Source organism: Triturus cristatus, chromosome 6, assembly GCF_964204655.1.
Source record: "Triturus cristatus chromosome 6, aTriCri1.1, whole genome shotgun sequence".
Taxonomy (NCBI): domain Eukaryota; kingdom Metazoa; phylum Chordata; class Amphibia; order Caudata; family Salamandridae; genus Triturus; species Triturus cristatus.
In genome coordinates this window covers 121,799,831-121,871,919 of record NC_140589.1, presented here as the reverse complement: position 1 = coordinate 121,871,919, position 72,089 = coordinate 121,799,831, and the positions used below count along the sequence as shown (strand labels likewise).

The 72,089-nt window shown below is 45.9% G+C and overlaps 1 non-coding gene across 1 annotated transcript; it reads left to right on the top strand.

The window, feature by feature from the left end:
- Positions 1 to 60,810: 60,810 nt before the first annotated feature.
- Positions 60,811 to 60,943, top strand: LOC146816496 (U8 small nucleolar RNA). The gene has a single exon (XR_014964989.1). It is a non-coding gene; the product is annotated as a U8 small nucleolar RNA (small nucleolar RNA).
- The last annotated feature ends 11,146 nt before the right edge of the window (positions 60,944 to 72,089 follow it).

Sequence of the window (72,089 nt, the reverse complement as noted above, 5' to 3'; positions counted from 1 at the left end):
TGTTTGCAGTTGCTGTTTGGTGTGTCATTTAAAAAATCAAGGCAAAAGAACAGTTACTGTTATGAATCATATTGACAAATCAAAAGGTCCATTTACAAGACTCAAAGCAGATTTTATTGTTTTGTTGAGATTTATTGAGATGTCAAGCTGTAATGGTTTCAAGTACGTCTTGGTAGTTATTGCTTGTTTTCTAAATGAATGGATGTATTTCCCACAAGGGTAACAGATAGCCTTAAAGTGGCCAAACTGTTGTTGAGGGAGTCGATACCAAGATTTGGCCTTCCAACTTCTATTGAGACTGATTTTGGAGCTCATTTCAAGAACGATATTTTGCAAATAATTTGCACCACATTTGAAATCAATCAGATATTTCACTATAGTTATTGGCTACAATCATCTGGTATTGTGGAGAGAGCAAATGGTACTCTCAAAAACAAGTTGGCAAAAGTTTGTTCTTTCAATAGTTTCAAGAGGCAGTTGCAGCAGAGAGAGGTGAAACATCCCCTTGCAGGATGGTCACTCAGGATGTTAGCTGAAAAGGCGAGCTTCAAAAGGAAAGCAGCCTTTGAAGGGCCGACTGCGACAACACTCCTGAGCAGGATGCCTTTTGTTCCTGCAGATAATTAGGAGACAGAGTTAGAGTGGGAAATCCCATCCTCAAACCGGTTTTCCCAAGGGTGTGTAGCCTACTGGTAGCCACACCTCTTGGGTGGGCTATTGTGCTTCTGATGACCAAGGAAGGGTTGTGCCATTTTGCAAGGGGCAAGATTGGGGCACTCTGGGATAGCTAGATGCCACACACTGCAGGAAACCTGTCACTAGGCAGGGGAGGATTAACCCCATTTGCTAGTGACTGTATGGTCCCCTCAGTGACAGTCACTAGCCTTGTGGCGATCCTGGCACCCTGGCTCAAAGATCATGCTGGAATCGAAGAGAAGACTGAAGAAGGACTGCCCTGCTGCCCTTAACCCTCACAAAGAGAAGCTACACCATCGAGAGGACTGAATCTGCTGCACTTTTGGGCTACTGAGATTTGGACTGTGCCTGTGGCCCCTGACTCTGCGAAAAGTTGGTTTCCTATCTTCACTTACAGCAGTGACTCTAAGGATCAGTCTGCTAAACCAGCTGTAGGAACACCAGAACTGAAAGAGCTCAAACCGATAAGTTGGTAGCCACCGCAGAGGTTTTGCTGCTACCAGCCGGTGGGTGCACAATAGGACAAATCTAAGATAGCCAAAAGTTGGACCCATGTCTGGCAGACCCAGGAGGGTTATCAAAGTCCAAGTCCGTCATACTCAATGGACACCAGCCCCCACCTAAGAATTTTGCCACCATTGCGGTGCAAGGAGACCAGTAGCACAGCATTGGCTGACCGACTACTGCAACGGATGTATGATGTTTCTGCGCGATCATTTAGATCGTGGTACATTACATCGCTGTTTTTACTACGCAAGTCGTTACAACGACTTGCGGTGGAAGGCGCTGGACTTAGGAATAGTATGATTTACTATTCCAACTCCAGCCTCTGTACAGTAGGGAAGGTGTTGGAATAGTAAATCACACTATTCCTTAGTCTATAGCGCCATCCAGCGCATGTCGTTGTAACGACTTGCGTTGTAAAAGCACCAATGTAAATGTATTGCGGTGTTTTTACTGCATTGTTAAGGTCGTTTTCCTACTGCAACGCAGAGGACTTCTAGAGACCCAGATCTCCTCCTCACCCGTGGACCGAGGGATCACTAAAGAGACACCACCGTCGACCGCACCAAAACTGCAGCATCCTTTGAGCATCTTTCACCTGTACCATCAGCACCAGGACCACTCCATTGAGGTCTATGACTGTGTATTATAAAGTTTGAAACATGCTTTAAAAACACTATTGTGGTCAAGTAAGTATCCAAAGTACCCTTCCTCTCTGGTCCCCTAGACCTTTTCCCTGCCGGATTTGGCTGCCCAACCGGTGCCAGAGTATCTGCATTAACTCTTGAAAAGTTTACAAACGTTTTGTTGACCAATGCTTGTTTGCGGTTGTTTTTAAAAGTGGAAAAAACTTCTAAAATCTATATCTGGAGACCTGCAGTGGATTCTGATGATCAAGGTCTCTAAAACTTCATGAAAATATGCTCTAATTTTATAGTTTAAACTTGGAAATTAAACTGTCATGGAAATTTAAAAGCCGAATGGCAAGTGGAGAATCGTAGAGAATTTATGCAAGAATAATAAAATTGTTGCTTTATGTAGTCCAAGCACTGAATCCAGCAGTGAGTTTGTATCAAATTCCAACGGAGGCAGAATGAAATATAGTCACTGACTTATGCCAAGCATTCTTCTCAATTCCTTTGCATGAGGAATCACAATTATTTATGCATTTACATTTTTGCTTAAAGTTCTTATGTGGTGTAGAATCCCACAAGGGTATACGGAAAGAACTTTGGTTTTTAGCCAAATCTTGAAAAAAGATTTAGAAAGTTTGAAGTTGCCATGCAAATCATTCTTCGTGCAATATATTGTTTACCTACTGATCACATCCAAGACAAAAGAGGACTGTAAACTTGATACAATTGCCCTGTTGAATCATCTAATTGAAAATGGGTATAAGGTTACAACAACTAAGATGCAGTATTGTAAAAAGGAAGTAATCGATATTGGACACCAAAATGAAAAGGGTGTGAGAAAAGTACACATTTCTGCAATTCTGAAATTGAGTTATCCAACCACAAACAGGGAGGGTTGGATGTTTTTTTAATGGTTGGGTTTTGTTGGTAGTGGATTCCAAACTTTTCCTTGCTCACAAAGCATTTAGTGAAATTGACATGTAGTGAGGTTCAAGATCTGATACTATTTGACGATAGATGCATTTGAGAAATTAAAAGAGAGTTTGTGTCATGCGCCCGCACTCGGGTATCCTGATTACAATTTGACATTTTTTTCAGTTTTGTCATGAGAGAAATGGATGTACATTTTCGATTCTTACACAGCAATATGGAGGTTTAATGCGCCCAGTGCATACCTTTTTTTAAAATTGGATCAAGTAGCTGTGAGTCTTCCAGGTTGTTTGAAATTGGATACAGCAGTTTGCATTGCCACTGAACAAAGTGAAGGGATTGTGATGGGCCATACTTTAATGTATGTGTCCCACAATCAGTTGAAATTCTTTTGACAAGAATGAGAACCCAGCATATAACGGACATTTGACTGACTTGCTCAGATCATACTGGCATCAGAGAACATTTCTATTTGGAGATGCAACATTTTAAACCCAGCAACACTAATTCCTATTTCAGAAAAGAGTTGTGAAGACATGGAGATTGATGACATACCAGATCATGACTGTCTGGAGGTGACTGAGTTTTATACAAAGTCAGGACCGGATATTAAAGAAATGGCTGACCTGACATTGTTTGCTGATGGTTCTTGTTTAAGAGACTAACATGGAGCATTGAGAGCTGCCTATGTAACTTCAGCAAACGTGCCAGAATCAATTGCATTGACTAAAGCTTCTTGTTTATCAGAGAAGTTGGATGTAATGATTTATGCAGAAAGCCACATATGGTTTTAGAGTTATCAATGACTATGGTCAGCTATTTTTCACAAAGGGGTTTTATGACATCTACATGAGCCCCAATTAAAAATGGTGTTTACATGTGGGCGTTGTTGAAAGCTATACAAATGAAATTGCAGTTGTAAAATGCATTGCTCATAAGGCTGAGAAGGATAAGATCACACTTGGAAACAAGTATGTGGACTATGTGGCGACATAATGTTGTGCACTACACGATGAGATATGCACAAGAGGTTGAAAATGGGAAAATATGAACTGATTCAGTATAAAATGTAGAAAATGTGAATTGATTCTTTATAGGTCAATGTAGATTTATTTGAGCGAGTTGATGGATTCGCAGGAAGATGCACAGGGGAGTGAGAAATGAAAGGGGGAGAAGTTAGACTCCAAAAAGACTTATCAGCATTTGTATGTGATAACTGAGCATAAGTATGGGCTACCTGATTCAATGATGTCTCCTATGTGTAAGCACTTGCACAATAGGATTTAAGCAGGTAGCGATAGTAAAGTTTGAGTTTTCAAAAGGTACGGGGAAAAGACAGTATTTTGAAATGTTGCTGAAAATGTTTGCAGTTGCTGTTTGGTGTGTCATTTAAAAAATCAAGGCAAAAGAACAGTTACTGTTATGAATCATATTGACAAATCAAAAGGTCCATTTACAAGACTCAAAGCAGATTTTATTGTTTTATTGAGATTTATTGAGATGTCAAGCTGTAATGGTTTCAAGTACGTCTTGGTAGTTATTGCTTGTTTTCTAAATAAATGGATGTATTTCCCACAAGGGTAACAGATAGCCTTAAAGTGGTCAAACTGTTGTTGAGGGAGTCGATACCAAGATTTGGCCTTCCAACTTCTATTGAGACTGATTTTGGAGCTCATTTCAAGAACGATATTTTGCAAATAATTTGCACCACATTTGAAATCAATCAGATATTTCACTATAGTTATTGGCTACAATCATCTGGTATTGTGGAGAGAGCAAATGGTACTCTCAAAAACAAGTTGGCAAAAGTTTGTTCTTTCAATAGTTTCAAGAGGCAGTTGCAGCAGAGAGAGGTGAAACATCCCCTTGCAGGATGGTCACTCAGGATGTTAGCTGAAAAGGCGAGCTTCAAAAGGAAAGCAGCCTTTGAAGGGCCGACTGCGACAACACTCCTGAGCAGGATGCCTTTTGTTCCTGCAGATAATTAGGAGACAGAGTTAGAGTGGGAAATCCCATCCTCAAACCGGTTTTCCCAAGGGCGTGTAGCCTACTGGTAGCCACACCTCTTGGGTGGGCTATTGTGCTTCTGATGACCAAGGAAGGGTTGTGCCATTTTGCAAGGGGCAAGATTGGGGCACTCTGGGATAGCTAGATGCCACACACTGCAGGAAACCTGTCACTAGGCAGGGGAGGATTAACCCCATTTGCTAGTGACTGTATGGTCCCCTCAGTGACAGTCACGAGCCTTGTGGCGATCCTGGCACCCTGCCCCAAAGATCATGCTGGAATCGAAGAGAAGACTGAAGAAGGACTGCCCTGCTGCCCTTAACCCTCACAAAGAGAAGCTGCACCATCGAGAGGACTGAATCTGCTGCACTTTTGGGCTACTGAGATTTGGACTGTGCCTGTGGCCCCTGACTCTGCGAAAAGTTGGTTTCCTATCTTCACTTACAGCAGTGACTCCAAGGATCACTCTGCTAAACCAGCTGTAGGAACACCAGAACTGAAAGAGTTCAAACCGATAAGTTGGTAGCCACCGCAGAGGTTTTGCTGCTACCAGCCGGTGGGTGCACAATAGGACAAATCTAAGATAGCCAAAAGTTGCACCCATGTCTGGCAGACCCAGGAGGGTTATCAAAGTCCAAGTCCGTCATACTCAATGGACACCAGCCCCCACCTAAGAATTTTGCCACCATTGTGGTGCAAGGAGACCAGTAGCACAGCATTGGCTGACCGACTACTGCAACGGATGTATGATGTTACTGCGCGATCATTTAGATCGTGGTACATTACATCGCTGTTTTTACAACGCAAGTCGTTACAACGACTTGCGGTGGAAGGCGCTGGACTTAGGAATAATATGATTTACTATTCCAACTCCAGCCTCTGTACAGTAGGGAAGGTGTTGGAATAGTAAATCACACTATTCCTTAGTCTATAGCGCCATCCAGCGCATGTCGTTGTAACGACTTGCGTTGTAAAAGCACCAATGTAAATGTATTGCGGTGTTTTTACCGCATTGTTAAGGTCGTTTTCCTACTGCAACGCAGAGGACTTCTAGAGACCCAGATCTCCTCCTCACCCGTGGACCGAAGGATCACTAAAGAGACACCACCGTCGACCGCACCAAAACTGCAGCATCCTTTGAGCATCTTTCACCTGTACCATCAGCACCAGGACCACTCCATTGAGGTCTATGACTGTGTATTATAAAGTTTGAAACATGCTTTAAAAACACTATTGTGGTCAAGTAAGTATCCAAAGTACCCTTCCTCTCTGGTCCCCTAGACCTTTTCCCTGCCGGATTTGGCTGCCCAACCGTTGCCAGAGTATCTGAATTAACTCTTGAAAAGTTTACAAACGTTTTGTTGACCAATGCTTGTTTGCGGTTGTTTTTAAAAGTGGAAAAAACTTCTAAAATCTATATCTGGAGACCTGCAGTGGATTTTGATGATCAAGGTCTCTAAAACTTCATGAAAATATGCTCTAATTTTATAGTTTAAACTTGGAAATTAAACTGTCATGGAAATTTAAAAGCCGAATGGCAAGTGGAGAATCGTAGAGAATTTATGCAAGAATAATAAAATTGTTGCTTTATGTAGTCCAAGCACTGAATCCAGCAGTGAGTTTGTATCAAATTCCAACGGAGGCAGAATGAAATATAGTCACTGACTTATGCCAAGCATTCTTCTCAATTCCTTTGCATGAGGAATCACAATTATTTATGCATTTACATTTTTGCTTAAAGTTCTTATGTGGTGTAGAATCCCACAAGGGTATACGGAAAGAACTTTGGTTTTTAGCCAAATCTTGAAAAAAGATTTAGAAAGTTTGAAGTTGCCATGCAAATCATTCTTCGTGCAATATATTGTTTACCTACTGATCACATCCAAGACAAAAGAGGACTGTAAACTTGATACAATTGCCCTGTTGAATCATCCGTCCAAAGCCAGAAAACACACTTCCAGGCTGCCTACCTGATCGAGGGAACGCGAATCCTCCCTGCCGCCGCCGCCACAGCTGATCTCACGAGCGGCCGCAGTGTGCAGAGGGGAGGGGAGGAGGAGACAACTACATCCCCCAAGCTCCTTCGCGCCGGAAGCCCGCCAGCACCATCCACGCCAGCGCCTGGAGGCGCATTTATTCTCGGACCACCCCGGCAGAGCGGGTGTCCGTCCAAAGCCAGAAAACACACTTCCAGGCTGCCTACCTGATCGAGGGAACGCGAATCCTCCCTGCCGCCGCCGCCACAGCTGATCTCACGAGCGGCCGCAGTGTGCAGAGGGGAGGGGAGGAGGAGACAACTACATCCCCCAAGCTCCTTCGTGCCGGAAGCCCGCCAGCACCATCCACGCCAGCGCCTGGAGGCGCATTTATTCTCGGACCACCCCGGCAGAGCGGGTGTCCGTCCAAAGCCAGAAAACACACTTCCAGGCTGCCTACCTGATCGAGGGAACGCGAATCCTCCCTGCCGCCGCCGCCACAGCTGATCTCACGAGCGGCCGCAGTGTGCAGAGGGGAGGGGAGGAGGAGACAACTACATCCCCCAAGCTCCTTCGCGCCGGAAGCCCGCCAGCACCATCCACGCCAGCGCCTGGAGGCGCATTTATTCTCGGACCACCCCCGCGACGCGGGACGCGCGCGGGCGCAGCCGGGCTAAGCCCGGGCAAAGGGCGGGCCTTCTTAGGCCCTCAGAGGCCTGAGGAGACTGGACTGGGCCAGGGACGTTGGTCGTTTCGTCGGATAAACTTCGGACATTGTAAGCACACCATTGTTAATACTTATTATTATTCGGACAGTTAGGCAATAGTATTATATGTAGATGTGGGTTAATTTTACATACACAATCGATGTTATTATCCCCCATCCATTGCCGTAATAGGAATTTTATTGACTAACTATTACAAATGCTATGGTAATTAGTTAAATAAGTATAAAAAATTCGTCATTATCCATTTGTGTTTAGCTACCTAGACCATATTGATATAATGTCACGTGAAACCAGAAGTAGTAAAGCTATGTCAGGTAGTTCCAAATTAACTGGAACCTTAGATGATTTTATAGTTCGTACAAATACACTGATAGATCAGGGTATTGTCCTTATGGAAAGGAGGGTCTCCCAAGATCTTGCCCAAGCAAAAAGGTCATCAATGGGCCATATTGCTACAGCTTGCACCCCAACGCGAACCCTTGAGAATATTACTACCAATTCTAACACACGGCATATTAATGCAGAGGTTCACGGTATTACAATGGCACTCTCCGATACTCAAGATTGTAATACTCCTGATCCACAGGGTTTGGCTATTATAGAAAGCATCTCGCTAGCCCCTCAGTCAGAAAACCAGACAGCAAACAATAATATCTCAAGAAAAGGGATAAGGGAGGGAGCAATTCCCAAAAAAATAACAAGTAGACGATTAAATAAAAAATATCCCGCTACTAAATCTATTAAGGCTTCTAAGTCAGGAAAGTGCAAAGAAAATAATATATCTAATGCAAGAGGGTCAAGGGAAGGCAAGGGCCAAGAACCGGGGAAAGGAGGAGTTGCCCCTAAGACACTACCCATGAACATTGTAGATGACAGCTTTTTAGATAACTCCTTAGCTGACATTTTATCTGTTAATCTATCAGCTGAAAGTATAGGCACAAACATAGGGAACGAAGATTCCCTTATATTGACCTTGTCAAAAATATTTAAGACCTTGCTCATTCCTATAGAAGAAAGACTAATCGGGATAGAAAAACAACTTATAGAACTGAGGAAAGAGGAAAAAGATGAATATACTAGCAATCAAAAAAAGGTAACTCAGGTTCCAGCCCCTATTAGCAATGTACAGGTATCAAAAATACTTGACAATGACATAGAAAAGGAAAGGAATACAGCCCTAAAGGTCTCTACCAACAATCCTATCATTATTGACATAGATGAAAATAGTGCAAAGTCCATAACGACATGTGAAACAGCTAAAAAGTTGACTCCTTGTAGTATCTCTACAAACAATAACGACATCACGCACACAGAAAAGCGCAGGAATATTAATTTACCTCCTGAAGCATGTGATTATGTAGTTATTCTAACTGGGGTTCCGGAATTAGGCTCATCAGTCTTAGAACCTTATGTGGCGCTTAAAAACAAAGTGTCACATTGGCTGAATAACAATCATCCATTACCACCAACAATAAGAAGCAATATCTTAATGGTAGAGAGGGTCCCCTGGGTAGGCCATAATAGGAAAAAAATACAAGGGGACTGTGTGATTGTATCATTTGAGGACCCTCGGTCAGTAGGACATATCTGTTCGGGAGTCCCAAGGAACAATGGTTCATTGATTGTAGCAAGACCCCTGGCTTATTTTTATCCACCAACGGAACACCAAGATAATGCATGGAGCTGGTTAAGGGACTCAAATCCAGATAGGGGTGGACATGGGTGTGAATTTTTCGGGAACACATATCCTAAAAGATGGGAAAGGGAGGGGGATGATGGCTGGACTTTAATACAACGTAGGGCAGGGAGGCCCCAACATGCCAACTCTCAGTATCACAGAGAATGGATGGGCCCACAGTACACTCAACCTTTAATTTCTTGTTACAATAGGTTTAGTGGACTGGAGGGCATTGATTGACTCCCAATACATGGGGAAGGACACAAATCCACACCCTGTCCATTTGTTTCACCCGTAAATTCACCCGTGGCTTTAATAAGTCCCCTTAGGACACCTGATTATTCAAATGGTTCACTTCAATTACTATCCACTGGTATACAGGGGGGAAATACTATATCTAAAAAAAAACCCTTGGAAGCTCCTGAACCCACACCCAAAGAGGAACAAACAAAGCATCAAGAGGCAAACGATCCTAATAGCAATAGATCAGAAATACCGAGAAGATTAGGTAAATCTTCATCGGCTGCTAGCTGCAGCTCAAATCAAGGCCCTTCTATGGCCAGGATTGTTTCATGGAACGTTGCAGGAGTGGGTTCAAAAACAAGTGACCCCGAATGGAACCTTTATATAAACTCCTTTGAAATATGTGTTCTACAAGAAACATGGGCTACGACAGCTAGGCATAGGGTTGGATATAGAACGTATCAGTTGGAAGCAGTTCCATCAGTAAGAGGTCGTCCATCAGGAGGGCTAATAATATGGGTTAGTGTGTCCATTAATATAGCCATACAGCAATTAAGAACCAATTCCTTAGATATACTCGGTCTAAAAATGGTTACCATTGATAATCGGATGATCCATCTCTTTAATATATATAATCGACCATGCCCATCATATAAGGAGTCACCATGTATTGACAAATTAGAATCAATACTGGATACGCTGGACCCGGAAGCAAGCACGATAATATGTGGGGATATGAACTGCAACTTTGAACCCATTGCCGGAATGAATAAATTGTATGAGGATGAAGATAATGCTAATGGCATACCATCCTTATCTAGTAATGGGACAGTTGCAGGTTCTACCCTAGCTTTCCAAATTACAAGGGTACTGGTAAGTCATGGACTGAGGGCATGTAATGGGCGTTTTCCTTCTGACAGTCCCAAGGTACCTACTTTCACGAGACGTAATTGCCAAAGTTTAATTGATTATGTTATTATTTCCATGGACTTGTGGCCATATACAAAAGACTTGATGGTCAAAGATAGATTTGATAGTGATCACCATTCCTTGGAAGTCAGCTTTGCAAAGAGCTTAATACTGGGTCAGGAAGTAGATGAGGGAGGACACCAACCTGTCCCAGATAATGTTATATTAAGTAATAATCGTCGGTCCGTTAAATGGGCATACATACTGGGACAAGAAGATCTAGTGGCAAATATTTATAATTGCCTTACTAATGTATTTGACATCTATAATCCCTCCGAAAGCGAACCCGGTTTATTTCTTAAATTACATAAAGAGTTCTTTAATGAACTATTAGAACTCATGACTAGAAGACCAAAAAAAGGAATGGGTGCTGTGAAGCTGCAGCCTACAGGTAAACCATGGTTCAACAAAGAATGCCGAACAGCAAAATCAGCTTTGATAGATTCGGTCAAAAGTAAAAATGCTATGGTAATTAAAGAAAATAGGAAACTATATAATAAGGTGCTGACCAATGCAAAGTGTTCATGGGATGAGGAATTATGGTCCGGTATGCTGATGGCAGCTAAAATGAAGGACCAAAAGCTATTTTGGGAAACAGTGGCTAAGGGTAATCAAAGAGAGAAAGGTTCGAGAGAAGTTTATCTTAATGAAGCAACCTGGATAGACCATTTTACGAACCTGTACGCCGCCCAAGGGACTGCTAATGCAGTGCAGGAAGATCATGCTGTGTTGCTTACAGAGGCTGAATCCACACATATAGTTTTTGATTTGGTGGAAACAAAAATAGCTATCAACTCTGTCAAATATGGGAAAGCTCCTGGGCTGGACAAAGTACCAGGTGATTTGTTCAAGCATGAACTAGATGTCTGGGTTCCTTACCTTAATCATCTGTGCAACATTGTTGCTGCTGGGGAGACAATTCCGGACACATGGAACGGGGCGGAAATTATTACTATTTTTAAAAAGGGCGATAGAAGCAATCCTGCTAACTATCGTCCCATAAGTCTTTTAGATATTACCCAAAAAATTTATGCTAGGCATATACTAAACCGCAAAAATACCTGGTTGGAAGAAGAACAAATTTTAACGAAATATCAGGCAGGTTTCAGAGTAAAAACAGGAACCATTGACCAAGTCCTAAGGCTCTGTTGTCTGTATTGGAAATACGTCGTTATTCGTAAAGGTCATTTGTATGTGGCATTCGTAGACTTACGGGCCGCATTTTACCTTATACCGCGAGACCTTTTATGGGAATCATTGAAATCCCAGGGGATCCCGCTAGGTCTACTAAAATTGGTTATTGGACTACATATGGACAACTATGCAAAGGTGAGGTGGGGTCCTACTGGGGAACTCACAAAAGCTATCCCCATAAAAAGAGGAGTACGCCAGGGGTGTGTACTGGCGCCAACCCTATTCTCCCTGTTTGTTAACGATATACCATCTTACATGGAGTGTAGTGATAACGACGCTCCAAGACTAGGGGGTGAACGGGTTTCTTCCCTTTTGTTTGCAGATGACACCATTCTCATTTCCCAAACACCACGGGGCCTTCAAAATTTGTTAAATAGATTCCAGTCGTACTGTTCCTTGAAGGGCCTAGAAATCAATACTAAAAAAACGAAATACATGGCACTGAGCCCACATAGGAACTTCAAGAAAAATGTAATGTTAAATGGTCAGAAGCTTGATTATGTGCAGAATTTTATATATTTAGGTGTCTCTATAGACTCTTCCTTAGCTTGGAGACCGCAGCTAGAAAAGAATAAGATCATCTTCAAACAAAACTGTCTACCAATTCTTAAGAGACACAAAGAATGCTTGAATAAGGCAGTGACCCCTGCGTTAGAGATTTTCAAGTACAAAGTCCAATCAGCAGTATTATATGGGGCGGAATTATGGGGTCCTGTATGTAGACATACATTTGAAAACCTTGAGAACAAGTTTCTTAGGGGGTTGATAAAAATACCTACAAATACCCCTTTAACACCACTTCTTTTGGATCTAAACCTGAAACGAACAGATCAACACGCAATATTGAGACCATTATTGCTGTGGGTTAGATTGTGGACGACCCCAGAACTACTCAATTACAAGAACGGCCTGAAAGAAGTTATGGATCTTGATAATTGTAACAAAGTTTATTGGTTCAAGCATGTAAGAATTTGGTTAGGTACAATTGGATTAGCCCATTTTTGGAATGATCCTGAGGCTATGAATTCGTGCTCCAAGAAAATTGTTAAATCATCTTTCTGGTCATATGTGAGCAACGAATTAGTATATGCAAGAATTCATGGACCGCTAACTGAAAACTTCCTATTGTTTAAGGATGTTGCATCTTTTGAACCATTTTTAGACGAGATCCATCCGCCTTTATCAAAAACCTTGTACCTAAAATTTAGATATGGTACCCTTAGAACTAAGGCCTTTGAAAAAAGCTGGGCGAAATCAGGAAGTGATCTCTGTATCTCATGTACTCATGGTACTAAGGAAGATGATTTACACATACTTCTATTCTGCTCCAGCTATGTAATACCAAGGAAAAAGTGGATAGCACCACTCTGCCATAAAATAGGCTCTAGATCCTACAAGGAGGCTGGCAGAATTTTAAAAACTGACACCAGCCAGGTGATAGTTTTTGGAGTTAGTAGGTTTCTTCTCGCTGCTAATTTTATTAGAATAAAGTTGGGTCTACATTTTTAAAGAAAAAGATAAATCGAGGAGATATATTATTTGATATTTTCAAAAAGACCATGATATTAAAACATGTAATTGTTGCTTTATTATCCAACTAGGTATATGTGGTTGTTGCTTTTTATGAATTTCATACGAATTTTTAAGAATTCTTTTTATATAAAAAATGTCCTAGCGGTTACTGATTTAATACTATTTTAATAGTTTTTAAATTATATTTATTGTTAAATTGTATTTTTAACCTTGTAAACTTTCCGCCCGGGTAAAATGTGTTTGACAAAGATTATTAAATTAGATATTGTATACACGGATGCTATGGATATATACGAATAGGTTAGCTTATTTGACTTTTTATTTACTGCTTTTTTTATTATTTTTTTTGTGCTAGCAAATGTCAAAATGTAAGATAACAAATGTTTCTATTGCTCTTTTATGACACAAATGCGTCGAAATAAAGATTTAAATGAAATGAATCATCTAATTGAAAATGGGTATAAGGTTACACCAACTAAGATGCAGTATTGTAAAAAGGAAGTAATCGATATTGGACACCAATTGAAAAGGGTGTGAGAAAAGTATTTAAAGAACACATTTCTACAATTCTGAAATTGAGTTATCCAACCACCAACAGGGAGGGTTGGATGTTTTTTTAATGGTTGGGTTTTGTTGGTAGTGGATTCCAAACTTTTCCTTGCTCACAAAGCATTTAGTGAAATTGACATGTAGTGAGGTTCAAGATCTGATACTATTTGACGATAGATGCATTTGAGAAATTAAAAGAGAGTTTGTGTCATGCGCCCGCACTCGGGTATCCTGATTACAATTTGACATTTTTTTCAGTTTTGTCATGAGAGAAATGGATGTACATTTTCGATTCTTACACAGCAATATGGAGGTTTAATGCGCCCAGTGCATACCTTTTTTTAAAATTGGATCAAGTAGCTGTGAGTCTTCCAGGTTGTTTGAAATTGGATACAGCAGTTTGCATTGCCACTGAACAAAGTGAAGGGATTGTGATGGGCCATACTTTAATGTATGTGTCCCACAATCAGTTGAAATTCTTTTGACAAGAATGAGAACCCAGCATATAACGGACATTTGACTGACTTGCTCAGATCATACTGGCATCAGAGAACATTTCTATTTGGAGATGCAACATTTTAAACCCAGCAACACTAATTCCTATTTCAGAGAAGAGTTGTGAAGACATGGAGATTGATGACATACCAGATCATGACTGTCTGGAGGTGACTGAGTTTTATACAAAGTCAGGACCGGATATTAAAGAAATGGCTGACCTGACATTGTTTGCTGATGGTTCTTGTTTAAGAGACTAACATGGAGCATTGAGAGCTGCCTATGTAACTTCAGCAAACGTGCCAGAATCAATTGCATTGACTAAAGCTTCTTGTTTATCAGAGAAGTTGGATGTGATGATTTATGCAGAAAGCCACATATGGTTTTAGAGTTATCAATGACTATGGTCAGCTATTTTTCACAAAGGGGTTTTATGACATCTACATGAGCCCCAATTAAAAATGGTGTTTACATGTGGGCGTTGTTGAAAGCTATACAAATGAAATTGCAGTTGTAAAATGCATTGCTCATAAGGCTGAGAAGGATAAGATCACACTTGGAAACAAGTATGTGGACTATGTGGCGACATAATGTTGTGCACTACACGATGAGATATGCACAAGAGGTTGAAAATGGGAAAATATGAATTGATTCAGTATAAAATGTAGAAAATGTGAATTGATTCTTTATAGGTCAATGTAGATTTATTTGAGCGAGTTGATGGATTCGCAGGAAGATGCACAGGGGAGTGAGAAATGAAAGGGGGAGAAGTTAGACTCCAAAAAGACTTATCAGCATTTGTATGTGATAACTGAGCATAAGTATGGGCTACCTGATTCAATGATGTCTCCTATGTGTAAGCACTTGCACAATAGGATTTAAGCAGGTAGCGATAGTAAAGTTTGAGTTTTCAAAAGGTACGGGGAAAAGACAGTATTTTGAAATGTTGCTGAAAATGTTTGCAGTTGCTTTTTGGTGTGTCATTTAAAAAATCAAGGCAAAAGAACAGTTACTGTTATGAATCATATTGACAAATCAAAAGGTCCATTTACAAGACTCAAAGCAGATTTTATTGTTTTATTGAGATTTATTGAGATGTTAAGCTGTAATGGTTTCAAGTACGTCTTGGTAGTTATTGCTTGTTTTCTAAATGAATGGATGTATTTCCCACAAGGGTAACAGATAGCCTTAAAGTGGCCAAACTGTTGTTGAGGGAGTCGATACCAAGATTTGGCCTTCCAACTTCTATTGAGACTGATTTTGGAGCTCATTTCAAGAACGATATTTTGCAAATAATTTGCACCACATTTGAAATCAATCAGATATTTCACTATAGTTATTGGCTACAATCATCTGGTATTGTGGAGAGAGCAAATGTTACTCTCAAAAACAAGTTGGCAAAAGTTTGTTCTTTCAATAGTTTCAAGAGGCAGTTGCAGCAGAGAGAGGTGAAACATCCCCTTGCAGGATGGTCACTCAGGATGTTAGCTGAAAAGGCGAGCTTCAAAAGGAAAGCAGCCTTTGAAGGGCCGACTGCGACAACACTCCTGAGCAGGATGCCTTTTGTTCCTGCAGATAATTAGGAGACAGAGTTAGAGTGGGAAATCCCATCCTCAAACCGGTTTTCCCAAGGGCGTGTAGCCTACTGGTAGCCACACCTCTTGGGTGGGCTATTGTGCTTCTGATGACCAAGGAAGGGTTGTGCCATTTTGCAAGGGGCAAGATTGGGGCACTCTGGGATAGCTAGATGCCACACACTGCAGGAAACCTGTCACTAGGCAGGGGAGGATTAACCCCATGTGCTAGTGACTGTATGGTTCCCTCAGTGACAGTCACTAGCCTTGTGGCGATCCTGGCACCCTGCCCCAAAGATCATGCTGGAATCGAAGAGAAGACTGAAGAAGGACTGCCCTGCTGCCCTTAACCCTCACAAAGAGAAGCTGCACCATCGAGAGGACTGAATCTGCTGCACTTTTGGGCTACTGAGATTTGGACTGTGCCTGTGGCCCCTGACTCTGCGAAAAGTTGGTTTCCTATCTTCACTTACAGCAGTGACTCCAAGGATCACTCTGCTAAACCAGCTGTAGGAACACCAGAACTGAAAGAGTTCAAACCGATAAGTTGGTAGCCACCGCAGAGGTTTTGCTGCTACCAGCCGGTGGGTGCACAATAGGACAAATCTAAGATAGCCAAAAGTTGCACCCATGTCTGGCAGACCCAGGAGGGTTATCAAAGTCCGAGTCTGTCATACTCAATGGACACCAGCCCCCACCTAAGAATTTTGCCACCATTGCGGTGCAAGGAGACCAGTAGCACAGCATTGGCTGACCGACTACTGCAACGGATGTATGATGTTACTGCGCGATCATTTAGATCGTGGTACATTACATCGCTGTTTTCTCAACGCAAGTCGTTACAACGACTTGCGGTGGAAGGCGCTGGACTTAGGAATAGTATGATTTACTATTCAACTCCAGCCTTTGTACAGTAGGGAAGGTGTTGGAATAGTAAATCACACTATTCCTTAGTCTATAGCGCCATCCAGCGCAAGTCGTTGTAACGACTTGCGTTGTAAAAGCACCAATGTAAATGTATTGCGGTGTTTTTACCGCATTGTTAAGGTCGTTTTCCTACTGCAACGCAGAGGACTTCTAGAGACCCAGATCTCCTCCTCACCCATGGACCGAGGGATCACTAAAGAGACACCACCGTCGACCGCACCAAAACTGCAGCATCCTTTGAGCATCTTTCACCTGTACCATCAGCACCAGGACCACTCCATTGAGGTCTATGACTGTGTATTATAAAGTTTGAAACATGCTTTAAAAACACTATTGTGGTCAAGTAAGTATCCAAAGTACCTTTCCTCTCTGGTCCCCTAGACCTTTTCCCTGCCGGATTTGGCTGCCCAACCGGTGCCAGAGTATCTGCATTAACTCTTGAAAACTTTACAAACGTTTTGTTGACCAATGCTTGTTTGCGGTTGTTTTTAAAAGTGGAAAAAACTTCTAAAATCTATATCTGGAGACCTGCAGTGGATTTTGATGATCAAGGTCTCTAAAACTTCATGAAAATATGCTCTAATTTCATAAACTGTTGTCATATATCTTTATTGGTTTGTGACTTTCTTATTCTGTTGTTTGGTGCTGTTAAATGCCAAGCCTTACTACTGGCAGCCACAGCTACTCCACTATAAGGCTCCACAACCATATCATTTTGAACACCCAATCCCTCACAGTTCCAGTTTCTGAATAAGAAGAAGATGAAACTGTGTTAGATTACTATTCATTGGTGAATCAATGTCGGTACAAGTTTGAGAATGAATCAGAGACTTTTTGAGACAGTGACACTTTGACATGAATAGGTGACTTTTTTTAAATAAAATGTTTGAGACAACTGTTGAATAAAGAGAACTGAAATTTGAAATGAACTGTTGATATGGACGGTTAAACCGAAACTTAGAAGATTATTTTGGAATTTTTGTTTTGATTATTATTTTAATAAAATAGGAAGAAAAGAAGAAACTATTGTTGTTTTAAAGAAATATTTTGTAGATTTGGGGATTTTTACCACAATAAGAGTTTTTATCTCGATAGAAGATGGAATACATTTAGGGTGAGTTATAATAATAATATTAGTAGTAGTCTTAGTAGGACTGTTGTTGTGATTACGGACTCCTGTTGAATATGATGCAGATCGTGTTCATAATGCTGATGATAAAATTACTACTATAAGAAATGAGCTAAAATACCATGTAACAGTATATAGAGAACATTTAGTTTGTGGAGTTAAAGATAATGTGTATACTACAATGATTAGAGAATATGTATGTTTAATGAAGATTAGTGTGTGTTACTTGTGTGTGCCAACCTCCCTACATTGGCTGGGGAGGGTTCGACCTATGTTTAGCTGCCTATTTCCTAGTCTTTGTGCTGCAAGATGTTGCAATTATAAATCAAGATTAATTTCTTCCTCTTATTTGACTGATTTTAATGTGTCTTTAGAGGATTTGTCGATTAAGGAAGATACTTGAGAAATTAAATGTGGTACGTTTTTGACAGTGATTGCCCAAAACAAGTATGATACTAACAATGTTCGAGGTTTGGTATGTCTTATGAGTAGGGAAGAGCAAATGTTCATTAGAGAATACAATGAGAAAGGAGTAAAGATTGTGAGAAGCTGGGAAGAACAGGTTGCACGAGAACAAGTGAAAGAAGAAGAGGAATTTAGATTGTTAGGTTCACATCCTAGGTTGAAAATGAAACAGGAGAGGGAAGGTGAGATGTGCATGCTAAGGCGTAGTTCTTCAAAGGGAGATACAGTAGTATTTGTAGGAGAGAGTGTGTGTGATAGAACCTATGAAGTTAGTGGAGATTATCTACTTGGTGGAGAACCTATTTTGAAGGCAATTTATAACATTTGTGGGAAGGTTGCATATTTCAATTTGGCTAGAAATGGGGTTTGTTCATTATTTAACCTTAGTGTTTCCTAGAGTTTATCATATGGCTGAAATAGATAATGAATATAGTTTGAAAAGATTAAGACACAGTTTTGGACAGATGGTTTTAGACATATTAGGTGCTATAATTCCTTCTATAGGGGTGGCAATGAATAATGTGAAAACTAGGTGTTTGTCTACAGTTGTAGACAGGCTTACAGTAGCTTCAGCAGGGTTCTTAAAGCTAGTTAATTTGGAAATGGTAGCTATTAGGGTTATGGTGATAGAAAATCCTCTTGCTTTAAGTATTATCTTGGGGAAAGAGGACGGCGTTTGTAAGGTCATAAGGGCCAAGGGGTGTTGTACTTTTATTCCATATAATAGTGGAGATATTATTTCTTTTCTCTCGCATGAGATTAAGTCTTTTGAAGAACCTGGGTTATTGGAAACTGTAGGTTTATGATTAGTGAGGTAGGGAAGAGTTTTTGGAAACGTTGGAGAGTGGCTTGGCAATTTAGGTGGAAATGCTTTTCAAGCTAAATGAACAACTGTAATAATCAGAATGCTTTTTGTTTTTTTACAATTGTTACATTTCTTTTGCTACAATGTTTGGAGCATATGATTAATAGATACAAATATTAGGGAAAAGGTGAATATGGGTTGAAGAAAAGAAGATCAATGGAAATGGAATTGAGAGTCTTAAGGATCATGCCTACAATCAGTTGATGATGAGGGAGTAAAATTCCAGAAAGCAAGCAAAAATGATGATGGCATCTAATGACTTGTCACTGATTAATAAAGTGTATTAATTGATTTTAAGTACTTTAAAAAAAATACTCAGAGGGGGAGGAGGTTGTGGAGCTTTTTCTGAATGTGCAGTTTTGGGTGAGAAAATATTTTTGAATACTAATAATTTTCATAATGAATATAGTCGTAAAGGGTAATTAATAACGTTGCACTTGAAACAATTTTATTTGGTGGTTTAAAAGTGTGTTTATTAATGTAAATTAGTTATGCCACATTTTCGTAGAGTCATAATTTTATCAACATGAATGCTACTTGTTGTTCTGATCATCTTGCTCCTACTCATGACTCCTACCAATCAATGTCCTCCTGCGTGTCTTCTCTCTTCACAGTTTTTGTGGAGTGAAGAACACTGTGACACAATTGGTTATTTCCCTTAGAGAACATGTATTGTGAATGAAACTTTCATTGTGTTCCTAATGTAACTTTCTGAAGGACACTTCCGCTGGAAGTTCCGATTCAGGTTTGCTAGCACACTGATATATGAGTCTTTGTCGGAAAGTGTTTCATCTTTTGTCGTACATCTCTGGAGTGCGCTGTTGCTGTGGAAGCTAATACAATATTTCTTCTACCTTAGAAATTGGTTAGTGTTATAGCTATTTTGGGGATGATCCTCATTCTGATTTGTCCAATATGTGATATCCTTAGTCATACCATGCTAAATGTTCAGTTTTGGGTATTACTTATACAATGTGTATAAAAACACTTAGTTTTTGGGGTGAGACAAAGACTTTCCCATATCTTTTAGAGCTGTTGTCCGATTATTGAAAGACTTTCCGTTTTTCCTCACAGTAATTTGTCTATTAACCTAGTGGCTTTCTCTTTCAAATAAACCTGATTTCTCACATGTACTCAGTAATTGAGCCTTCATGGCATATATTTTGCATTTCTCTATACTGCCTATATTGAGATTTGCAATAAAACCTTTTATCTTTTTATTGTTCATGAACTCAGTTATTGAGTGTTTACAGTCACAATTTGTATTACTCTACTAAGTTGATTTTATGGGCCTCAGGTCAAGGAAGCTTGGTGACTCATATCAGTAGATCAAGGGTGCTGGAGTGGAGCCGCCAGAGGTAGATTTTAGGGTGATCAAAATATTGGGGTGCAGAAAATATTGGATGCTGACTTAAATTCTGTCTACCTGAAATTATTGGATCTGTTGAGACATATAAATAGAGCTGGCCCAACATAGAAACAAACTCAACAAACATTCAACCTCAGAAGTAGGAGAAGGATAAAAAACAAAAAGGATTAGTTCTTGAGAGGTATAAAACCTAAAGTTTACTTTCACCAAAGACGGGTCTAATTTTAACACCACAGCATATTCCAGAAATTTCAAGAATGGAGGACGACCAAAGCAAGAGACACAACTCCCCCAGCTTTTGTGCCAATGTGATTGTCGCCTAAAACAGGACTTTCAAGGAGAGAAATTTGAGATCTACAGTTTCCAGAGGTTCAAATGAAGCATGTTGGAGAGTCTTTAGCACCAAATGAAGTCCTGAGCAGGAATTGTAAATGAGGATGACAAGAAATTGAAAAACTTAAACATTCTTGTCAGCAAAATATCAGCAGACTTAATGAAGTCATCATTCCCTCCAAAAGTCTTGAGAGTGTAACACTGTACTTTAAATTTAGAAAGGGCTAAACCTTTCTTAAATCCTTCTAAAAGTAATTGAAGGATATCAGAAACCAAGGAAGACACCGAAGAAAGATTGTGTTCAGAACTCCAAGAATCAAAAATGCCCCAGTGTTTAGACTAATAATTAAGGGCCTCATTTATGGGTTTTTTGTTGTAGGGCAGCGCAGAAAGCCTTGCTGTTGCCCTGCCCTAAGGCAAAAAAGGGCAGTTATGCACTGTATCTATTAGATATGGCACAGTCTTGTCCTTTTCCCTTGTGCGAGCGCACACTGGGCTTCCGTGCGACAACGCAGCATCTTTGCACCATGGTGCAAGGGTGTCTGCGTTGTCGGGGTGATTATTTTTGTGCAGGAAGGTAAACCTTCCTGAACAAAAACAATCACAAGAGGCTTTTTCCTCTTTCTATGTGTGATGCAGCACACATAGAAAGAGGAAAAACGAAGAGGAATAAAGATACTTCTCCTTGTTGTGCCTCCCTTACACCTCCCCTGGGCCTCAGACTTATGATTTCTCGTACATCTGGGGCAGAGTCAAAAAGCCATGGATGTTGCTGGGAACGCCCCCAGCAACACCCATGGAATGCCCCTTTCATGCAGTTTTCTGCATGAAAGGGGCACATATTTATAAGGCCTTGAAAAGCCACGTAACTTGGCTTTAATTTGCCTTATAAATATGCCAGTGGCACATTGCGCCACCGGAACGTCAAAAAAGTGCCGTTCCGGCAGCACAACAGAAGACAAGTAGAAGACTTGATAGATGCTGCACCACTTCAATAACCTGAGGAGGCAGCCCCTGGTTCTCAAGGTTCAGCCTTTTAACCGTCAAACCGTCAGGGTGAGATGAAAGGGAAGACTGGCATTCTTTAGAGGAGATGGAAAGTGCAGAAGGATACCTGGAGGTTAAAGTGTTATCTCCTTGAGAAGAGGGAACCCGGTCCTCCTCAGACAAAAAGGAACAACCATCACAATGGGAGCTTTCTATAGCTGGATATTTGTCAGTAAATGTTGAATCAAAAGAATGTGTGGGAAGGCAAACAACATAATCTGTGGATATTTCAATTAAAGGGTATTGACCTCCCCATGCTCTTTCCTCCAAAAAACTGGAACAAACCTTGGGAGCTGAGCATCAGCCCTGGTTGCAAAGAGGTCCATATGCGGCACACCAAACTTTTTGACAATCGATTGAAACATTGTCCAGGTCACAGTCAAAATTTGGGAGGAGGGAAAGACCATACTTAACTGAACCTCCTTCGAATTGCCCAGCCCCTTGATGTGGACAGCTGCAATCGATAGCAAGTGTTTCTCTGCCCACAATGCCAGAGTGCATACTACTTTGTTGAGGGCCTGTGATTGATTTGCCTTGATGAGTGATATAGGCCACCAAGATTGTGTTGATGGACATTGCCAACACATTGCAATGAAGCAACTGATTATTTAGTAGTTAAAGAGTTCTGTATCAGCTGTCAGTTCTCCTGATTTTTTTGCTTCTAGCCAATGTGGCTTGAACAGACAAGATTCGCACCCCATCCTAAAATGCTTGTGTCCGAAGGAATCCAGAAGCACTGGCATCCTCTTGCAAAGATTGTCTTTCACAAACCACCATTGCAGGTCCGCTCTGATTTCCTGCGGCACAGGAACTTTTCCCTCCAGGTTCTTTGCCGGATGAGCTAAATATTTGTGTAGCTGCAACAGGGGGTCTCAGATGCAACCTTACCCACTGCTCAATGAATACAAAAGCAGCCTGCTGGCTCTGAAGCTCAATCTATTTGTAAACTGTGGCTTCCTTGCCAGCCAGGAGGGACTGCAACAGTTCCTGTAGCCACAAAATTATTTCCTGTGGAAGGTATACCATGCCCTGCTGTGTGTTGAAAGTTGCATCTATGAAATGCAGTTCTATTGATGCTGAAAGCTGGCATTTTGCTATATGAGAAGAAACCCATGCCGGTTTAGCATAGCTGTAGTCAACTGAATGTGCTGAGTTAACAGTTGGTGTGAAGGAGCCTGAAGAAGCCAGTTATCTAAGTAGAGGAATGTCACTAATCCTTTGAAATGTAAATAAGCGACCAGAAGGCTACCACTTTCATAAACACCCTTGGCGAACACCATACTCCAAATGGAAGTTGTTAGACCTGTCAGCCCTTTGGGTGGTCCCTCCTCATCATTATTTATTTTGTCCCACTTTTGCCTCAAACCCTGTTAGTATTTTTCCTTTTTGGGAACCACTAGTCTTTTTCGTATTGATGCAGATTCAGGGAGCCATTTTATCTACCCCTGGAACTTCTGTCTGAGGGCCTGGAGCACAAAATGGTGGCCATCTGTGACATCATCAGAACCCACTGGAACCTACTAGAACCTTCTGCAACATTCTGGAACCCTGTGACAGTTGGAGGCGGTTTGGAATGTTGGGAAGCTAAGCCAGAGTTGACAGTTGGAGCTGGCAGTTGGCACCTGACTGGTGAAGAGAGAGGAGCAGAAACCTGAAGGAGGAAGGAGTGAGGCAGCAGGGGTGGAAACTTGTGCCTGGAGTGGGGTCCATAAGCCCACCCTTGATACTAGTCCCTACTGACTGAGCCCAGCCTGGAGCCCTGTGTGGGACAAAGCAAGAAAAACCATCTTAAGGACCTGGACAGCAGGAACAGGCCTTAGAAGTAAAGAAAAGCAAGAATCTGACCTGTTTATTGGTTTCCCTGGAGTCCGACATCGAGAAGCCTGAGACCTGGAGCCCGAGGTGGAGAAGCGGCGCTGACTGGAAAGCAGACGTCGTACCCGGAGCCGCCAGAGGTCGAGAGAGGGCGCCGACGGAGGTCATGGAGAGTACCAGAGGTCGAGGAGGAAGTCACCCGAGGTCAAGTGAGCGGCGTCGACGGGGGAGTGAAGTCCGCCCTCCGAAGTCGCCGGAGACCGAGGTGAAGCGTGCCGGAGGTCGGGAATGGAGATCGCACTCCGGAGTCGCCGGAACCTGAAGAGAATCGTGCCGGAGGTCGGGAGTGGAGATCGCACTCCGGAGTCGCCGGAACCTGAAGAGAATCGTGCCGGAGGTCGGGAGTGGAGGTCGCACTCCGGAGCCGACGGAAGTCGACATCAAGCCAAGACTGCCCGACGTTATCGAACCGGAGGTCGACATCGAGCCGAGGCCGCCGACATCGAACCGGAGCCGTCGGAAGTCGACATCGAGCCGAGGCCGCCGACATCGAACCGGAGCCGCCTATCGACGTCATCAAGAACTGACATTGCGCCGAGGCCGCCGACATCGAACCGGAGCCGCCTCACGGCGTCGACACGACTCCAGCGGCGTCGGAGCTTCATAAAAAGGGCAGTAAGTGGAATAGAGGGCGCCTAAGGCCCTGTGGAGCCCTGAGAGACTACCCTAGGGTGCTGGAACCAGCTTGATTGTGCCAGGGGTGAGCTGAGACTAATACAGAGGGGTTGTGTAGTGTGGGAGAGCCAGATCTCTAGATTCCCCCTTCATCTACCTCAGTTTAGGCCTCAGCCTTGTCCAAGCCAGGGAGTATACCCCACAGGCCATCCAAATCTTTACAAGCTGGGATTGGGTCAAATCATCCCATAGTACCTCAGGAATGTGAACTGATTTACAAGTGTCACTGTTGGCTTTTATTATTTATTGAGAGCACTGTATTTATTGTATTTATCCTATTTATTGCCTCACAGTATTTATTGTTCACAATATTTATTGTCGTACAGTATTTATTGCCTCATAATATTTAATTGCCTGTAATGTAATGCACTTATATTTATGCCTTGATTATTTATGATCTACCTTATTTATTGAATCGTTAAGACAGTATTTATTTGACGTACCATCCCACAGAAAAAGCCTTGTGTACTGTGATTGTCTTATCATTTATTTATTTAATCAGCAACTAAGAGAAAAGAAGATAAAGAGATATATTTTCAGTATAATTTTTAAGGTGTAGTGTCGTTTTTGGAACGGATGCACGCATGGTTATTGTGTGGGTATGTTGTAGGCTTAACACGGTGCCTGACCCCTGACCACTCGAGCCAAGCTACCACTGTGTATGTCTGGAAAGACCCCGTTACCACCACCCTTTCCGGTGTGGGAGTGGGGTTTTTCTAACATGATTGGTGTTCAGCGGCGGGATTGAGCTGTGCCTACGCATACTCGACAATAACTGTGGGTAGTCCATAGGCCTACACCTGGAGTTTTCTCAAAGCGGCCTTCCTAATTGTGAGTTTTTGTTTTTTTCCAAATTTACTCTGGTGGTGGGAGGAGGTATTATTAAAGGTACCCCCCTGCATTGCTTCTGTAAAAACCTGTCTTCTGACCTGAGTGGGCAAAATGGAGTTTGTGCTAGAAGACCTGGAAACCTATACTGTGGCCCAACTCAGGGAGTTTTGTCAGCGGGAGGGGGTGTATTGTCCCCCAGGAGCAAAGAAGGGTGCACTCAAAACCAGCTTAAGGGCTTGGGGGGAGGCACGACGAGAAAGCAAGGCTGAGGAGGAGGACAGGGATAGAGAGCCCGACAGTGAGGGAGCTGGTTTGTACCAACCTGAGGTGGGGAACCTGTTAGCGGGGCCCAGGACACTTTCTAGGAAGGGCAGCAGTGCCTCTAGCGGTGGCTTGTCTGAAGTGGAGTTAACAGACCGGAGGGAGAAAAGACAGCTCACATGGGACTTAGCAAGGCTGGAGAAAGAGAAGGAGGAACAGAGGATGGCTCATGAGTTAAGGCTGAAAGAGATAGATCTTCAGATCATAAGAGTCGGGGCACACACTGTTCCTAATGGTGGCAGCAAAGACCAAGAAAGAGAGTTCACTAGGGAACCCAAACCCTACCTGCCAAAGGACATAGTAGCTAGCTATGGAGTGGGCGACGATATTGCCAAGTGGCTAGTGGCCTATGAGGTCTCGTTAAGGGCCCATGGGGTTCCAGAGAAGTACTGGGGAGCGGGATTGTACAAGTACATGCCTCCAGCTGGTAGGGATGCTTTATTGGCCCTAGAGGAGGATGAGCAGACCCACTACCCCACCATGAAGGTGGCGCTCATAAGAAAGTTTGGACTAACACCCGAAAAGTACAGACAGAAGTTCCGGGGTAGTCACAAACTGGGCACACAGAATTGGGTGGACTTCCTGGACTATGCAAAGAAGGCACTAGAGGGTTGGATTCAGGGCAGTGAAGTGAGGAACTACGAGGGGTTGTTTGATTTAGTACTGAAGGAACACCTGCTCGAAAAATGTTTCCCTGAACTGCGTCAACACCTGGTGGATAGCAAGCTGACCAATCCCCGGAAGCTTGCTGAGGAGGCGGACATTTGGGCTAGTACCCGGGTGTCCACAAGGGGGACTGGAGGGGATACTCAAAAGGCCGGACAGGGCGCCCCCCAGAAGAAAGAGGGAGGGGAAAAGAAAAAGGAGTTCTCCAAAGGCCCCCAAAATAATTTCCACGGTAAGGGAACAGGATTCACCCCTAGGGCTAACCCACCCAGAAACCCTAATCCTGGCCAGAGTCAGCAGCCAAGGGTTGTCCATTGCTTCGAGTGCGGTGGCGTTGGACACTATAAGGGAGATGTGAAGTGCCCAAAACGACCACCCCCTCCCATTGGAGGAAAGACCCCCGGAGTAGCTAGTGTAGTGCTCGGGGAGGAGATGCCTTTAATTAAGGGAAGGGAGTGGGCGGGTGTCACTTTAGTGTCCCTGGGAGAACGGGAGATGGTTCCTAAGATCCAGGTGCCCGCAAATACCGTAAAGTATGGGAAGTGGGTCACCATCAACGGCCAAAGAGGGGAGGCTCTGAGAGACACAGGAGCCAGTATGACTATGGTACGTAGCCAACTGGTGTCTCCAGAGCAGGTAATTCCCGATGTACTCCACCCAGCCGCGATGGCTGACGGCAGAACAGGCCACTATCCGGTGGCCGAGGTTCCCTTTGAATGGGGGGGGGTTGCAGGTTCACTTCGAGTTGCCGTAAGCCCTGCCGTGCCAGTCGATTGTCTACTGGGGAATGACATGGAGCACAATGCTTGGAAGGAGGTTGAATACCGGACTCATACTGAGATGCTGGGTACACCTGACTGGGCCTGTGTGAGCACAAGGTCCGCGACTACCCGGAGAGGGAGTTCGTTTCGGCTGGAGCCTGGAACAAAGGCCCAGCCAGCTGCCAATCAAGGGAAGAACCGAGGACAGGAGGAGCCTGCCTCGGCGTCCACACCCCGTAGGACGGATAGGCCACGGGAGGTGGTGGACCAGGAGTCTGCGGTGGGGGATGTCACCGAACTGGAGGACCTACCCATCCCGGCCGAGTGGCACGTGGAGGGAGGCCCGTCCAGGGAGGAATTCTGCCAGGGCCAGAGGGAGTGCCCTACCCTTGAGGGGCTGAGGCGTCAGGCCGCAGCCCAGGCAGCAGGGAACGTTGAAGGGAACTACAGTGTTTACTGGGAGGATGGCCTCCTCTACAGTGAACCCAAGGCACCCCTACATGGATCGTCACGAGCCTTGGTAGTCCCTCAACGTTATCGAGCCTTCCTTCTGGAGTTGGCTCACGAGATCCCCTTGGCAGGACACCTGGGGCAAGACAAGACCTTCGCCCGTCTTGTCCCACACTTTTATTGGCCTCAAATGAAAGTGTCGTCCGATACCTACTGCCGGACATGTGTGTCTTGCCAAGCCAGTGGGAAAACAGGGGTGAAGCTGAAAGCTCCCCTGGAACCACTTCCTGTCGTTAGCACCCCCTTTGAAAGGGTGGGCATCGACATTGTGGGTCCGTTAGATCCACCTACTACAGCTGGTCACAGGTTTATCCTGGTTTTGGTGGATCATGCCACACGGTACCCAGAGGCAATACCTCTGAGGACCATAACAGCACTTGTTGTGGCTAGGGCCCTGATGGGAATCTTTACCCGAGTGGGTTTTCCCAAGGAAGTTGTGTCCGACAGGGGGACCAACTTCATGTCAGCGTACATGCGGGCCATGTGGAAGGAGTGTGGAGTGACCTACCGGTTCACCACTCCTTACCACCCCCAGACCAATGGTCTGGTGGAGAGGTTTAACAAAACCTTGAAAGGCATGATCAGAAGTCTGCCTGAAAGCCTGCGGAGGAAATGGGACGTCCTCCTACCCTGTCTACTCTTTTCTTACAGGGAAGTGCCACAGAAGGGAGTGGGCTTCAGCCCCTTCGAGCTTCTGTATGGGCACCCTGTACGTGGACCTCTCAACCTGGTGAGAGACGGATGGGAAAGAACTCCCAGAAAGCTTCCCCAGGATGTGGTGAGCTACATGCTGGCCTTCCGGAGCCAAATGGCTAAGTTGTGGAAGCAAGCTTCTGACAACTTGGAAGCCAGCCAAGCAGTAATGAAGGTGTGGTATGACCACAATGCTCACCCGGTGGAGTTGGAGCCTGGCCAGAAGGTGTGGGTGATCGAACCGGGAGAGCTTAGCGCCCTCCAGGATCGCTGGTCAGGACCCTTTGAGGTGTTAGAGAAGAAGGGTAAGGCTACCTACTTGGTGGACCTTAAGACCCCTCGTCAGCCCCTACGGGTGCTGCATGCCAACCGCCTCAAACCCCACCACGAGAGGCCCGAAGTCATCTTGATGATGGTGACTGACGGAGCAGAGGACGCGGAAAGCGAGCCTCTCCCCGATTTGTTTGCGTCTCAAGAGAAGGATGGGTCGGTGGAGGGAGTGATTCTCTCCCCATCTCTAACTCCTGAACAGCAGGAGGACTGCCGCCAGGTCCTGGGGCAGTACTCTTCGTTGTTCTCCCTTGTCCCGGGTAGGACTCACCTGTGCGTCCATGACGTGGACACAGGAGACAGCCCACCTGTGAAGTCCAAGATCTACCGGATGTCAGACAAGGTGAAGGCCAGCATTAACAGTGAAGTCACTAAGATGCTGGAGCTAGGAGTGATCGAACCTTCTAGCAGCCCCTGGTCCAGTCCGGTGGTGTTAGTACCAAAAGCCGCACCACCGGGTGGCCAACCGGAACTGAGGTTCTGTGTGGACTACTGGGGACTGAATTCAGTAACCAAAACTGATGCTCATCCGATCCCTCGGGCGGATGAATTGATTGACCGGCTGGGAGCTGCCCAATATCTAAGTACCTTTGACCTTACTTCTGGGTACTGGCAGATCTCTTTGACTGATGGAGCAAGGGAAAGGTCAGCCTTCTCCACGCCCAATGGCCACTACCAGTTCTGTGTGATGCCCTTTGGGCTCAAGAACGCACCTGCCACGTTTCAGCGCCTGGTAAACCAGATCCTCACCGGAATGGAGAGTTTCTCTGCTGCTTATCTGGATGACATAGCCGTCTTCAGTAACAGCTGGGAGGATCACTTGCGTCACCTGCAAGCTGTTCTCCAGGCCCTGAGACAAGCTGGATTGACGATCAAGGCCAGCAAGTGCCAGATCGGGCAGGGGTCGGTAGTGTACCTTGGACACTTGGTGGGTAGGGGAGCGGTGCAACCCCTCCAGGCGAAGATCGAGGCCATCATGGCCTGGGAACCCCCCAAGACTCAGACTGAGGTCCGAGCTTTTCTGGGCCTCACGGGATACTACCGCCGCTTCGTGAAGGGGTACGGAACCATCGTAGCCCCCCTCACGGAGCTCACGTCCAAGAAGCAACCTCGACGGGTAGTCTGGACGGAGGCTTGTCAGCAGGCCTTTGTGAAGCTGAAGCAAGCCATGTGCGAGGCCCCGGTCTTAAGGGCCCCAGACTTTTCCAGGAAGTTCATTGTCCAGACAGATGCATCAGAACATGGCATTGGGGCAGTGTTATCGCAACTCAATGAAGAGGGTCTGGATCAACCCGTGGTCTTCCTATCCCGGAGACTACTTCCCAGGGAACAGAAGTGGAGTGCAATAGAGCGTGAAGCCTTTGCAGTGGTATGGGCTCTGAAGAAGTTGCGGCCATACCTGTTTGGCTCGCACTTCCTAGTTCAGACCGACCACAGACCCCTTCGTTGGCTGATGCAGATGAAGGGGGAGAATCCCAAGTTGTTGAGGTGGTCTATTTCCCTACAGGGAATGGACTTTCAGGTGGAACATCGGCCTGGAGTGGACCACGCCAATGCAGACGGTCTCTCAAGGTATTTCCGCCTTAGTGATGAGAACTCCCAAGGGGTTGGGTAGCTCTCCCCACTTTCAGCTGGGGGGACGCGTGTTAGACCTGTCAGCCCTTTGGGTGGTCCCTCCTCATCATTATTTATTTTGTCCCACTTTTGCCTCAAACCCTGTTAGTATTTTTCCTTTTTGGGAACCACCAGACTTTTTCGTATTGATGCAGATTCAGGGAGCCATTTTATCTACCCCTGGAACTTCTGTCTGAGGGCCTGGAGCACAAAATGGTGGCCACCTGTGACATCATCAGAACCCACTGGAACCTACTAGAACCTTCTGCAACATTCTGGAACCCTGTGACAGTTGGAGGCGGTTTGGAATGTTGGGAAGCTAAGCCAGAGTTGACAGTTGGAGCTGGCAGTTGGCACCTGACTGGTGAAGAGAGAGGAGCAGAAACCTGAAGGAGGAAGGAGTGAGGCAGCAGGGGTGGAAACTTGTGCCTGGAGTGGGGTCCATAAGCCCACCCTTGATACTAGTCCCTACTGACTGAGCCCAGCCTGGAGCCCTGTGTGGGACAAAGCAAGAAAAACCATCTTAAGGACCTGGACAGCAGGAACAGGCCTTAGAAGTAAAGAAAAGCAAGAATCTGACCTGTTTATTGGTTTCCCTGGAGTCCGACGTTGAGAAGCCTGAGACCTGGAGCCCGAGGTGGAGAAGCGGCGCTGACTGGAAAGCAGACGTCGTACCCGGAGCCGCCAGAGGTCGAGAGAGGGCGCCGACGGAGGTCGTGGAGAGTACCAGAGGTCGAGGAGGAAGTCACCCGAGGTCAAGTGAGCGGCGTCGACGGGGGAGTGAAGTCCGCCCTCCGGAGTCGCCGGAGACCGAGGTGAAGCGTGCCGGAGGTCGGGAGTGGAGATCGCACTCCGGAGTCGCCGGAACCTGAAGAGAATCGTGCCGGAGGTCGGGAGTGGAGATCGCACTCCGGAGTGGCCGGAACCTGAAGAGAATCGTGCCGGAGGTCGGGAGTGGAGGTCGCACTCCGGAGCCGACGGAAGTCGACATCGAGCCAAGACTGCCCGACGTCATCGAACCGGAGGTCGACATCGAGCCGAGGCCGCCGACATCGAACCGGAGCCGTCGGAAGTCGACATCGAGCCGAGGCCGCCGACATCGACCTGGAGCCGCCTATCGACGTCGTCAAGAACTGACATTGCGCCGAGGCCGCCGACATCGAACCGGAGCCGCCTCACGACGTCGACACGACTCCAGCGGCGTCGGAGCTTCATAAAAAGGGCAGTACGTGGAATAGAGGGCGCCTAAGGCCCTGTGGAGCCCTGAGAGACTACCCTAGGGTGCTGGAACCAGCTTGATTGTGCCAGGGGTGAGCTGAGACTAATACAGAGGGGTTGTGTAGTGTGGGAGAGCCAGATCTCTAGATTCCCCCTTTATCTACCTCAGTTTAGGCCTCAGCCTTGTCCAAGCCAGGGAGTATACCCCACAGGCCATCCAAATCTTTACAAGCTGGGATTGGGTCAAATCATCCCATAGTACCTCAGGAATGTGAACTGATTTACAAGTGTCACTGTTGGCTTTTATTATTTATTGAGAGCACTGTATTTATTGTATTTATCCTATTTATTGCCTCACAGTATTTATTGTTCACAATATTTATTGTCGTACAGTATTTATTGCCTCATAATATTTAATTGCCTGTAATGTAATGCACTTATATTTATGCCTTGATTATTTATGATCTACCTTATTTATTGAATCGTTAAGACAGTATTTATTTGACGTACCATCCCACAGAAAAAGCCTTGTGTACTGTGATTGTCTTATCATTTATTTATTTAATCAGCAACTAAGAGAAAAGAAGATAAAGAGATATATTTTCAGTATAATTTTTAAGGTGTAGTGTCGTTTTTGGAACGGATGCACGCATGGTTATTGTGTGGGTATGTTGTAGGCTTAACACGGTGCCTGACCCCTGACCACTCGAGCCAAGCTACCACTGTGTATGTCTGGAAAGACCCCGTTACCACCACCCTTTCCGGTGTGGGAGTGGGGTTTTTCTAACAGAAGTATTCTGTATCAATCAATCAATCAATGACATTTGTAAAGTGCTCGCTACCGCGGCTGAGGCGTCCCGGAGATCAAAAGCAAAGACTGCGAACAGGCCCAATAGACCTATCTATGTTTGGTTGAAGAGGCAGGTCTTTAGTTTTTTCCAAAAAGAATACTCGGACTCGGCCATGCGGAGTTTGATAAGCAAGGTATTCCCAAGTTTAGCTGTGAGTACCGTGAAAGATCTACTGCCTGGGCAGACTGTCGCAAGCCTGGGAATGCGCCCTAGTGTGAGGGGGTTAGATCCTAAGGATCTCTTGTGTTGGTACAGACTAAGTCTATTTTACAGGTTGTGAGGCCCTTTACCCTCAAGGACTCAGAATGCCAAGGTAAGGGCTTTAAACTTGATTATTTTTTCAACAGGTAGCCAATTAAGCTGTTTGAGGTGAGGCAAAATATGTTGGCGGAAAGGGACTCGCCAAATCAGCATGTCAGCCACATTGTAATGATCTGGATCTATGGATCAGGTAAGCAGGAAGACCCAGATAAAGACTGCTAGCATCTTCCAGACGTGATGTCCCAAGGGCATGGATTACAGTTTTTTGTGTCTCTTCTGGGAGCAGGTGTTGCAGCTTCTTGGAAGATCTAAGCTTAGGAAAGCAGATCGAAGAGATCTGTCTGATCTGAGTGGCGAAGGAGAGGTCAAAACCAAGCAGAATTCCCAAGTTTCTGGCTGATACAGCCGGCACTGGAGGTGGGATTCAGCTCAGGGGCCACCAGAGGTTCACAGGGGCCTTCTGGCTGAAAAAAAAGAGCCTCTGTTTTATCTGTGTTCAATTTTAAAAAGTTGGAGTCCATCCAGTTGACTATGCCTTATAGACACTCTGTAAAGCTAATAAAGGCCGCTTCAGTGTGCACTCGGAACAAAAACAGCGGTTGTGTGTCATTCGCATAGGAGACTGCCTTCACTCTCCAGGTATCAACAAGGGTGGCCAGAGTGGCCAAGTATGGGTTGAAGAGCAGCGGACCGATCCTCCAAGAACAGTGCCCTAAAAGCCAAGTAGGCTTAGTCTATTCAACAAGGTGGGGATGAGCGACCATGTCAATGCTGCTGACAGGTCTAAGAGTACCATGATGGCAGAGTCTCCGCCATCCAAGGTTTCTCTCACAGATGCCGACACTTCTAATAAGGCAGTCTCAGTGCTGTATCCGCCACGAAAGCCCAATTGAGTGTCATGAAGCTATCCGTTTGCTTAGACGAAAGCTGTACGTTGGTAGTTAACCACCTTTTTCAGAATCTTTGCAGCCAAAAGCAACAATGAAATAGGCCTAAAGTTGCTGAGCACACTCGGGTCTGCATTGGGTTTCTTTAGGAGCGTCAGCAGCAACACCTGTTTCCAGATGGCCAGAAAGGTACCAGATTTCAGCAAGGCATTCCAGATCATGTTGAGAGAAGGTTATTGCCAATGGTGTCTTGAACACAGAAACTCAGAAACGCCTGTAGAGGTTAGAACAGTGGTATATGTAGGGAGGCATCCATTAAATCCAATGTTGCCAACAGATAGTTCTCTTGAATCACAGAGACAACTCTTTGTATCGTGTTCACATTGAATGGTATCTTCTTCACAGACTTGTTCAGAGTTTTCAGAACTATTACAATCCTGAATCCTCCCTTGAGCTTCAGAGCCAAAAACGCTATTGAGTAAACTCCCCCTCCTCTTCATTCTCATTTGGAACTGGATTAAAAGCTCTCTTCTGAAGAAGGGCAGTAATTCCTTTCTCTATGGCCCTCATATTGTCCTTGTTCTTTGGCAAGGGTGAATGAATGGTCCCTGATTATAGAGGAGGCAATAGAAACTCTATTTTGTATTCTCTCAGAACAATAGATTTGTTTGCTGAAGTATTTGTACTGATTTTTCAAAAAAACATGATACAACAGGAGACAAAAAACACAACTAAATGCAAACAAGTCCCCACAACCTCTGTTCCTAAAACAAGAGAAGGGCCTTACATCACAATTCCAGAAACCCCAAAATGATTCCACCAAATGCCCCATATATGACGATGCTTTTGTAGGCAGTCACGTGCAGCATATGCTTGCTCCTCCAACTTTGAACACCAGTCCATGGCTCTCTGCCACACAGTAAATCCAAGGCAATCTTAGAAGTCCAATTCCGAGCGATCTCACGTTTCCCCAACAATGTTCCCGGGGCAACCAGAACCTCCCAATTCCTCCTACAGCCCAGCACCACAATCCGAGGGGAGTGATCTATCTGTCTTACCAGCACATCAGACAAGACCCCTAGAAAGTGGAACCAGTATTGTTGTATTACAGGACGTAACCTAATTATATGTTAGTAATCTGTGGTAGTGACACCGCAGCAATGACATACGAGTGTTGGAAGTTTACCAACCCTTCACAGCTGCCCCGGTGTCAGATAAGTCAAATGGCTAATATTAATTTGGATTATACGGAGCCGGGAGGAAGTGGCCAACTCCCGTGGTGTTTAAGTGTCTCCCTCCAGTCCCCATTCTCCAAGGCCCCTAACCAGGCCTCCCAACGAGTGTGAAGGGATACAATCTGATCTGGAGAATCAATGAATAGGGACCGATAAATATGGAAGACCCCTCTGGACCCATGTTAGACATAAGGACCTTACCCTTCATAGGGTCATACTCAGGGATCTCCAGCACGGCAGATTGATGAAAAGATTAAGAATCTGCAAGAAATAAAAATAAAAACTGAGAATGACGCAGGTGAAATTCAGCTTGTAAAGGGGGACATCTGCCATACACCATACAGCTGAGAGATGCCAATTAGATCTCAACGCCTGAACCCAGTTAGGCCCGCAACATAAGTGAGCAGAGTACCTCTCTAGATGGGACTCTGTAACATAGCCCTGCCCCCCAACCAGTCAACTGCAGCTCGCCAGATCCATAACACCACCTCAGTAGGGTTTGGTAAAGGTCAGGGAATTGGTGACCCATATCATTGGTCCGTAATAGTCTCCCATGACATGAGGGAGACTCCGCACAGTATGCCCGGATCCTCACATCCCCCATGAAGCCAGTCATTCAAGACCACCAGGTGGGGGCCCAGTAGTAAAGCTGCAAGTCAGCGGCCGCCAGACCCCCATCAAAGGTGAACTGCACACATTTACAAAACGCAATATGTGCGACCCAGTAGTTCCACATAAAGGGGAAAATAAGGGCCTGGACAGAGGGAAACCAAGACGTAGGGATACTGTGGTGAAAGGTCTGTAGGATGTACATAAACTGGTGCAGGACTTTCATTTTAAAAAGTGCAATCCTGCCCATAAGATTGAGCGGCAAGGAAAACCAGTGCCCAAGGTTCTATTTCATACGTGCCACCAAAGGGGTGACATTCAACGAACAAGCAAAGTAGGGCACCAGGGAAATATATACGCCAAGAAAAATGAAACACAGCCTTTGATTAGGATTAGGGCCCCACCAACCACGATCCTGCAAGGGGCCTGTCAGAGGAATCAGCATGGATTTGGAGTGATTGATCCAGAGCCAAGACTGGCTGTAGAGAGCAAGCATATCCATGGCTCGCGGCCCCGACTGCAAGGGGTCATGCAAAAGGGGGACCACAATATCAGTGTAAAGTGTGATACGGTCCTCTGCAACCCCATTTCCCCACAGAAACCCTGAATCTGTGCATCACAGTGAACCCAAGTTGCAAGGTACTCTATCACAAAAGTGAACAGAAGAGGGGACAGAGGACACCCTTCTCTAGTGCCCCGTTAAATCGAGAAGACCCTGGAAGGAGCTCCAGTCAGTTTAATCCTTGCCATCTCGCCAATGTATAGTATCTACACAAACCTAATAAACCGGGTACCAAAACCCATCCAGGCCTTTAAATCCCAAAGGAAGTCGCAATAGACATGGTCGAAATCCTTTTCAAATTCTTTTTTTATTAAAGGATTCAATTGATTTATCCACACTTTTACAACATTGATGCGACAGAGTGGTGACACCATATCACACAACTTAGAGAACCAAAGCAGCAATATAAAAATAACAGTATAACAAGAGAGGTCAGTGACCTTATGAGTGAGGAAAGAATAAAAAAGGTGACAACTTAAGGCTAATCTATGGACTCCCAACCCTACCGGCCACAGAATCAAATTCCCCCCCCCCCCCACATTTGACTTAAATGTTTCTTGTAGGATCCCTCCTGACAGGGTACAGCTCTCCAAGAACTGCTTAAATCAGGTAATAGCTAGTGGAGGGTTCACACAACCAGAATATTCACCATGACAATCATAAAGAAAACAATACCTTCAACTTCAAGGGTACTTCATAAGATGTACCAAAGATAATCAGCTGAGCGGATGGGTAAATACGACTTAGAGTAACTTTAGAGATTTCCTTAGAAACCCCCTACCAATATTGCTGGAAACACCACACAAGTAGAAAATATGCACAGTGTCTGCTCTCACCATGCCACACCTAAATCATTCCGAACTAGAGCAGCATGGCCAGTTGAGTAATCGGTCCGGAGTAATATGTATCTTGAAGAATCTTGAAATTATGTATTTTCAGTCTAGATACATTCACGAACCGATTACTCAACTGGATTGATTCACTAACAGCATCAGCAGCCACTTGTAGTGATAATTTACGAGTCCATTTGGAGGCTAAGTTAAGATATTGTTGCATTGGTCGAAATTAGTAATTTATAAAATCGACTATCTGTCCTTTTTCCATGGGTTCTGTGCCACTGCTCAATACACCGCATATGATTCAACTGCCCTGAATCTTTAACATGTTTGATAAAAAATACCTAATCTGCATATATTTAAAAATAAACTATGCTAGGAACTGCAAATTGTGTAACTAAATTCGAAAAGTATAAGACCTGATTCCCTGCGAACAGCGGGCTGACCGATTGAAGGCACAACCTAGAACTGTCTACCACCTGCAAATCATTAGACAAAGAAGGAAAATCCAGCTTAAACTATAGAGACGTATAGCGAGTGAGGGGGGGCAATTGAAAATGTAGTCCTTAAGCTTCGCCACACCTGGTAAAACACCCGGGGGTTTTCAACCGAGAACGCTTAAGGTATGAGGTGTTACGGAACCGTCCCCTTGGGCCAACTTCAAAATGCACCGCAAGTACAAGGACTCATGGTAGATCATTACCTCTGACATATGTTCCGAGATAGCAGACCAATAACAGTACTTTAAACTAGGAAGCAACACCCACCTTTACCTTTCAATAGTTGTAAGATCTGTATTCAGCAGCAAGAATGTTTACATTGCCAAAAAAACTGGGCCCTAAGACCTTTTAACCTGGGGAAGAAAGCAACTGTTAACTATAAAGGAATAGCTCTTGTAGGAAGGTAGGATATTTCTAGCATGGTTGCCCCCACTTTTTGCCGGGTGTCAGTATGTTTTTGACTTCGTTTGCTGGGTTCCTGCTAATCAGGACCCCAGCATCTGTGCCCTCTCCCCTAAATTGGTTCTGGTAAGAACTTTGGTACCTCCACAATTTGCTACTGGTGTATCCTTATAAGTCCTTAGTTTATGGTACTCAGGTACCCATGGGATAGGTACACCAGGGGCCTCCCATGACCTGCAGCATGTATTGTGCCACCATGGAAGTCCACTTAAACTGTGACTTCAGGCCTGCCATTGCAGCCTGTGAGTTGGTGCTTGCACCCTTCACAACAGATATATGTTTCCTTTTATCTGAGGTAACCGAACTTAAAACCTATAAGTTAAACCGATGGCAGGCTCTTTAGTCCTGATGGCAGGGTACTTGATTACATGTGTGAGGTGCCCCTGCATGAGCAGGACACCCCTACAAACCTCAGAATCGATTCTCCAGGCTTTGTTAGTGCGGTCAGCCGCTTTAAGATGTATAGTGGACTTCAGTCATTACGAGATGTCGAACTATATAATGGCTGCACCGGCCCTGGTCGTGTTTAGTATCAAACATGTTGGAATCATACCCCAACACCGATTCCAGTGTTGAGAGTATGATCTCATGTACTGGGGACCCCTTAGGGAACCCCCCGTACTCTGTAACAGCCTTTCAGGGTCTTCAAGCAAGCTAGCGCTGCTGCAGAACACAAACATGATTCTGCCCTCCTGCTGCTGAGTTAAGCTCAAGCAGGGGGAGGTAGAACAATAGGTTTCCTGTCCCAGGGAGGTGTGACCACCTCCCAGACAGAACTTAGTGTATTGGGCTGGGGTGAGGATGCTTGCCAGCGCACCAGACTGCTTTGAAGGGCACAGATGATGCCCCCTATGCATACTCCAGTTTGAGCCAGTTCAGGAACCCTTGGTTCCCGCTCTGGCGTGAACCTGGACATAGGAGAGGGAAGTAGCCCCTCCTCTGAGTCATCCCAACCCTTTCTTAGTGTATTTCTGGGTCCTCAGATTCGTCGTGGGACCAGATTCAACCCTGAAATCACTCTTCAATCGTCTGGACACTTGGACTTCAATTGGAACCGAGCCTGTACCTAGGAAGACTCCTGCTGCTCCAGGTCTCACTGTTCTTCAAGTCCTCTGCGTCATCTGTGTCTGTGCTTCATCCAGCTTCTCCAAAAAGACTAGTTGGCATTAAAGACACTCAAAGAAATCTCCCTTGGAGTGAAGGAGTCCCTCCCCTGCATCTGCAGTACCTGCAACAAAGCTGACTGTTCTGCTGCTCCTGATGTCCCACGGACATCCCGAGGCTCAGCAACACAGATTTTTGGGCTTCCCAGAGGCCTGACCTGTCTCCCCTGCAATTTGGAGGGCAGTATCCTTGTCGGGCGGCTGGGACCAAACCCTTGTGCACCGCATCGACTTGCTGTTGCACTCGAGAGATCTTTGGGCTACAAGAAGCTCCAGCACCTCACTTCCTGAAAAACAGAGTCCTCCCTGCATCTCCTGCATCGTGAGTCTCTGACTTTGGTGAGCTGCTTGAGGTCCTCTTGCGACTCCTGTGCCTCCAGTGTGTGGGTCCTCTTGAGGGTCTTCCTTTACTTTAGTGGCATCCCCTTCTTTCTCGGGGCCTGCTCTGACTCTCCTGCACTTGGTGAGTCTCTTGTACCCTGATGGTCCCAATGTTTGCTTCTTTTCATTCTCCACACCAGTTGTAGGTACCAAGGCTTGTTAGGGCTCCTGCCAGACACCGACCACCTATACACCGACATCCGACATGGCACAGCTCATGCACGGCTCCTGGTCTTCCTCAGCATTCTATGGTCCTCACAGCTGCAGCCACAAGATCACCATTGTCTCTTCTGAACCTCTTGACATAGTTTGGGATTTGTGCTTCTGTGTCTCCTGGTCACCTCCGAGTGGCATAGACTCTGTCCCCTCTGCTTGCAGTTGCTTTACGTCGAGAATCAATCCTTGGATTCCACTGGACTCCTTCACAGTCTTCTACAGAGGCAGCTTCTTCGAAGTCTCCCATTGTCATCTATGGCAGGTTACGACGTCACTTTACCCCATGCACCCAGCTTCCCTGGTGCAGGTAACCTGGTTCCTGGGGCATCCACAGGTGGGGTGGCTCTCCAACCTTCTGTCGTCCACAGGGTTTCTTCAGGGTCCTCCGGGTAGGGTCCTTCTTCTTCAAAACTGCAACACAACTTCTAAATTGTCTTTCATTGGGCATGTGGCTGTGTTTCCACTCTGCACACAGCGTCTGTGGGGTTCCTGGGTACTTGCCTTGAGTGGTTCCTTGGGTCCCCAGCTCCTTTGAGTCATCTGGTCAAAGTCCTGTTCTCCTTTGCAGTTCACAATCTACTTTATTAGTATATGGTTTGGTCTCCCCCTGGAGACCACTGTATTCTGTGATTTTTACCTGAAAGTATTCTTGTGTGTGCTATTGATATCTCCGAGTAGGAGATATACCATTGTGTTAGTGACTGTGGGGCATATTCTCAAGGAGCTATGGCCGAGTTAACGGCACTTCATCGCAGCCAAAGCTGCGATAAAAAACTCATCGCCCCGTTCACAAGCTTGTGTCAACAGTCCATAACACCAGTTTACCCGCGATAGCAGCTGCAAAAAACATCGCCACAGATGACCCCAGCAACTATCGCTAATGAGATGCAGAGTAGGCGTTCCCGAGCAAAAAGCCGTAATAACACCACTCCGCAACATTCTCAACGACCAGCCAGATCGGCGATAAGATCTCAAAACATGAGATAAGGCGCATTAGCAGCAGGAACCTAACACCTGCTCTGACCTGGTGTAAAGTCAGATGGCAGCCGGCACCAGAAAAGGGAGCACAGCCCACAGCCACACCTGAAGAACAACAGATGCCATGGAGGTACTCATCATGCAGCTCGGAGGCCCCACAGGCCCACAACACCCGCCGCCACCACCCCTAAGACCGCCAACACCCCCCCCCCCCCCCGGAACCCCCTGCGTCCTCCCCCGGACCACCACAGAGGCAGCGCAGACACAGACTGCGGACCTTCAGAAAATACACCAGCCTCACAGACATGACACCTGAGTATGTAATTGCGGCCTACTGGCTCAAAAGGACAACCATCCTCCGCATCCTGAACATCATAGCCCACAGGCTGAAGTTACCAACACAGCAGACAACCAACATCCCTCCGCAGACAAAGCTGCTGGCTGTCTGCATCTGTTGGCCTCTGGTACCTTCCAACCAACAACTACCAGAGTCGGAGGAGTCTCACAGCCAGCCCTATCAAAGTTCCTCAAACCTGTCCTGGATGCCATCATCAGCCTGGTACCCCAGTACCTATACTTCCCCCACACTGCGCAGGAACAGCTGGAGACCAAGCAAGGCTTCTACGCCATAGCTGCATTCCTGCACGTGTTGGGGGCAATTGACTGCACACATGTACTACTTGTGCCCCCTGCCGACACCGCACACAATTACCGCAACAGAAATCACACGCATTCCATCAATGTGCAGGCAATAGTGGACCACCGAGGACTCTTCATCAACGTCGTCACCAACTACCCAGGCAGTGTGCATGATTCATACATCTTCCGACAGTCCATCATCAACCAGCGCTTTCAGGATGGCACCTACGGAAATGCACTGCTCGTTGGTAAGTACCAAGTGCACACACCACACACCTCAACTCCACAATCATGCAACTCTCAATACAGGAAATGCACACGTCACAAGCTCACATAAAACATGCACTCCCACCAGACATGACAGCACAACTGACTGTGGGAACCAGGCCTAGCCATGTACATGAGCCATCAACGGCATGGCACCTCAGCTACACAGTAGCAGAATGTGGGAAGAGGAAGAGACCAGGCATGTGCGAAGGAGGCGATATGACCGATGAATGAGACTGCAAACAATGCCAAGTGTGGCGTGGTTGTGCTGGACAGACTGCAGTATGCAGACCACACACATATCCATGTCGACACATACCGCTGGTGTTTGGAGTGTAGTGGACAGTGCATGCAACCATGTCACCCCAGCCAGTGGGGGAGATCTAGGAAATCTAGCTTGTTACGTCCCCCCCTGTAAGCGTGTGCAGAGTGGGCTGGCCTGGCGTATGCCAGGTTAGCGTAGGGGTGTGAATAAAAAGCATGTATCCCTGGGTGTGGTCCTCTTCCAGAATGCCCAACGTCCCTGCCAGGGCAGCGCCTCTCACCCCGCCACGAGGTCTACGCCGTCGCCGTGAGCGGGGTTGCCTGCGAGCATGTGCGCCTGCTGCACCCAGGGACGCTGGTCCCTGAAGCCATCATGGCCGCCTCTGCGCATCCAGGCATCACCGCCCACCTGCCGCTACTGGCATGTGTCGAAGAGGGCCCACCACGTGCCGCTGCAATCTCCAAGCCCGAGGCACCCGACCTTGGCAGCCTCCTCGGACCATCACGGCCTCCACGACACAGGCCCGCGGAACACCTTTCTCGTTGACGTGCTCCACCGGCATGTACAGCAGACAAGTAGGTCACACATTTGGAACTGAGTCTTGATATCTTCATGGCAGTGTTCATGTCACAGTACACAAAGAGAGGAGTAAGAGGAAGACGCGCTTCAGTCCGGAGGAGACAAGGCTCACCTTTACGGAGGTGATGGGACACTACCGACAACTGCACTGGTGCCACTGACTCTGTGCCGCGCATGCCTACCACACGTGGCTGTGGGCCCCTGCAGACCCCTCTCTCCGGCATACACTGCTGTGGAGTAGGTCACACAATATGAACTGAGTCTTGCTCTCTACATGGCAGAGTCCATGTCATTGTACAGGCCTCATCGCAGACTGCATCCCCTTCCAGCTCTGGTGCCACTGAGTGTGTGCTCTCAAATTCATGGGCAATCTCTGTTTGAACGTCGGTGGCGTCTGAGCCCATGGGCTGGAGGTTGTCCTCATCTACATGTAGCTGATACTGACAAGGTGGAAAAGTGGAGTCTGTAGTATTCAACTCTGCCATTAGCCTGTTTCTGCTTGCTTCGGCCCTCTGCATCATTCCCTGGAAGGACACCTTCCACTGTCCCCCGCAACCCTCCGCAACATTCCCCTTGGACATCGACGAGTACACGCTCAGCTTGCGTGGCCCTACCTCAGTGCACCGCAAGTCACCGTCCCGTGGAGGTGTGCCGGTGCCGGCCGCTGTGCATCTGGGGCCACAAACTCTGTGCTGCTCAAGTCAGGTACCCATGATGTTCGTACCTTGTAGTGCTGATTGTCTGCTCACTGTTGTACTTTTTGACAGCATCCAACCAACCCCTGAGTGGTGGCTTACACTACCCAACACCCATCCAGCACAGGCATCACTAGAGACGTGACCCTGGCAATGAAAGGGGCCAGGCGCACGTGCCCGTAGCCAGTCCCACAAACTCACGCAGTGTGTCCGTGTGGTTATTATGTATGCATGAGGGACCAGGGTCATTCCAAATGACATTGAGCTGTGTACAGCGTGCGCATCCATGTCACCGCAGGCAGTGGTGTAGACTTTGTAGGGGTGTGGCTACTCCACACGTGGATCTGGGTGTGGTGCAGTGTAGGCCTTGCCAAGGATGTGGCTGATGCGTGTGTCTCTGTTGTAGTGTCTGTGCCACCCGTCCCGCAATCAACAATTTTGCTATGTGGCATGCCCCCGGTGTGCGTGTTCGGCCAAAGGGGTACATGGGGGAGGGCATGCCCGCTCGGGGTCAGGGTTCACACATGCCAACTGTTGTGTGTGTCGCTATTAGTGCAGCATGAGCCAAAGATATACCCTCAACTGCATGTCGCGTTCAGCCAGTCCGGTGCTCTTCATCTGTGTCAGCCCTGTCCTTGCAATGGGCCTACACACAGGTGGGCGGCCACATTCTGCGCAGCATCATCACTGTGTCGTAGTCAGGCTTGAGGATATGCGCAGACAGGCATGACAATGGTGTGCCGTAGGGGTGCATGTGATGCTATCTCGCTTCACTCACAGGTGAATGTGCTGGGGGGGAAGTGCAGCAGTGAGGCTACGTAATACACAGTGATGCCACCCAGACGTGGCCTTCCTGACCGAGACCTGGTGGAACGACTCCTCTGCGCCCGACATCGCCATAGCCATCCCGGACGGTTACAAGATCACCCGCAGGGATCGCACCAACGGAAACGGAGGAGGACTAGCCATTGTCCACAAGTCCACCCTCAAGATCGCAACCCACGCAGATAACACCCTCAACACCGCCGACCACCTGCACTTCCGGATCCACACCGACCCCAAAACCACCCTCAGAGGAACACTCATCTACAGGCCCCCCGGACCCCGGGCTCAGTTCAGCGACTCCATCGCCGACCTAGCCAGCACCCACGCACTCGCCTCCACGGACTACATCCTCCTCGAAGACCTGAACTTTCACCTCGAAAATAACAACGCCAACTCCGTCACCCTGATCGACAACCTCGCCAACCTCGGCCTCAGACAACTCATCACCGCACCCACCCACGCCGCCAGCCACACGCTGGACCCCGTCTTCTCCACAGGCACCCACGTCACCTTCGACCACACCACCGAACTCCACTGGACCGACCACCGCTGCATCCATTTGACCTTCAAGAAACCAACCACGCACCACCGCACCCAACAGCTGCCTCGTCGCTGCTAGAGCAAAGTCACCGAAGACCAGCTAATCACCACCCTCGCCCAGAACCCACCCATCGACCCCACCAACCCAGACGCCGCAGCCCGCAACCTCAAACGGTGGATCGACGACTGTGCCAACACCCTCGCCCCGCTCAAGAAATCCTCCAACAGCCACGCCAGCAAGAGAGCCACCTGGTTCACCGACGAGCTCCAGACCTCCAAACGCGCATGCCGCAAACTGGAGAAAATATGGCTCCACGAACGCACACCGGACAACCACGCAGCCCACAAGGACGCCACCCGCAGACATCACCACCTCATCAGATTAGCCAAGAGATCCTCCTTCAAAGACCACCTGGATAACAACGCACACGACAGCAAAGAGCTCTTCAGCATCGTTAAGGAACTCTCCAACCCCAGCGGCAACGCCAACGACATCCCGTCCTCACAAGAACTGTGCGACTCACTAGCCATCTTCTTCCACCGCAAGATCGCTGACATTCTCGACAGCTTCAACACCACGACCACCCCAACTACGCCAGACTCAACCTCCCCTGTGAACACCAGCAGCGCCAACCGCCTGACCTCCTGGTCCAAAGTCAACACCGACGAGACACGCAAGATCATGAACTCCATCCACTCAGGATCTCCGTCAGACCCGTGCCCGCACCACGTATTCAACAAAGCAGACGCAACCATCGCACCCCAACTACGGAAGGTCATCAACATCTCCTTCGAAACAGCGACTTTCCCGGAAAGCTGGAAGCACGCCGAAATCAACGCCCTCCTCAAGAAGCCCAAGGCGGACCCCAAGGACCTCAAGAACTTCCGGCCCATCTCCCTGCTCCCGTTCCCGGCGAAGGTCATCGAGAAAATCGTCAACATGCAATTGGCCCGCCACCTGGAAGACAACAACATCTTGGACCCGTCCCAGTCCGGTTTCAGACAAAACCACAGCACCGAGACAGCCCTCATCGCTGCCACAGACGACATAGAGGTGCCAACTAGACAACAGCGAAACATCAGCCCTCATCCTCCTGGACCTGTCAGCCGCCTTCGACACGGTCTGCCATCGCACTCTAAAAACACGCCTCCTAGAAGCCGGAATCCAAGAGAAGGCCCTTGACTGGACCACGTCCTTCCTCTCCGGTAGAACCCAGAGTGTCCGCCTCCCACCCTTCAAATCCGAGGCCACCGACATCATCTGCGGCGTCCCCCAGGGCTCATCCCTCAGCCTGACGCTGTTCAACGTCTACATGGCCCCCCTCGCACAAGTGGCCCACCATCACGACCTCAACATCATCTCCTACGCCGACGACACCCAGCTCATCCTCTCCCTCACCAAGAACCCACACACCGCCAAAACCAACCTCCACGAGGGAATGAAGGCCGCCGCCGACTGAATGAGGAGCAGCCGTCTGAAGCTGAACTCGGACAAGACGGAGGTCCTCATCCTCGGACCCACCCCCTCAGCCTGGGATGACTCCGGGTGGCCGACCACACTGGGAACAGCACCAACACCCACCGACCATGCACGGAACCTAGGATTCATCCTCGACTCCTCCCTCTCCATGTCTAAGCAGGTCAACGCCGTCTCCTAGTCCTGCTAAAACATCCTCCGCATGCTCCGCAGGATCTACAAGTGGATCCCGACCGAAACAAGAAGAACGGTGACACAGGCCCTCGTCAGCAGCAGACTGGACTACGGCAACGCACTCTACACAGGAATCACAGCCAAACACCTACGACGACTACAACGCATCCAAAACGCCTCCGCCCAGCTGATCGGCAACGTCCCTCGCCGCAGCCACATCACCCCCCACCTGAGAGACCTACACTGGCTCCCCGTCGACAAGAGGATCACCTTCAAGCTCCTCACCCACGCACACAAAGCACTCCACAACGCCGGACCAGCCTACCTGAACAGCAGACTCAGCTTCTACACCCCCACCCGCCAGCTCTGCCAGCCTCGCACTCGCCGCTGTCCCCCGCATCCAACGAATGACCTCCGGCGGCAGATCCTTCTCCTACCTCGCCGCCAAGACCTAGAACACCCTCCCTACCCACCTACGGCAGACCCAAGACCTACTCACCTTCAGAAGACTCCTCAAGACCTGGCTCTTCGAACAGTAGCGGCACCCCCCTCCTCAGCGCCTTGAGACCATCACAGGTAAGAAGCGCGCTTTACAAGTACTCTGATTGATTGATTGATTGATTTGATTGATTGATTGATTGATTGATTGGTTGATTTGCAACACGCACTACATGTCATACAGGAATTTCAGATTCACACATGTCACACAGCAAAGAACCACTGAGACTGCCAACACATCATGCAGTGCGTTGTCTTGACTCATGTCTCTCTGCACTGTCACAGGTGACCAAGGATATGCACTGTGCGCTTGGATGATGATACCCCTCCGAGCCCTGAACACACAGGCCCAGAGGCAGTACTATTTGGCCCACAAACACACCAGGGGCATCGTGGAGCGCACATTTGGCATGTTGAAGTCACGTTTCAGGTGCCAGGACGTCACAGGTGGAAGGCTCCTGTACAGCACAGACCTTGTGTGCAAGATGATCGATGTATGTTGTGTGTTGCACAACATATGTGTACGCAGCAAAGCTCCATGGATACGAGTGCCAGATGCACCGGAAGATGATGATGAAGATGAGGCAGGTGGCCCACACCCCACTGCATCCGCAGCAGGAATAGCCCGTAGGGACTACATCATTGACTATTTCTTCTCTGATTGACTTCACATTGTGACGGTCCTTAGCAGTAATGGGACATTCCGTTGACTGACCACAGGCACAGCATGTGCTAATAAATGCATTCCAATACACATTCCCTGGTTGCATGTCACTCAACTGTACAGGCACTTCACTCAGACAAGTGTGGGTGCGGCATGTTATGCTGACAATTTTGGAATTTGTTGATGGATGGTGGGTGTGTCACCTCTGTGCAGTGAGGCTGTTTGGGGTGTCACATATTCGAACTGCCAGTTCTATGTGTCACAGTTGTTACAGTGTCCCACTCTTCGGCGTTTTACATGTGTCCCAATTCATTCCATTTTGGCTGTTATTTGTGGCCTACTAGTGACAACAGGGATTCTTTTGGGCCCTGATATGTGCCGCCATGTTGCAGGGATGCACCCTGTGACTCAAGTCCAATGGCATGGGCGACATGCACATAGGGGGAATCGCTGCCCCTACATTGGTCCATGCTTTCATTATTGTTTGTTCATGGACATGGCACGTCGGTGTGCAGGGGGTGTTGTTTGTCCCTCTGCAATGTGAAGAGGAGATGCGGTTTCACAGTGTGTTCCATGTTTGTTTCCGCATTGGCACAGGTTACATACCGGATGCATTTCCATGTACATTACGGCTGTTTGTGGGGAAATGCCTATCTGATTTTTACAATGGTCATTTGTTCTGCATCACAGCTGTGAGGTTGTGCTCGTGCGTTGTCGTCTCACAGTTTTTAACTCTGCTTTTATGGTGCATTTTCCCTCAAGACGCGTGGGATTTGCAGGCCTGTCGCTGGTTTTCACTGCTTTTTGTACTGCGATTGGCCTCATCGCAAGATTTTTTGCATACATGTTTCGCATTTTTGCGGCGTGGTGTTGATTTAAACGTGGTCATTTGACACGTTATCTGTGTTGTGAATACTTAATTAACACAGTGTAATTTTCCAGCGATAGACTGCGATGTTGAGAGTTACGTTAAGTTACTTTTGCGATGGTTATCACACGTTCTTGAGAATATGCCCCTGTGTTGTTTAATAAATAGCCTTCTTTTTATATAAAACTGCGTGGTTCTTCTCATTTAACTTGCATGATTGATTAACGTTGGTAGAACAAGCTGCTTTACACTCCTTCAAGATAAGGCTGAAGGCTGCTCTCCACAGCTACCACTTTGAGAGCTTTCAATGGTTATCAAAGACCACTAAAATCACCATAAGGGCTGCCTGGATTAGTGCAAAGCGCATCACTTGAATAAGTGTGCACCAAATAGTAAGCCAGCCTCCTACAAGGATGTTACGTAAGGCAATTAGCTTTCAAGGTGTAGAAGTCACTAAGGTGTAGCCAGAAAAATTAAATACCCCTCCTAACCCTACTTTTGAACCTTATTGGAAATGGTAATAGGTGAGTGAGTGGGGTGAGCGAGCCCAGAAATCACTTCTTCTGATTTTCCTTTTGTCCCGCCATTCTTCTTTCAGTTAGTTTTGTCTTTCTTTCCTTCTTTCATCTTTCATCCTGTCGTTTTTACATCATCCATCATGTTTTCACATCCCTTCCTTTTTCATTTCTTCCTTTTTTCCTCAATCCGTATATACTTCTGTCCTTCCTCCTGTTCATCCATCCATTCATTCATCCATCCAAACATCCATCCACTCTCGACATCCATCATCCATCCATACTTTCTCCATCACCCCTCATCCATCTCTGCAACCATCCATCCACGTCTGCATTCATTCATCCCTCGATTCATCCATTTGTCCATCCATTCCTCTTTCTCTCCTACCTGTTTCCCTTCCTACTTCCAAGCTCTCGTTTCATTTATTCCCCCACCCCACAATTGTCATAATATCCAAATACAGTTGTATGTATGAGCTTCAGTTTGGAGACCAGCAGTCTCCCATCAAAGGAAAATTAGCTATAAAGAAACAGTTACATGTTTTATGATAATCTGAAACGCCCAGTGAGACCCTCCTCCCCCATTGCTCAAGCTGCTTAAGTTATTATATGTTAAGATTGTACAGCGGAGAGAAACACAAAGTTAGGATTTCAAAAGTAAAACAGTACTTGGAGATGTCTGTACTAATTAGGCTGCCAAAAGAAACACGCAGCATTAAAATAAAAACAGTTGAGGAATAAACATTAAGGTTCTAAACCTAACCCATGGCTTGCAGTTTGCATGCAGCTCTCCGTGATGCCTGTTAATAGCTTACTGTGCTATATTAGAATGATTGACATTTTTGAATTGAGAATAATAAGGGGATCTATGTATCAAATGCAATAACCCATTCACCTACCTACATAAAATATGAATGTCATCTGCATGTTACACGTGCTTTGCAGGAGACACATTAACCCTCTATACTACTTTATGAGTCAGAACTGTGATTAGACAAAACATAGATCTCTCCAGCAAGTGCATTAACCACCAGAGTCCTCTTCAGGCCCGGTTCTAGCGGGTGGGCCGGGTGGGCCGGGCCACCCAAACAGGAGCCTTGGCCCTCGCAGTGAGGGCTTGAAGGCAGGCGCGCAAAGCACAAGTCGTGTGTGTCAGCCCTGGCCGAGACAGCTTCCCGGGCGCGCACAAACACACAGACAGTTTTAGAGATTATCGCAGCCGCACCCGAGTACTTCACAGGTCTTTCAAAGACCATTTACATGTTAACGAGGCTTTGTTTATTTTCTCACCCCTTCATCTCCACATGGCAAAGGCGACAATGTTCTGCTGCGTGGATATTTCTTTTTCTATGCAGCGCAGGAGAAAAGAAGTTTGTTTATTCCTTATAACTTTCCTGACCCCTGCAGCAGCTTATCACATCAGGCTGTGACACAAAGTTTGACTAATGGAGTAGGTAAGAGAATGTGTTACTATTTGTTTTTCTTTTTAAAGTATGCACAGGCCCAGCAGGACACATTTTAATTAGTAAAGCCAACCCCCCGACCACTGGGGTATGCTTTAAATTCTGTGTTTGTGCTTTTCCAGACCTAACCCTCTTAAAAGATACTGCCCACCAGTATGGATGACATGTCATTCATACACCTTGTAATCCTCATTGGTTTATGTGACATTCCCTGTAGACTGATTTACATACTTGTATGATTCATTGTCTCTGTATAATGTGTGCGTGGTGTAAAGTACTGACACACACTACACTGATATGAGTAGTGCTGTGCAACAAATGAAATGCTTATGAGAGACGGGCTACATAAAGATGAGGGGCACTGTTGGAGGGTGGCAGTGAGGGAATCCAAGGAAGAGGTCATGGGGTGGAGGGGGGAGCTAGGGAGAGATGAGGGGTACTGCTGGAGGGTGGCAGTGAGGGAGTGTGAGGAGGAGGTCATGAGGGGGATGGGCTACAGATAGATCAGGGGCACTGGTGAAGGATGGCAGTGAGGGAATCCGAGGAGGTCATGAGGGGGAGGGGCTATGGGGAGATGAGGGGTACTAGTGGAGGGTGGCAGTGAGGGAATCCGAGGAGGACGTCAATAGGGGGGGCCATGGAGGGATGAGGGGCACTGTTGGAAGATGGTAGTAAAGGGTATTTACGGAGAAAGAGGTTATTGGTGCCCTGTCATGGCCTTTCTGTTTTTGTTTATTTAATTAGCATTCGGGTCATAAGGGCTACTGTGGAACATACTTTAAAGTGCGTGCTAATTATATTTACTGCTATATTCAATGTTTTAAATTTGAAGGTGATTTTACTAATGTTTTTACCAGGAAAAATGAAATTGGGGTCCGATGGTGCCTGATATGGGGCTGGGGCCCAAAGTCAGCTGTGAGATAAGGTGCACTGGTGAGGAGTAGTGGATAATCAAGCCTGTAGGGGGGTGCGCTGCAGAGTCCGAGGTCATGTGGAGGTAGTAATGAAGAGGGATTCTCCCTGAAGGCTCGCACAGAGGGAGCCTGAGTAGTGTCAGTTGCCTGAAACTCCCACCTCAGAAACCTCCTCTTCCCATCAAAGGAACATTACATGGAAAAAACACTTTTTGAGAGTGATAATATTTAGAAAGAGATTTGGAAAAGAGGGCATTTTACTGGGCCTTGTAAGACTAAGAAGAGATAAAGGAGGACCCTAAAGCAGGCCTGCCTAGACATATATGCGACAAATCGAGAGCACAGTGGCCCACCCAAATGCACCCTTGGCCCACCCAAATAAAAATTCCTGGAGCCGGGCCTGGTCCTCTTACTATTATTATTGTTCCATCTTACTGGGCGGACACAACTCCCTGACACAGGTGTCTTAAACCCCTACGATATTTAAAAATGTAGGCTTTGCAGCCAATTAAGCCAGAACAAATTTACTGTCACGTTTCTCCTTGTCACTAAATTCTTAGTGGCAGTTATTTTGCAAAAATAAATATATAACGTGAGTCAGCGCCTCGTCAGGGTTAGTAGGCGCTATATAAATACCACATAATTTAAACTGTTAGAATGCTTTTCATGACTCCGCCTCTCGTGACTCCACGCACTTTTTTGTTGCCACCTTGAATCCCAATTTATGGGTTCCAGGCTAGCACTGGCTGTGTTTCCATATTTCTTCTGAACAGTGGAATGAAAAACAGAAATACCCCAAAAAATTGAGAAGAGGGCGATTTTTTAGGTCGAGGACCGTCCGGTCTGCCGTAGGCAGAACCGGAAGTCGGAGATTTAATGTTTTGGAGAAGAGGGGCTTGCACCCGCCCCTCTTCTCCCCTCTTCTCCATTGGCTGGCCTCTTTGAATGCTGGCCAGCCATTGGAGAAGAGCTTCGTCACTCCGAACAGGCCCCGTCCTTTTCGGATTCGGGGGCGTGTTTTTTTCAACTTTTCTGATTATCTCCTCCAGCCAATGGCAAGAGGAGAGAACAGAAAAACACGCCCCCGAATCCGAAACCGCCGCTGCCTTTCTCCGAGGCATTTCTGCTTCTCCTCGGAGAAAGGCGGTGGTGTGCTTGTACTCCGGGGCTACTTTCATTTTAAACACGCATAACTAGAGGTACCAGGATGCGAAGCGCTGACAGCTGAAAATCCAGAACCGGCTATATATCTCGCACCTGCAGGAGACCAAATAAAAAACCAATACCCATTAATGGCAGTCTCTAGGGGCTAAAAACACCCCAGGTCTGAAAAAACACGAAACTGTGCTTCACCAATACTACAAATCTGAAATAGTAAACCCGTGGTATATACAATTTACCGTGTGAGAAGAACACGGGTCTCTTGTTGGCTGAATGCACTAGAAATGCCCTTTAATTAATTGACGGAGGTGTTTTAAAGCCCGAGTCTTCGAGGCCGCGGGCCTTAGCACACCTGCGGGTCCTGAGTGCCGGCTCCTGCGCGCCGTTTCCTCTCGTCGTGTGGTCTGACTGCTCGCCCCGGCACCATGGCTGTCTTCGGGGCCTGCCTATGCGGGCGAGGCGGCCTGCGTGGGTGCCTATGCCTCCTGCGGAAGGTGTTTCTGGATCACCCTGTCCAGGTAGGAGAGCCCCGTCTGTTCAGCTACGAGGGGGGGAGGGGAGGGTGAGATAAGATAGTGCTGCTGCAAGAACATGATGTTTAAAGGGGCCTGCACTCACAGGTACTGAGTATCGGCACTTATTTTTCTTCTGAGTACCGGAACTTCTCCAGGCCTGAGGAGAGTGCCCGTACTCACCCGGGTCTGTCAGGTTTTGGGCACAACGGTCACATGAGCGTGCACCCGCGGCCAGCGAGCAGGGACTGCTTCAAATGTGGCGTGGCGTCATCCTCGACCCTGCAGGGTGGCAGACACAAATGGAATTACCTGTAAAGCATTAGTCATTGTATATTTTCCCTGATAGCGCCAGTTTTGCTTTTGCTCTGAGGACCCTAAATAATTCTTAACCCATTTTTAAAAATACGTTTTCTTTAATTTATTTGTAGCGTGGGTGATGTATTGGAGTCTGTTGCAGACATATGGCACAAAAGTGTTTGTTTTTCAACACCATGTGACAGCGATAAAACCAGTTTCTTTTAGACCAAAACAGGACCTCACATATCAGAAATCGCAGGAGGTCTCACAGATTATAAACAATAATGTCCGTGAACTGCTGCTGAATTATAATCCTGAAAGCACACGTCACTATTCATGAATATTAGATGTAAATACATTTTGAATTTCGACGTGTGCCTGTGCACTGTGAGTAACCTGGCCAAGGACGGCATGAAAGTGCTGAAATTGTAGCATACGTTTCAAAACTGTTACAATACGTTTCAAAGCTGTTACAAACGAGGCCTCCCAAAATACGAGTGGCCGAGGGCCCCCGAAAATTTAAAATGCCCCTGGGTGCAAGCGAACGTCTCGAGGCCCGCTCGCCACTGCTAAAGGAAAGCCAGGGTCCGTACTCAATGGTTCCTGCAGCCAGTGGTCGAAGTGGGGAAAAAAAAGTAGGGGAACTGTGGGCGGAGACTCAGGGGGCGGGAATAACCCAAGGATTGGATTAGTGGGCGGAGTCGGAGGTGTGGCTAGAAATAGCAAAACATACCAATTTTTGAACATTTGGCATTTCACTGACCAGTTACAGCTTATAACGTTATTTAATTCAAAGAATCAATAAACATGTTTATTTGAGGTTTAATATATAAGTTGTTTATATTTAATTCATTTACAATGTGGGACATGTTTCCAATCACAGAATATTCCAAATACGCTTATAAGTGGAATCATAAGCCATTTGTCTCCGAGCCATGCAGTTTCTTTCATCTGCACTTCTCCTCCCTTTTTCTAACCATTTCTGAACATAAAATTCAGGTTTATATTCTATGACAGGTGGCCCCACGATATTTATGAACATTGTAGGAGACAGACGATTGATTGATATTCTGTTCCGCAGTGGTGTGAGCACATCATTCATTACACTAAAGCCCCGTTCACATTCAGCAGTTGAGGTACAAAAGGTGTTTATAATGTGCATTAATGGTTTCAGGCTTTCAGAGATGCAATTTTTATTTTGTTTGTACTCTCTGAAACCAGGGATGTACTGCCTGGTATCAAATACATGCAACCTGCTACAAAGGTTTTGTAATTCTCCCTCACCGTATAAGATGTCTACTGGATCTGGCCAATAAACTGGTTGTAGGAGTTTCATTCTATGTACTAACTCTTTGTATTCTATTTCATCATTGTTTGTGGTTGTGCATCTAGAAACATTTGATGCATTAGACATTGTCATCCTTTTTCGCAGGTTATTTGCTAAGCTCCTAAAGAACTGTGCCCTACTGATGCTAACACAGCCTTTGTTCTGTTGCAGTCCTACACCAGCAAACTGCATCCGTTCAGCAGCATCTAATGCAGTTGTAGCAAACAAAGGGCCCAGGTGCACCAGCCATTGATTCAAACACTAAAATCTGCATCTGTATTGAACGATCGGCCTCATATATGGTCATATCACGCCGCTGCAGCCTTCTGGATAGGTCACCCAATTCTGTGAGAGCATCATATAAAATGCCCATATTTTCAACAAACACCAGGGAGGTTAATAAACGGTTTAAACCAGCATATTTCCTCTGCTCAATGTCACTCCTCGTTGAGTCTTCGGAAGATTCCATGAATTGTTTAATAAGTCCTTTGTAGTTATTCCAAACAGCTCTCACAGATCTTTCACTTGAGGACACCCAACGTACATCTAGCACCTTTCCAATTGCCAGAAGTCTTACTTCTACCTCCAGAGCACATTCCCCAAGCTCTCTCTGATTTTTCGGAGAGGCATGGTAGGTGGTATATAGTTTATCAAAAAAAAAATTGAGCTGATTAATGCCTGCGACTTCTTTACAAACATCACCCACAGCAAGCTCCAGCTTGTGGTTAGCACAGTGCCATACACTCAACTGTGGATATTTCAGTTTCAGAAGAGTTGCCACACCGGATTTCCTACCTATCATATTGGAAGCACCATCTGTTACAAGCTGAACCAAATGACTTTTTAAATACTCATCAGTAAAACCGTGTCTCTCTAAGCATGCCAGTAAGGTATCTAAGATTAGATCTGCTGCTGTGCTTGGCAACTCAACAAGGTCCAAGAAAAAGGTCAGTGGCTCATTGTGTTTATCAATACATGCTCTTACACAGATAATTAGTGTGGTCAATTTACTATTTGTGAGCTTAGGGACATATTTATGGGAATGGTGGCGCAGGGCAGCACAGCAAGTTACTTTGCTGCGCTGCCCTGCGTCACAGGGAAAGGGCGGGAATGTGCCGTATTTATCCAATATGGTGCATTCCGGTCTTTTCCCCCTGCACTGGCGCCATTTCGACAGCCTAGCTTCAACGCAGGCACACTTGCCCCATGGTGCAAGGGTGCCTCCTTTGCATTTAGGATTGTTTTTGTGCAGGAAGGGGCACCTTCCTGTACAAAAACAATCTTGAGAGGCTTTTTCATTTTTCTATGTGGGCTGCAGAATAAAGCACAGTTTGAAAGAGGAAAAAGCAAGGAGAAATAAAGATATTTCTCCTAGTTATGCCTCCTCTGGGGCAGCGCAAGATTTTGCCGCATTCCCAGGATTACAAGTCCTTGTAAATCTATGAATGCGTCAAAAACCGTGGGGGTTGTGTGGGAGACTTTTATTATTGCAGGAAAACTACTGCGTAAAAAAGCCACTGCTGCTCTAGGGTGTGCTGCTTTGTAGACCTGCCCGCAAGACTGGTGGTGAACCTGGGTATGAATTGTGGTGGACAGGGCTTCAAGTTTACCCAACTGGCCACCGGTAGGGTTCACCTGCTGGTGCTAAGAGACCAGGGCTTCTAAGGTCTAGTGGGGCCTTCTAAAGTCTATCATGGGTGCTCCCTCAGGAGTGGTCTGATGGACAAGGCATGAAGGCTGAACCAGGTTCCCCAGTTCCAAATTTGGTAGCTCTGGCCATAAAGCCACATCCTATCCCCACCGAACACCCTTCTGCCCCACTGAGTGAAACTCGCACTGTCTTCACCTACAACCCAATTCTGCCCCATTATAAGCACCTGGATGTGACTCATTTCAAATTATGCAGTGCCTGAAAAAAAGTAACAACATTCTGGGAAAAGCAAATCCTCATAGGGAATGCAGGATTATGTAAAGCATGCAAAATATAAGCAGGAACGACATGTTACCTTAACGCTTTTACTCTCGTTCAGAAATCAATGAGTATTTTTTGTCTCAAACATTGAGGACATGAATATAGGGCTCCTCCTGTACACATGTGTTAAGCAGGGCTCAGAGACAAAGGAACTCTTCAAGAGAATCTGATCTGACTCACGGAAACCCACACGGGCTCCTTCTTATCCACAAATTGTTCACTCTTGATTGTCAGCGCCAGGATGCCTGTTAGGTGAGAGTGCGCTTTACAAGTGAGATAAATAAATACATAATTCTTATTCATGTCAGCCAGCTAGCTGCTCAAACATAGTATAGCACATATGTATTCAAGTGTCCTGCAAAGAAGAATGAGTGCGAGTAAGTAAATGTGGGTGTGAATGATTGAGTGCCTGAATGTAACTGAGCATGAGTGAAAGAGTGTATGTCGATGAAAGTGAGAGAAAGTGAGTGAGAAGGAGTCACGTAGAGTAAGTGAAACTGTAAGTTGGAATGAGGTAATCAGAGTAGGAAAAAGTGGTGAGGCTGAGCGAGTGAGAATGTGATACCGAATGTTGAAGAGTGAGTGCAAAAGGGAAAGTGAATGAGAATGAATAATGGGGGTAGTGAGCCTGAGTAAGATAACATGTGAGCAAGCAGGACAAAACACAGGCCTTGGCAAAGTGGAGGTAAATATTTACTTATGGGAGGAACATATTGTGCATCTTGAAAAAAAATGTGGTCAACTCCTGGGGATGTTGTCTTGGCACAGTAATGAGAGAATTTGTGTAAAAATGGGGTGTTGAAAATAAAATGCAGTATTTGACCCTATAGTTTTTTTTTCAAAATTATCTTGGGAGTAGCAACACCCAGACTGCAAATCCTCTGGGCCCTACTTTATCTCTTCTTAGTCTTACAAGGCCCAGTAAATCGCACTCTTTTCCAAATCTCTTTCTAAATATTATCACTCTCAAAAACTGTTTTTTCTATGTAATTTTCCTTTGATGGGAAGAGGAGGTTTCTGAGGTGGTAGTATCAGGCAAGTGACACTACTTGGGCTCCCTCTGTTCGAGCCTTCATGGAGGATCCCTCTTCATTGTTACCTCCACCTGACCCCAGACTCCGCAACGCACTCCCTTACAGGCTTGATTATCCACTACTCCTCTCCAGTGCACCTTATCTCACAGCTGACCTTGGGCCCTAGGCCCATATCAGGCACCATCGGGCTCCACTTTCATTTTTCCCGGTAAAAACATTAGTAAAATCACCTTCAAACTTAAAACATTGAATATAGCAGTAAATATAATTAGCACACACTTTAAAGTATGTTCCACAGTAGCCCTTATGACCCGACTGCTAATCAAATAAACAAAAACAGAAAGGCCATGACAAGGCCGGCTTTAGCGCTGATGCGAAAGTCTTTTTTGGTGCCACACCAATAATCACTGCCATACGCCACAAGTGCTCCTCATCTCCCCATAGCCCCTCCCCCTCATGACCTCCTCCTCAGATTCCCTCACTGCCACCCTCCACCAGTGCCCCTCATTTCGCTGTAGCCCCTCCCCCTCATGACCTTCTCCTCAGAATCCCTCACTACCATCCTCCAGCAGTGCCCCTCATCTCTCCCTAGCTCCCCCCTCCTCCCCATGACCTCTTCCTCGGATTCCCTCACTGCCACCCTCCAACAGTGCCCCTCATCTTTATGTAGCCCCTCTCTCATATGCATTTCATTTGTTGTGTAGCGCTACTCATATCAGTGTAGTGTGTGTCAGTACTTTACACCACGCACACATTATACAGAGACAACGAATCATACAAGTATGTAAATCAGCCTACATGGAATGTCACATAAGCCAATGAGGATTACAAGGTGTATGAATCACATGTCATCCATACTGGTGGGCAGTTATTTTAAGAGGGTTTGGTCTGGAGAAGCACAAACTCAGGATTTAAAGAGTACTCCAGTGGTTAGGGGTTGGCTTTACTGATAAAAATGTATATCTGCCCAAAGATACTCATTTTAGCAACATTAGAATAATGAAAGACTGGGGAAGTTCTAACTATATCACAAAACAAAAAACGCGAAGTTCTAACTATATCATTCAGGTTTGCATACAGCTCTTTGATGACAGTTCATTGGTCACTGTCCCATGTTAGGATTGTAACTTCTGAACTGCAAGTAACACAAGGATCTCTGTCACAATGACAGTAACCCACTGAGCTTCCACATAAAATACAGTTCACCTGCACTTAACTACTAACAGAGAAATGATTGCTCTCCAGCAGGATCATTAATCACCAGCGTTATCTGGGCATTTTTTTATTGTCCTATTGTTGTCCTGTATCAGCCATGATAATGATAAAAACGGATTAAAGGAAGCGCACACAAAGTACATGTCCTGCTGCGCCTGTGCAGAATTTAAAAAGAAAAACAAATAGTGACACATTCTCCTACCTACTCCATTAGTCAATCTTAGGGGCATATCAACAACAACTGGCGATAATTATCGCTCATCGCTCTTAGCGTGAGGATAATTATCGCCGGCTAGCGTGAATTTTTATCGCTGAGATAGCGTGCTATTAGCAACGCTTATCTCAATAGCGATAAAAATCTACACGCTAACAGGCTAACGTGAGATTATCGCTGGAAACCCAGCGATAATCACACGTTACCTTGTTGATAGGGACAGGCAAACTTGGCCATGATATCCTCCTTCCATAGGATATCATGGCTAAGTCTGAAAATTAGCAGACGTAAAAAAGCAGCGTTGACCGCGGTTAGCGCTGCTTTTTTTGTCTCTAACAGGGTTAGCGACATTCTTGATAATAGGAGAAATTTCGCTTAGCGACATTTCTCCTATTATTTTACTCTGGAACGCCCCCTTTGCATCTCATTAGAGATGCAAGGGGAAGCGTAGAGTAAAAGGGTGCTAACATGCAAATTTGCGTGTTAGCACCCTGTTGTTGATAGGGCGCTAGTTTTATCTCTGCTTTTTTGGCTTTTAAAGCCAAAAAAGCAGAGATAAAGCCCTTGTTGATATGCCCCTTAGTGTCGCAGCCTGAAGTGATAAGCAGCTGCAGGGGTTGGGAAAGGTGAATCAAAATAAACAAACTTCTTTTCTCCTGCGCTGCATAGAAAAAGAATATCCACGCAGCAGGACAGTAGGCAAAGGTTACCGCGGCCAAAGAAAGGATTTGTCGCCTTCCGCCATGCCCCTGTTGGAGATGAAGGGGTGAAAAAATAAACTAAGCCTCGTTAACATGTAAATGGTCTTTTAAAGACCTGTGAAGTACTCAGGTAAGGCTGCGATAATCTCAAAAACTGTCTGTGTGTGCGCGCCCGGGCGCACACACACGATGGGGGAGGTGGGGGGGGGGGGGGCTTTGAAGCACTTTGAGCCCCATGGCGTTTCGCGCCTGCCTTCAAGCCCTTACTAGAACCGGGCCTGAATTAGGGCAGTCCCGGGACGCTTTTTTAAAATCAAGAAGTAGGGGAACGGACTAGCATAATTTTTAAAAGTAGGGGCACGCCGTGCCCTTCCGTTCCCCCCCACTTCTAACACTGCCTGCAGCTGCTGTTCCCCAGCCATGGCAGGGTCCAGAGACAGGCCCCTCAGCTCAATAGCGACTTTTTAATTGTCTTTAAATGTCAGTCAGGCGGTGTTTCTTACGCTCTTTCTGGGGAAGAAAGCCTTAGGAGCCAAATACGATTTTTTTATGTTTAAAGGTCGTTTTTAGTTTGGTACACTATAAACAAGGAATCACCTGGGGAACAGTGTCGCTTAAAATTAGCTAGACTAATCAAGTAAGAGAGGAATGCTGGCCAGTACTAGTCACAAGGGCATTTTCTTGCTAGAGCCCTCTGCGGCAGTGTGGGCAGCCTCCCCTCCGAAACAACATATTGGGTCGCACTGAGGTTGCTGCATGACGAGAGGTCCGTCAGACCGCGCATCACATGGCCACAAAACTGGAGCTATCGGCATAAAACATCCCAGAGGAACATGCATTTACAATGCAATGGTCTCGGCATTGTTAAAGTTAGAGCTATTGGCATTGCTCATGACATTATTTTTGTTTTTCAGTAAACAAAAATAATGTCATGAGCAATGCCAATAGCTCTAACTTTAACAATGCCGAGACCAGCCGAGACCATTGCATTGTAAATGCTTGTTTTAAATGTATGTTCGAAAGACTTGAACATTCGAGTAAGCAGTGCACTGACACTAAAAACCACGACGTTTCACTGCGCACGCGTCTTACAGATGCACATCACATGTCAAAATTTCCCTTGCGTCTCACTGCATCTCAAACAAGTTAAATTGAAAGTAATTGTCGGCAAGCAGCATTGCCCAAATGATTAATTCGTTTCTATTACTTATCTTCTTCGGATTTATCTTTATTATAATAATGTAGACGTGGAATTGTGAAACGAAACACAAGCGCAGAAAAAAACTTACATTTGTCACAACTGTAACTTCAGCAGTTTGCATGATACCATTTTTACTGCCCAGCTAAGCACTTCTAAAATTAGTAATTCCAAAACTGACCTTTGCCTGCTGTGGTGAATGTCGCTCTCCGAATTCTAAGATGGCTCCGCTGTTAGACCAAGAGCTGCCATTTGCAAACCGCTTCCACCCACCCCTCTTCCGCTACTTGAGATGCACTTGTATGTAAATATTACTCGCACAGACTTATGGGAACCCCGCGGATAAGCAGTTTTGAAGAACCTTTTCCATGGTGACTGATAACAATAGAATAAAATTGCCATGCTTTTTTTAGACTGCAGACAATGGAAATTACTTTCCAATATCTACAGCTCGCACTATGTTTCTTAACGTTCCTTTACTTTAAGATGTTTAAACTAAAGTAGTATGGCTATCGTCAGTGAGGTTGATCCTTACCTGTTACTCCTCCGGGAGAAACAGAACATGATGATAGGAGCGAGATGAAGTCGTGATTACTCTCTCGGGGTTTAAGGTGCTTAACAACCGCCTTAATTCTCCTGTCTGATTCTTACTGGCGATCATTATTCTGTTAAACAATAGAACGTTCTCAAGATTCTTTGAAAGATCATAGAAAAGAGTTCAAGAGAATCAGTGACAAGTACTGACGGCTGAAGATTGATTGTGGAGAATTATAGGTTCCCTTAGTCGAATATATTTATTTGAACTTTCAGTTAGTTACGGATGTAAACTATATTTTGATGATCTTATCAAGCATTTTGATTTAGCTTTGGTTTTGATGCGACGTTGATCAAATTAAGTTCTCCGTCCCTCAGAAGCGAAGGTGACCTTGTTTCCTGTAACCGCCGCATATGTGAAGCGCCCAATACTTTGGGGTTGAGTTTGCGCTATTTGACACTGCACAAAAAACAAGCATTTGCAATGCAAATAGATCTTGCATATTTTTTAGAGTTAGAGCTATTGGTGCTGTAAATGTAGATGTCTTTTATTTAAGTGTTTTGGGGGCATATTATCAAGGATGGCGTTAAAATTATCGCCGGTTTAGCGGTAGAAAACTGCCGCTAAAGCGGCGATAATGGGCTTGATAATATGCCCTGGAGAATTCCAATAGAAGCCCATATTGTCACCAAAACATGGGCTTCTATTGGAATTCTCAAGAGCATATTATCAAGCCCATTATTGCCGCTAAACCGGCGATAATTTTTGACGCCGTCCTTGATAATATGCCCCCTGGTTTGGAGTGTAGTGGATGTATGAATATAGACACGTCATTGAGGATGACCCTTACCTGTTACTCCTCCGGGAGTACAATTTCTCCATAGTCAAGGTACTGTTTTCACAGTCCTTTTTAGGTCGAGCCTGACCATCGAATGCGCTGATCTGCGAGGCATGCTGTATTGAGGTTAGGAATAGAAGCTCCACCCATTTCACACCCATCTTTTCAATTGGCTCCTGTTACTGTCCTTGCGAAATCATTGCTTTTCATTTGTATATGGGGTTAATAGTCCCTCCTTGGTATCACCTTGTCTGCACTTGTAACCTCCCATAACGACTGGACTTTTTACTTGTATCATTACACAGTCTGCTTTATAAGTTGGTGAGCACTATTATCTTTAATGAACTTGCCCGATTGCACCAACGATATCGCAGCACGGCACACGCTTTTAGTTATGTATTTATTTAAAGTAGAGCGTGGTCCGCTTTATAGCGCCCACGCTTATTTAATTATTTCATTTACGACGCTGCCCCCTTTCAAATTAGGGGCCGCACTTATTTATTTAATTAATTATCAGCACCAGCCGCTTTCACATTAGCAGCCGCGCTTATTTAATTATTTATTTTAAAGCGCGGGCCGCTTTCACATTAGCGGACGCGCTTATTTATTCAATTAACAGTGTGGCTGCTTTCACTTTAGAGGCCGCGCTACAGAACCTTTCTAAATTAATTATTTTTTTTACACTTTGGGTGAAAGCGCCCCATGCGTGCTTTCACTCTGATGTTGGCCGCTCCCATTTCTGTAGACGCTGCTCACTGTAAACTGAATACGGGAGCAGCGTCAACAGGAAGGGACACGGACACCATTAAAGTGGTCTTGCATTTGCGAGAGTTTGAGTTAAAGGTATTAAAAATAACAATGCCTTTTATATATGTGTTGCTTTTAAAAACACATAAATAAAAGGCATTGTCATTTACAATGCCAATAGCTTAACTCCTTGAGTGCTTATGACGGCTCCTGGCCGTCATGAGTCACAGTAGGCGTGTGCTCATGACAGCCGGGAGCCGTCCGAACGTTGCCGCTCCGCCCATGCGGTATTAATTCCCTGCGTGTGCGAGAGAATTAATCAGTGGGCGGAGTTCGGACGGCTCCCGGCCGTCATGAGCACACGCCCACCGTGATTTATGAAGGCCGGGGGCCGTCCTGAGTACGGGAGCGCCACGCCCAACCCTGCCCCCTCTCGCACCGCGGTGGAATTTCCCCCGCGGCAAAGGGGTTAAACGCTCACAAATGCAAGACCTACTGCATTGAAAATGCTTGTTTTTCATTGGAGTGAACAAACTTATATTCACATGAAGTACTTTTTGTAGAACAAAACAGTTTCTCATTTAACTGTGAGAGGAAGAATTTACTATAAGAACGTACTTTTGAAAAAATATCTAATTTAATATTGGAAACGATTTGTGAGTTGATATAACTGAGAGTTGATACATTTGTAAGTTAATGAACTTTTATTTTTATGTGCACACTTTGGAAATGGCAATCAAAGAATGTGGTTTGATTTTTTAAATTCGATATGCGGGTGTGCATTTATTTAAGGGACACTAGGATGGCTCCCCCCCACCCTTAAGACAAGAACCTTCCAAATAGTTAATGAAGAGTGATACGCATCAGTGGTCAAACCATTGCAAACTGCAGACATGGGTAATGATTACAATCGTATCTGTCTTCTGCTGACAAAAGGATGCGCCCCCATCCATCTCAGATGTCCCCTTTGCCCTATCCAATCCACAAGTCTGAAACAGAGGGGTCCAACGTAGGTCCATGTAGGCCAGATCCATGAGAGCTTTTGAGGATCGCAGTGACTATGGTAAAACAGTTACATTTTGGTTTGTTATATCTAAATTAATTGTATGGAGATAGCCCCAGTCTCTGGCCGTCTTGGACTACACTACCTTGAAAAAGTAAACTGCTACAATTAGGTGCTTGTTTCCCATTTAGAAGAAGAATTTCTAAATATTACTTATAGAAGCATCAAATTCTACAAAACTAATAACACATCCCAAAGGCGAGGCCTATTGGCTATGCCAATGCTTGTTTTGAATTAAGCTTGTGTAGACTTCTACAAACTCTCCCGCATTTCTGCTTTATTTCACAGCTTTTTACCATGAGAACAACGCCTTTTGGGTACAAATCACATCCTTGTTCACCTATAAATGGGACATGTGAGCCTGTGTAAAAAAATATTGATTAGCATTACAAATAGTCCTAAAAAAGACAGACCCATATATCTGGAGGGAAAAGGTTTTTGTTGTATCAGAGATAGCATATGTTGGAAGTAGCTATGAATTTGAGTATCCCAAATTTCAAAGATCTCTACATTCTTTAAGCACAATGGGCGGTAGAGCCTGTTTGTCTGATGATGCACTTAGCCTCAGACATAAAGTATGAATGCAGCGCTACACTCATGATTTAGCCGTTCTTATGACACCAACAACCTATACCAAGGATTCCATACACATTGCACCTAGAAGTTTACAAGACCGTTATTTACACCACTAAATCGCCTCAGCAGGCTACCGGTATGAAGCATCCATGTTTCCTTTGTGCAGTACTTGAGGATAAATTCCATCCTCTGAATTTGAGCCTCTGCATACACATTCTAAATCACTGGGTGGCTTCACCACCCAGGTGGAGGAACTGCAAGCATTATTATCGGCCCTGCAAGAAGCAGACCTGAAGTGCCCACTATGATAATGTCAGATTCAGCATTCTCGGTCCAAGGCCTCAGTTTTGAGACTTTGCCAAAACATGTTCAGAGCGACGCTGAGGAAATACAGAATCATTAGAACTGCCTTTGGGGAGAGGTAGCATCATTGCAAAACAGAGCAGCATACTACCGCATCATCTTATTTCAAAACATTTCAAAGTTTCAATAAGCTCTTAAAATATAGTTAATGTCTGCTCGGTAGGTAGCTATGAAATGGATCATATCAATACCACGACCTTTAGTTTGGGTTTATTTCCTAACAGTTCTTCTTGAAAGTTTCCTCTTTCCTTCTAAGAGTTGATTGAGACATTGGAATGTATTGAAATTAAATGGGGATTTTTTTAAATACATCACAAAAATCATTAATTACATATGAACGAGCACTAACGTTAAAGAAGGTCCTGAGTCCAAGTGATAGAGTCGGATTTGTGACCCCTGAGTAAACAGACACATGAGGAACTAACTGGTTACCTAATCTTCCAAAGGGTTTCAACTAGTGTAAGTTTTCTGGAATCACATCCTTCCTGCTGACAGGCGAGCCTGTGTCTCTACTTCTATTCTTTCCATGAAGATGAGCGCCTCATTGGCACTGCCAACTCGTGTCGCACAGTAAATAGGTCTCATCAGAGCTATCTTTGAAAACTGCATGTTGACTTTCAAGAAAACTGTAACAGCAAGTTTCAATCACAGAAACCGCCTACATCAGGTTTCCTATTTAATTCAATGATTTGTAGGTTTGCCGTCAACGGATATCTTTTGGTATCTCCACTCCACTGCTTTTTTAGGTTCTTTCAAAATATGTGGGCGTTAGGAAGAAGATGTTGATGCACAGAGAACAATGGGAACAAAACAGTATGTTCCCTGCAGAAAATAAAAGAATGAAACATCGAAATTGCAATAACCCTAGCGGATTTTTGCATGTGAAGCTGAACATATGTACAACTGGACCTGCAGAAAGCCTGTTGAATGTCTATATGTACTCTTTGTAACCTTCGTGATTATTAAAATGTGAAAATCTGCACCCACCCGAGATACTAAATCTAGGGGTGCACATTTCCAAATTTGTTTTTAGACACAGGATAATTGTTTTGGGAATTTTACATTAAAATATTTAATATTGTGTGCAATTAATAGGAAATGTGACTGATTTATAAATCAATATGGTGTATTTGTTGTTTTTTTGCAGTGAAACTAAACTAAAAACCTTGCTATACATCAAATGAGCTAACCAATATCCTACCACCACCCCTACGGTCCAACCAGAATGTCCCCTCCAGCAACCATCTCAAGTAATTGTAGTGCATATCAACTGTTTTCAACTTTAGATTTCCCCTACAGTGTATGACTGCATGTATGAACATATAAGCAACCAAACTTCCTAAAATTAAACTTGAACTTCCTGCCTACCCTCCCTTTGCACATGGTTCACCAACTGGCAACGACAACCAAACTTCTGTCAACGCCGACCACATTTTCTAGGCCACCCAGAAAAGCCTACTTTATCTCCGTCCACAACACAAAACGCCCGGCCCATTGGGCCTTGATCTGCTAGTCTTTCTTCATGGCCCTCATAAGCACCTTCGCCAGATCATTATCCCTTAAATAGATGATCAACAAGTCCGGGCATCTCCAACAGTCTAACATGCCCCAGACAGACACCCACTTTACCCGTTCATATAATAGGAACAAATGTCTGTCAAAAGATTCACCCCAAAACTCCTTTGATCAGCTTGTCTCTCTGCCCATATGATGAAAGAGTGGCCCACCGCCCAAATGGCCACATCCTCCACAGCCGGCACTGCCACCGAACCTGCAATCAAAGCAGCAGTACAAATTAAAAAAATAACATGTCAGCAGTGCATCCCTCAGTGGCCAAAACCAGCACATAACGCTTGTAGTAGTCAGAGAACCAGCGCCCCAATTGCATAATTTCTTTGTGCGCCAAGACGCTGTTACCAGCTTCGGTCGCGGCGCCAATGCAGATAAGAATGAGTACCGTAATCCATAAGGGTAGAAAATAAGCAAGCCTCCATTGCAGCCCAGCACACCTCTGCAAAACCTCACAAAACAAATTCCAAGTTAACGAATTCCGCGCCTGCCTCAAGTGACCCTGCTCTCGTGCCCAACCCTCCAGCATCATGTGCTCAAGTTCACCTGCCAAAGGGGCATACCCCCACGTGCACTATCCTGTCATTACCGCCCCCTGATGGGAGCCCATGGCCCAACAAATACCCTGTACCATCGGCAGGGCTCCCCAGATATGGTCAGTGCAGTCCTGCATCAAGCACCACTCTACCACCCGTGCTGTGAAACACCTAGGCACCGCGGCATCAGATTTCAGCCTGGCGGTGTGCCGCCCTTGCCTGAGGGACCTCACTGGGAGGTGCTGGTGTGGACAGGCACTGCCCGAAATGTGTACAGCATCGACGGCGGAGCAACTGCAGTGCAAGTTTCCAGGGCTGGCGGCGTCGAGGGAGCGCGTCGGGCACTGACAGCATCGCAGATTTGCGGAGACCCGGCTCGGGGGCCTGACTTGCGAAGACGGGCCCGGGCATTAGCATGCAGACGCCTGTTGTGAAGACCGGGCCCACGGCTCACTGCACTGCCTGCCAGCCCCTGGAGCCCTTGTTCCTCCCTCCTTCAGACTGAAACTACACGGCAGCCCTGGGGGTAAACCACAGATGCACGGCCGCACCTTCGCCTCTCGGGCGAATTTATTATCCGGAATAAGAGGGTAACGTTTCATGGGCCGGATCACGGAACCTTTCCACTGTTCTAGCCATGGCTCTGCACCCCACCTGCCCTTCCAATACAAACCGAAAACTAAATCACCTGCTGCATCTGAGAATATCTGCATATCTCAATCCATGTCTTCCTGTCGTGCCAAGGAATCCAGTTAATGTACCTCAAGAAAAAACACCACATCCAAAGATCTTCCAGGACCCCTGCGGACACTCGTACATGATGATGAGGCAGCGAGAAACCTGAGAGTGCTATACCCAGTCTCCTGCAAAAGGTTCTAGCTGCCCTGACTACCCTACAAGAAAATTTAAGGTGACCCAGCAATACTTAAATCTTCCTGACCTTCAACTTGTCCCTCGCCAGAGTGCAATTTAACAGCGCTAACATTGTCTACTTTTTTTCCCGCAGGCATTCTCGCCTCCATCCTTTGGGAATCAATTTCAATGCCCAAAAAGGTAAATACCGTTCCTGGGCCCACGGTTTTCTCTGATGCCAAAGGAACTCCTAGGTCACCCAGAGCTCTTGGAATCTTAACCGTAGCTGCTGTCAGTCCACCGAGGCAGGTGCCCCTATGAGAAAGAAATCATCATGCTAGTGAGTCACCAGTTGATTGCCCGTATGCCAAGCTGAACAACTGAAACATTCAAACAACACACACAATATTGAGCATTCCATCGGCAATGCCTTGCCCATGTACCACCCCCCCTCAAAATGCATGCCCAAGAGCTGGAAATCTTCAAGATGTACCGGAAGCAGCCAAAAATCTGACTTCATATTGTACTTTGTTATCAATGCATCCAGGCCCGCCATCACCACCATTAAATTGGCCACATCCACTGTGGACTATAACACCTAAGCCACCTCCCCTGAAATAAAATCGTTCCCTGACCCCCACTTCTAGCCAAGACAAATGCTGAATTACACAAAACTGACCCTGTCCTTTTTAAGGCACCACCCCAATTGGTGATAGTGGTGCAGTTCGGGTTCCTCAATTTCCCCCTTTTACCACGGACAGAGTGATTTCGCAGTCACACACACTCATACACATCATACGCTGGTGGGGCCCATAACACCAACATTCATTCTATCAATCTATCCGTACCTACTCAGAAGGGAACATTGGTTCCGAACCACACTGTTTCCTTGATGGGAATTTATCACTTTCTCTTCATCAAACCCTCACGTCTCTTCCCATCAAGAAATGGGTCGATGAATCATTTAGTTGGGTTTAGTTTAATGATTCCTTAATACTCTAAAATTATTCAATAATACGTTTCAATGAAAGAACAACCCGACACATGAATTCAATTAATATTTCTTTATCTAAATTAAATGCAGGTTAAATCCTAGTTATTCAATTTCATCTTTTGTCATATTTACCTATTCTGGCTATTTGTCGTTTTCTAAGTCAGAATCTGGTCCTCAGTCAAATCGTCAAAGTTCTTGTTCTATCATGCAGAGTCACCGTCCTCTCCGTCAGCATAACATCAGGATACTGGAAATGACGAAGTCACGACTAACATCTTACCTCTAGTCTACTATTATTTATACTAAAAATTACATTCCAAATGTTGCAACTGACATTTTCAGAGATTCTCATTGGTTAATTGAAATACATTTTGATGCATCAGGAAACATTCGATGTCGTTCCCACCTATTAAAAGTTCCAAACCGAATGTATGGGAATATTAGCAATCCATAGTTCATGTTGCAACAATTTTTGTTGAAGGGTTGGCCTTTCGCCCAGAGCAGCCTTGATGGGCACAGTGATGACAGTTCACCGGCAGGTCGCAGCTGCTGAAGTTTGCGCAGGCGCATTTCTCCTTTCCCTTCCTTGATATCAATCGTAAATGTCTGATTCAGTCAGCGGCCATTTTATAGCAGGCCCAAAAGGTCAACTTAAGCAAAGAAACACAAGAACGTAATTAATACATTAAAAGTGTTATTTCCCTTGCTAATACCCATATGTGTGTGCATTTATCTAGCCATATGCAACGTTCAAAGCCATTAATATTCGTTTAATTAAGCATTATTCACGATATCATCACATAAGCAACGTTTATCATATTAATATGCATACAAACTTAGTTTACATATTATTTTAGCCATGCAGAGCAATCCCACATGTATTCTTTCTGTTAATAAGTTTGATTAGTTTCCATACAACAAACTATTAATTATTATGATTAATTATTAATCGAATTAATACAAACATACATAAATGGATTGGGTACATAAAAGGAAAACATATTACCCGCTCCATCAATAGAATCAAGGCCTCCATAGGCCAGTTGTCAAAGGGGCTGTTGGAAATGGCCCTTTTTGCAGGGTTATCCCCAAACTTTTTGCTTCTTCCTCCCTTGTTTTTCCTGACCTGTGGTTGTTGGCAATAGGACTTTGGGCACTTTACCACTGCTGATCAGTGCTAAAGTACATATGCTCTCCCTGTAAATTGTTACTGTGATTGGTTATCCACGATTGGCATATTTGTTTTACCTGTAAGGTCCCTAGTAAAGTGCACTGAGTGTGCCAGCCGTGGTGATTCAAATGCTACTGATTGTGCCACCCACCTGAGTAGCCCTAAAATGGTGTCTCAGGCCTGCCACCGCAGTGCCTGTGCGCAGTCGGTGAACTGCCATGTTGTCCTGGCCAGTGTACACACTGACCAGGCCTGACCCTTCCCTTTTCGTACACATAGGACACCCCTATGGTAGGCCCAAGGTACCCCCCACGTCATCTCTCTGCTGCCCTGGGATTGGCCCAGCGGGAGAGAGTGTTTCCCCGTAACTGGAGGCTCGACATTGAGAGCCGCGCTGTGATTGGAGGAGGCGCCCCTGAGACTGGAGGCTCGACCGAGGGAGCCGCGCTGTGATTGGAAGAAGTGCGAGGCGTCTCCTCGCACTTCCCCGAAGCCGCTACCATGGAAGCCTGAGGCCGCACGGATTGCCCGGCCCCCTCTGCATCGATAAGGTAACTGGGGCTGAGTCGTGCACCGCGTCCTTGCGCACCACAACGGAGGGGTGATTACTTTCAATCTGGCAGGGCAAGTACAGGTTTAATGCAGGAGTTGGCCCGCTCGCCTTTTGGGACACAGGGGAGACGTGCTGAATCCCGCATTGCCAGCTGACAGTGTTGCCGCCTCATCACGCGGTAGTTGACTCGCACCCCTCCCCCACAAATCAGTGCAGCACATTCCGTGCTATAGCGGGTGTATTCTCTTTGCTACAGAAACCATTTCCCTGATTAACCAACGCTGGCAACAACGGATCACAGTCCATTGAACCTGCAAATATTTGTTTCGCCAGAGTGCTACAAGGAACTGATTTAAGAGACCTAAAGAACACTAGAAGAGAACCTTTGATTTTGCAACAACTTTATTTATGCATGTTGGTTTGTGGATTTTTTTGAACGTGCCTAAACTAGATATAAAGATATTGATATTTTTATAAACAACTTGTGTGGTGTTTCACTATGTTACTGTGTGTGTTAGTGCAAATACTTTACACATTGCCTTGGGGATTAGCCTGTCTGCTCCTGCCAAGCTACCAAGGGGGTGAGCAGGGGTTATCTACAGTGTGTTTCCCCTTTACCCTGACCTAGAGTGGTGGTTTCTGTCTGGCATTGGCGCAAGCCTCAGCCAACCAGAAATTCCATTTCTAACATGGGCCCACCATTCTGCCTTCCGAAACCTCGATGTCCAGCTTGACCGTAAGTTGTCTGCCCATTGCCAAACCCTAAGTACCTCACGCCCCAATCGAAAACCCCATTTGAAACCATCCTGTAGAACCCTTTCCTCTTCCGAATGATCGTAAAAAGCCAGACAGTACTCCAACCTGTCTAGTTCAATAGAATATGAGCCTTTTGCACCAGATCCGTAGGTCTCCCCTGTTGCCATAAGACTGTTCCAGCTGATGCAACCCCTGCCCACTAGGATGTGACTGCCAGTGTTCTGAGTTCTGTCCCTTGTACCCACCTGCCATGTCAAAACAGTTCACCCTAAGTTGGCAGGGTAAGCCCAGATGTGGGTCCCTTGCTCACTTTGCCACTGGATTCAAGCTAGCCAGGCTGATGAGGGTTGTTAGCCCGAAACCACTACCAGGATGCTTGTTTCCGGTCCATGGAAGACATGGCTTGGCAGTTCGGGCTGGACTGTTCCCATGAGTCACAGGGTCAAGACTGATTTGCATATAGCTGTGTCTGAACTGGGGTGGTGAAGTGAGCTAAAGAACGATGATGGATTTAACCCAGATCTGTGACTGGGGCTGAGTGTCTGAAAAGTCTCAGCGCTCCGTCCATCATCTCCTTGTTTTTGCTTTGTTCGCCATAATTTAGAAGGGTATGCCCAGACGTGGGTCCCTTGCTCACTTTGCCACAGGATTCAAGCTAGCCTGGCTGATGAGGGCTGTTAGCCCGAAACCGGTCCCAGGATGCTTGTTTCTGGTCCAGGGAAGACATGGCTTGGCAGTTTGGGCTGGACTGTTCCCATGAGGCACAGAATCATGACTAATTTGCATATAGCAGTGTCTAAACTAGGGTGGCGAAGTGAGCTAAAAAACGATGATGGATTCAACCCAGATCTGTGACTGGGAGTGAGTGTCTGAAAAGTGTTAGCGCTCCGTCCATCATCTCCTTGTGTTTGCTTTGTTCACCCTAAGTTGGCAGGGTATGCCCAGACGTGGGTCCCTTGCACACTTTGCCACTGGATTCAAGCTAGCCTGGCTGATGAGGGTTGTTAGCCCGAAACCGGTCCCAGGATGCTTGTTTCCGGTCCAGGGAAGATATGGTTTGGCAGTTCGGGCTGGACTGTTCCCATGAGGCACAGGGTCAAGACTGATTTGCATATAGCTGTATCTGTATTGGGGTGGCGAAGTGAGCTAAAGAATGATGATGAATTCAACCCAGATCTGTGACTGAGGGTGAGTGTCTGAAAAATGCCAGCGCTCCCGTCCATCATCTCCTTGTGTTT